The sequence below is a fragment of the Podarcis muralis genome, chromosome 7 (genome assembly GCF_964188315.1).
Source record: "Podarcis muralis chromosome 7, rPodMur119.hap1.1, whole genome shotgun sequence".
NCBI classification, from domain to species: domain Eukaryota; kingdom Metazoa; phylum Chordata; class Lepidosauria; order Squamata; family Lacertidae; genus Podarcis; species Podarcis muralis.
The window spans coordinates 14007476-14078412 of NC_135661.1; the positions used below are offsets into that span (position 1 = coordinate 14007476).

General features: G+C 44.9%; 1 protein-coding gene and 1 long non-coding RNA gene across 2 annotated transcripts; one reads left to right on the forward strand and one right to left on the reverse strand.

The window, feature by feature from the left end:
- Positions 1 to 3336: 3336 nt before the first annotated feature.
- Positions 3337 to 14344, reverse strand: LOC114602633 (uncharacterized). Its single transcript, XR_003707955.2, has 2 exons — positions 13893 to 14344; positions 3337 to 10015 (listed from the first exon to the last, which is right to left on the reverse strand). It is a non-coding gene; the product is annotated as an uncharacterized LOC114602633 (long non-coding RNA).
- A 13045-nt stretch (positions 14345 to 27389) lies between these two features.
- DUSP2 (dual specificity phosphatase 2) lies at positions 27390 to 34056 on the forward strand. Its single transcript, XM_028741082.2, has 4 exons — positions 27390 to 28402; positions 29717 to 29859; positions 30917 to 31136; positions 31847 to 34056. The coding sequence occupies exons 1-4, from the start codon at positions 28015 to 28017 to the stop codon at positions 32059 to 32061; spliced, it is 966 nt and encodes a 321-aa protein (XP_028596915.2). The 5' UTR covers positions 27390 to 28014; the 3' UTR covers positions 32062 to 34056.
- Positions 34057 to 70937: the final 36881 nt, after the last annotated feature.

The following is a 70937-nucleotide window of genomic DNA, read 5'->3' on the forward strand; positions in this document are numbered from 1 at the left end:
TCCCTTCTGCTTCCTCTCCTGCTCCCACTTTCCGCTCTGTCAGCTGAACTTGTCCTTGCACTACAGCCCTTCTGTCTCCTCCAGAAGATGGCCCCCTCCCCACTTACAAAAGGGCTCTGGTAACTACGGCAACCAAGGTAAAGGTAAAGGGACCCCTGACCGTCCAATTGTGGACGACTCTGGGGTTGCGGCACTCATCTCGCTTTACTGGCCGAGGGAGCTGGCGTTTGTCTGCAGACAGCTTCCAGGTCATGTGGCCAGCATGACTAAGCCGCTTCTGGTGAAACCAGAGCAGTGCACGGAAACACCATTTACCTTCCCGCCGGAGCGGTACCTATTGATCTACTTGCACATGACGTGCTTTTGAACTGCTAGGTTGGCAGGAGCTGGGACCGAGCAATGGGAGCTCACCCGTCGCGGGGATTCGAACCGCCGACCTTCCAATCGGCAAGTCCAAGGCTCAGTGGTTTAGGCCACAGCGCCACCCGCATCCCTTTACAGCAGCTAAAGGGATACACTACTGATGAAGGGGCATTAGGATGCTTCACTTTACCTCAGAGTTCTTGGTTTCTTAGGGCACCACCAGACCTGGCTGCAAATGGAGCAGAAGGCTTTATTTCTTGTTGTTGCAGGCCTTCCTTCTCAGAAGTATTGCAATTTGGAAGGGCCTGAGGAGATCCATAAGGAAATTGCCAATTAATACTGGGCACAATCCCCTGGGAAGTTTTCCTGCACGAGCTTTGTTGAAATGGAAGTAGCTTCCCTTCTGATTTCAGTGGGCTTTGCACAGGAGAACCTCCCAATGTAGATGTGGATAGTGTCACTAGGGCTGTGTATGCACTATATATTTAAAGCAAATGATTCCCCCCAAATCTGTCTGTCTGTCTGTCTATCTATCTATCTATCTATCTATCTATCTATCTATCATCTATCTATCATCTATCATCTATCATCTATCATCTATCATCTATCATCTATCTATATCTATCTATATCTATCTATCTATCTATCTATCTATCTATCATCTATCTATCATCTATCTATCATCTATCATCTATATCTATCAATCTATATCTATCTATCATCTATCTATCTATCTATCATCTATCTATCTATCTAATCTATCTATCTATCTATCTATCTATCTATCTATCTATCTATCATCTATCTATCTATCATCTATCATCTATCTATCTATCTATCATCTATCTATCTATCTATCTATCTATCATCTATCTATCATCTATCTATCTATCATCTATCTATCTATCTATCTATCTATCTATCTATCTATCTATCATCTATCTATCATCTATCTATCTATCTATCTATCTATCTATCTATCATCTATCATCTATCATCTATCATCTATCATCTATCATCTATCTATCTATCTATCTATCAATCATCTATCTATCTATCTATCTATCTATCTATCTATCTATCTATCTATCTATCTATCATCTATCTATCTATCTATCTATCTATCTATCATCTATCATCAATCTATATATCTCCTTGGAGCTGTAGTTTGTTAAGGGCACAAGCTCTTCCTTGTGCTTTAAATGTCTAGTGAATACGCAGCCCAGCTGGCCCTAGACGTAGATGTATCTGAATGGATTGGGGAGTTCCTCGAATCTGTTGTTATTGCAGGAGAGAGACAATAAAGCTGTTGTCTTGCTTCCTGTCTGGTATGTCATCTAAGCCAGGGATAAGAAACCTGTGGCCCTTCCGTCATGGGATGCCAACTCCCATCAGCACCTGCTACCAAGTCAAATGTTCAGGGATGATGGGAGTTGGAGTTTAAGAACATATATAGTAGGCCACAGGTCCCCCATCCCTGGGGTAACCTTTCATGACAGCACCAGTCAAATCTTTTCAATTTCTCACTCTGCAAACATTTGGCTGGCCATCTGAAGGGCTGGCCAATCTAAGTCCAGTCTAAAGAATCATAAGAAGGGAGAGCAGGGATCTTGAAATTGTCCATCAAAAGCACCTGGAAACCAGACAGCAGACAGGTCACACTTACCCACTATGGAAAATTATTTTTAAATAGCAGTAAATTTGAATCCATGCATGTAAATAATCATATGTGATTTTTATGCATATGTATCCCTTTTTGTCCTCTTTTTCATGTGACATGTAAGTAGGAATGGTGGAGGACGTCACAATAAACAAACTTGGTTCCAAGCTCTTCAAAGGTAGCTTCAGCAACCTGGTCAGTTTCCATATGAACCCTAGCAATCTTGTATGATACCGACACCCCTCCCCCCCCACTTTGACAACATTAACAACCGTGTTTTTTGAGCCCAGAAAATCCCTAACAATATTTCCTTATAATTCCTCTGTTTGTTGTCATTGCTTTGGATATACCATTAGATAAGATGTGCTGAAATATGTATTCCATTGACTTCTGTTTTACTGTGGTGATGATGGTAGCCATTGACATTCATTGTTATGTTTCTTCTCTTGTCTTTATACGATCTGAAGAGAAGCCAGGTTATTCTTCTCCTGTCTTGCTACCTATATGGCTCTCCATTAGATAATTGTGTGTTTGTGTGTAGGTTAAGGTAATAATGCTTAATGGCAGTAGCTTTTTAAATACATAAGCAAAAACAATTCTGAATGTCATAAAAGGTAAAGGTACCCCTGCCCGTACGGGCCAGTCTTGGCAGACTCTAGGGTTGTGCGCTCATCTCACTCTATAGGCCGGGAGCCAGCGCTGTCCGCAGACACTTCCGGGTCACGTGGCCAGCGTGACAAGCTGCATCTGACGAGCCAGCGCAGCACACGGAACGCCATTTACCTTCCCGCTGGTAAGCGGTCCCTATTTATCTACTTGCACTTTGATGTGCTTTCGAACTGCTAGGTTGGCAGGCGCTGGGACCGAACGACAGGAGCGCACCCCGCAGCGGGGATTCGAACCGCTGACCTTTCGATCGGCAAGTCCTAGGCGCTGAGGCTTTAACCCACAGCGCCACCCACGTCCCTCTGAATGTCATACATATGTGATATAAAATGCTTACTTTAAATAAATGATTATTGATTTCATTTTCCTTCTGTGGTATGTGCTTTCATAATCTTATGTTTTGGGTTCCTGCAGTAATGGCTAAAGTGAATTGTATTTTTTCCAAAGATAAGTAAATAAAGCAAGCTTTACAAACCATTTTAGCAATTATGTCTGCATATGTTGCGCCCTCCTTGGGTCTCTCTCCCATAATTCAAAATATTGGTCATTTTTAAAAATACTTCTGCTCTCTCTGAATTTTGCAACTTGCCAACTTGTCTTCTGCATGAGTCCATTCACAGCTTTTCAAGGCAAAAGGGAAGGAAGGATGAGGGAGAATATTGGATTTATTGTTGTGGTCTTTTCCCATTGGGGATATTTTGATCTGTGTCATTTACACAAAGACAATGAATTCTTTCCCACTCTAATCAGGTGGCAGACCTGTAGTAAGAGGCAACCATGCCATTCATGCCATCCATTAGGTAAGAGGTGATAGTGCCACAGTTAACAGAATTGGAAATAATTGTGTTGTTTTTGCAAAATGCCATAACAGGCTAAGATCATGCAAATTTAACAGAATGGAAACCACAACTGGACTGGGCTTGAGTATCGATAATGTGATGATAATGTGCTCAAAAGATTAACAGAGAACTTCATCCCAATGTCTAAGTGGCCATTAAATCCACAGTTAATTGTACTCTGTCATGCACAAACTCTGTTAAGGTAGGCACAAAAGTTGTCCTCAACACCAATGAAAATGGAGAGGGGGAGGGAGAATAGTTATCAAGTCTAATAATTCCAACACTCTTGAAATCTCTGTTACAGATTGGACAATGTGATTAACTGCTTTTGACTTTACTCATAGTACATTTCTTACTCAATGGACTGTAGAGAAATGATCCTGACTTTCCCCCCCATGCTAAGCTCCCTGAGTCAAATATTTGTCTGGTCAGTCATGCTCTGAAGCTATTCTGCTTTACACCAGCAAGGAATCTTGTGTTCCTGGCTTCTCCAAAGAAATACCAACACCAGTGTAAGATATTTCACCCAGGAGTTCCAGTCGACTACCTTGGTTTTACAGAAGCTTTGTACTAGAACAGTCTTCTAGTCGTGAGGAGTAATGGCCAATAGCTGCTACGATGGTGAGCAGGAGGGGAAGTGACTGGTGGCGAGTTACAGAGCTTTTTGAGGCAGGGTGGTCCAGTCCAAATGCACTATTTGTAGACACATTTATGATCACACTGCTTGCATTCCCTCAAACTGGGTTTGCACCACCTAAAGAAATGGTCTCTCTTCACTGCCCCTCCTTGCGCAGACATCTCTTAACATGTGCAGGAGCATAATCATGGTAACATTTGAAAAGGTCCAAATCTGATGACTTTTAGGAGGGTATTCTGTACTGAATGATCTGGTGATCTAAGGCCTATCCTGAGCTATATGTTATTCTTGCCATGTGGTGATGACAGGGCCATGAGGCAAGGTGAGGCAGTTGTCCCAGGGTGCCAGGCTCTGGATTTCTGAGAGAGGCAGAAATCTGCCTCTTGTGCTGGTTAGCTGCTGGTGCCACCTCCTCGTCTGCTGTGTGCCCGCTGCAAGCCAATGTGCCCACTGCCGGGTGGTGGTGGGCAGACAGGCATGCAGCAGAAGGGGGGCAGTATTCTCTGTTTTGCCTCTAGCGGTAAAACATCTGGAGCCATCCCTGGGTGGAGACCAGCTTGTTGTGGTCTTCATGTGAAGTACCTCTCCACTGTAGCTTTATTCTATACATTATTCTTCTGTTCTGACTAAAACACGGAGGTGCTCTATTCTAGAACAGGTCCACACACTCACAATCCTGTTGTCACTCCATCACCACCTCAATATATTTACACTGCAACTTGCAGGCCAGGCCTAAAAAGCAGCTGCTTAACATTTATTGGTTTTTAGTTATCATCTTATGGTGCTTTGGTTAATTTTATATCATTTTGTTGTATCTTTTTAAGTTTCCGTGTTGAATTTGTAGAGGAGGAGTTTTGTTTTTTCAAAGCATATACAGGAAAATGCAGAAAAGACAGATGAAGTCACCATGGCTTGTGTCAGTTTTGTCCAACTTGTAAAAACCTCCCAACAGTATCACATGCCACATGAGCCCTCACAGGATAAGGAAAATGTATGATTTTGAAAATCCAGATGTTTCATTTGTAGGTTTCTGATTGATTCACTTATGTAAACATTCTGCTAAATGTGAAAAACATTTCCGGAATGTGTAACACAAGTACAAATTCATTTTCGTCTGCTCAGTCTGCCAAGAAGTCCCCTTGTGCAAGTTTCTCTGCCTGAATAACCAAATTTTTGTTATACTGAACAAGCATATAAATGGAAAAGATGGCTCATCTGTTTCCTACACTTAACAGGGGAGGCCAGAGTACAACCATGCACATGGAGGGTTCTGGGGTGTTTCGTGGAGGGGTGTGTGTGTGTGTGCCGTGGGGCCATGCCAGAAAACAAGTGTGGGTCTGGCCCAATGGCAAAGCAGACATCTCAGAAACTGCGCTGACATGGGCAGCTACCTAATCTTCCAATATGATTGATCTGGCCTTGCTAGATTCTAGTAGGTTGACATATGACAGCTTGATGGTGTTTCTTCTTTAAAGGGCAAGGGCTTTGATGCTAAGGTGTGCCTGGGAAGACAAATGCTGAGGTGATGGAGGCAGTCACATGGTGACTGGTCAGCTTTATCCTGCCAGTTGTCTCGCTACTCGGTTTCGCACACACTGTTCACCTCCCCTTTCTTTCTTACAAAAGCTCATGCTAAACCCTGAAGCTTAGTTCCTGGAGCCCCTGGTTTGCTATTGTACGTTAATCCTTTTGGATTTATTTTTTTTTAATTCACTTTAGTGTTTCATTAGTTTTTATCCCCAATCCTCTGTGTATTATTTCCTTCCAGATTCAATTAAACTGGCAGGCTGTGCCCTGAGCCAGCAGGGCTAAAACGGGAGCGTGTATTAGTGCTGCTGGCAAAACAGGCGGCTTCTGGGCACGGAGGTCTCGTTGGGTTTCATCTAATGAGCCTTTAAGCTACAAGGCACATGGGTGGACCACGGGATTGGCCACCTGCAATTGTCCTGCCTGACCCTCAGAGCTCCGTTCAGTGACCCACTTGAGGGAGGAGTGGAGGGGAGGGGTTCTCTTTGAGCTTCAAATTGACATGATAGTAGTAATTGTAGGTCTGAATTCTAATGCTCTTCACAAGCGGTTTTGCCTAATATTCTCCCCTCCCCTCATATTCTTGTAGTTTTCAGCATAAGATTCTGTGTAAGAGGAACGTAGAATCACATTATTTCCAAGAGGCCACATTTGCACCATATATTTAAAGCATCACAATGCCACTTTAAACAGCCATGGTTTACCCCAAAGAATTCTGGGAGCTGTAGTTTGTTATGGGTGCTAAGAGTTGTTATGGGACCCCTACTCCCCTATTCCCAGAGTTCCATGGAAGGGGGCTTGATTGTTGCACAAATCTGAGAATTGTAGCTCTGGGAGGGGTTTCCAAAAATGATCAGCAGCCTTAACAAACTACAGCTCCCATAATTCTCTGGGAGAAGCCAGGTCAGTTTGAAGTGTTATGTGTGAATGTGAGGGACCTTCCCTGCTTCAGTGGACATTAGCAACATTAAGGGTTCTCTTGATTTTTTGAAAATCTTTTTTGTCTTTTGCCAGAGAACTCTATGATGAAAGACAGCTATAAATCTGTAACTAATATTCTGAGGGAGTTAAACCTTTATAGGGTTTTTCTTGTTCTGTCAATCTGGGCAGCAAAACAAGCTAATTCACTTTTCCCTCTCAGCACAAGGGTGGTGTAGAGAACAAGCAGCTTCTGTCTCTCCTCTTGGGCTGATGGACTAAGCAGAGAACTTCTCCTCTCCCATGTCTACTTGTGAGTCAGACACAGGTGAACTACTTAGGGAAAGGTTTGGCTTGTCACAACAGAGTCATGAGTAAGCATAGGTATGAATCTTCCTGGTGTCAGTTTAGAGCTTATGTAAGCCAAATAAAGGTCTAAACAACAGCAAAGCTGGACAAGTTGATCTATAAGGAAACACTCTAAATTCCACGACTGGGCCATACCTGTATCAAAAAGAAGTCACTCCAAATGTGGTGATGCATGGTGTACACCTCTCCTTGGTGCTGCCCTTGTAAAACTCTGCAAGGAGCAGGATGGGGACAAAACCAGAATTACGGTAGTTGGCTCCATCTGCCACTGACCCTTGTCTCCACCAGCCACTTGCTCTGGCAGCCCTTACTTTTCATTCCTCTAACTTCTGCCTAATCAGTCCCATGAGCACCAGCCTCTACCAAGACGAAGAATTTGACAGATGTGGTATTAAGCAGCTTCCTGTATTCCTCATATTGTAAACCTGAACAGTGGCTGGCACACCATAACCTAAAATGCTGCCTGCATGTTATTCTGAGCGGGGTTTAGAAATGTGGCAGGCTGACTTGGCAACCTCTACCTTGCTGAGGCTCTTGTTCCCATACGTTTATTCCTGATCTCCATTTATCTGTGGGAGAACTAGAGGCTTCAGATGATTTATCTGTACACTTGATGAGACATGGCATCCTTCACATACGCCCATTGGTGAGCAAAAGCTGAACAAAGCCATGCAACTGTCTTTAGGGAGTGTGTGAAGGGTAGGTCTGAAAACTGGCAGCAAAACACACAGAACAGGGCAAGCTCCATGCAGACAGTTGATCCAGGGAACGTAGTCATGCCTGGACATGAACAATCTGCAGTTTGAGGTTTGCCGCACCCTTTGAAGAAAAGATATTTCATATAGTCATCCATAGGCACCATATTGGTTTCTCCCACTCAGGGATAGCCAAGTTAGTGCTCTCTGGATGTTGCTGGACTACAACTCCCATAATCCCTGACCACTGGCCATGCTGGCTAGGGTTAATGGTATCTGGAGTCCAACACATCTGGAGGGTGCCATTTTGGCTTCCCCTGCTGTAATGACTCAACCAGATTACTTGCAAGTATTAGGGGTGCAGTTTCACTGCCAACTTGTGGTGAAGCATCAACTCACGTTACTCCCCGTAAATTTTCCACACAGCTAATAGAATCCAGCACTGGTGTCTGCAGCTTACATGGCTGATTTCCTGAGGTTACAGCATGTCTTTTTTTTGTAGATCCATCTTATTCTCTCAGCTAAACCAGAAATGCAAAAGGCTATCAGATGTATGAAACCCTCCAGAGAAATTACGCAATTTCAGTAAAATGTTTGGCTTTCCCATTCCTCGAGGAACCTCCAGAGTCACTCCAGGGTATTTCTTGAGATAAAAAATTCAGTGCCAATTGCAAGCAAGACAACATCCCTAGCTCTGTTTTCTATGTGAGTGAGGAAGTTGATGAACACATTTCTTAACCTCCACCCTCAACCCCTCAAGAGACTGAGGTGAGACATTCTTTCCAGTGCCCTCTGGCTGACTTTCTCCCTTTGGGTGACCATACACAATGTTCACATTGTGGTGTCGGGAAACGTGTTGTGCAGTGTACTTGTTTTGCTCCATATGTGTGGTTTCAGTTCAGACTGCTTCCCCAGTCCCCTCACATGAGGAACCCAGGCCCATGGACCAAGATTCTGCATGATGAGGAACATATGAAAGTAGCAGCGTCATATCCTGTTTGCGCCCAGCTTCATGTTCACTGTCATGGCAATGTCTTAGCAAAGCCACAAAAACCACAGAATAACCGTCAGAAGCTGGGCCTCAGTTCAGGTACGAGAAGGTCAGGAATCAAGTGGTTGTGATGACACAACCGTTGCCCTCTCAGTAACCTCAGGAAACATTTACGACACCAGTTCTCCTTTGATGAAACAAGGCAGGGGTTCTCCTCAGTGCAGGGCCTGAGGTGGAAGCATGGCCACCAGGTTAGCATGACTGCCTCTGCTTCCTTTACATTTCTGCTACATGATGACAACGGAGTCAGTGGAGAAGGATGGCTGTCGCTGACTGCAGCTGAACAATAGGAGCTGTGGTTTCACTCCTGTGGAAAGTGGCAATGATGTCACCACTTTCTGGTTTCTACATCAACATCTAGACTTACCTTATCAGAGTTCCTGGTCATGTGGCTGAACTGATTCTCAGCACATCCACACTGTGCTATGCTAGGTTTCTTTAAAAAAAGTTTTCCCTTTAGATGAATAAAGTGTGTGGAACCATTCCAAGGTTTAGGTTTATCATTGATAGGGAGGCCGTCTGAACCATCTTTATATTGATATAGGGATGCTTCCAGGACGCCAATCCTCATATATGTCTGCTGGCTGTGTGCATAGCTGTCTCCAACGTCTTACTTGTAAGCTTTCCAGGGTCATTGCTCTAGGAATGTGCAGGAACGGAGGTGGAACAAAGAGTCCCTATGTTCTTATTGCTGAGCCCAGGGCCAGCTCCAGGTTCAATGGGGCCCTGGACAATGTGTCCTTTTATGGCCTCTTTCCTCCATAGGTGGTCCTCCTCCTCCATTGCTGGGCCCTGTTGGGCTTTCTGGGTGGTGGTCAGTGATAAAGAGTGCTCTGAGGAGCTCCAGGTAGCAGCATTTAGATTTCCCACAATGCCCCAAACAACTCTATGCCTGGGGTATTGTGGGAAATTGAAATAGTGACTTGACCCATCTACCTGGTGTGGTTTAGAGGACGGGGATAATGCTTTAAAGGTGGACTGAGGGCAGGTGTCAGTGATGGCCCCAATAACTGTCCATAACCGTCCACTACTGGGTGCTGCCAGTGACTCCAGCTGAACCTGGCCCTCAGTTACAAGATGAGAGCAGCACTGGAAGCAAGGAGTTCTTACTTCTCACCATCCTTATGGAAAATGTCAAAAGGCTTAGAGAAATTACATGGCAGGCAGCCCTTTTATGTCATCCGGAACTCTGCAGCAGCTGAAATCCTATTGTTGGTAATGTTAGGCACCCACATATCCTATTTGACTTCAGGGAGCAACTTTCTGATATTGTATAATTCCAAACTGCAGCTGAAATGATATAATACATAAAACTGAATTTCACCAAATTTCAAAAAGTTTAAAGAAAAAGTAAGAAGTTGAAATGAGAGTTCCACTCCTAAAGCACACCCAGTACTTGCAGCATTTTTCAGATATATAGAGAAAATCCTGCTGTATTTTTGGGACAGTGGGGAAGTGGCAAGTACAGCTAGTTGCACAGGAAAGAGAAGTCTTTTCACCCTCTCTGGTGGGCACCATTGCGGGCGGGCATTCCCCCATGCGCCAGGATCCGATGTGGGAAGTCCCAGGTACTGTTTCCTAGGCAGCAAAGGAAGCCTCTGGGTCAAGCTTGCTGCCTGGGTAATTGGTCCTGCCCACTCACCTAATCAGCAAATTGTGAATGAGCATGGACCACCAGGGGCCGGCTCAACCCACCCCTCCAGAATATAACATAGGCAGCAGCCACGTTTCACTGGATCTCCCACCCTTTGTATATTGCTGTTGCATGTTGCTCTGCTTGACCCACTGTATTCGAGACCCTTTGGGTTTCACCTTCCTTATAGTAAGTGTCACAACTTTGATGGTTTAGGCAATGGATAGGCCTAGTCTTGGTCAGAGAGGAGGTTGTGGTCTCTGCCTGGTCCCTCTGAAATGGGGTGTCGTGTTAAAGGGGTACTGGGGAAATTATTTGGTCTAGATGCCCAGGTGGGAGTGAGGGGCTACAGCACCCCCCAGGTGCAATCCAGTGGGGCTGATACTCCTTGATGTAGGTCAGCAACTCCCTCATTTTTTGTTGATCCCGAAACACAAAGTCTTCCAACAGGTTGGCCGGAAGGGGTGGGGTCTACCCAATGCCTGTGCCAAACCTCTTACATATTCTGTCAATAAAGTTGGGGCCTGATTTCACCTAAATATTGGTTGTCATTTCTCTTATTCTTGGTATTGGGGAGGACCGAAGGGTAAGGAGGGATGCCTTGCTATGCAAAACCGGAATCCTTGAAAGCCTGCTTCTGTGCAATCATTAAAATAAAGGAGTCCTCCTTTGCATCTGAGCTCTCCAATAATTATTTTGTAGCTGGCTGTAAAAAAAAATGAGAGCTTTTTGGTGACAGGGCCCCTGCCAGCTGCTCAAGTTGCTCACAAGCTTGCATTAGTCCCATTTTAGAAACCAATTAATAACAATACAAACAACAACAACAACAAAGAAACTGCTTCCCCCAAAGTGTGCTGCATCTTGATTGGAAAGCACTTGTTTAGATGAAGTGAAAAGAGCAGCCCAGCTGAGCACCAGCCCTCAATTTCCTCTGTACACCTACCTGCCTCGTGACTCTCCAGTGCTTCCAATCACCAGGAATTTCAGGGACCTCAGCTGCTAGTATCAGGGAGGTGGAGGGGGAGGAGTGAGTCTGGTTTCATGAACAAGGGACGCTTTGTCCTGCAAGAGGCCCTTCCTGAGTCGTATGGCAGAACATGGTGCAGGATGCATTCCAAGAGGTTTTCACACAGACAGGTGTTTCAGGAAGATTCACAATGGCACACCCGTTGTCGAAAATTATTTAACTGCCATCCTAGGAGCCCCTTGAATCAGTCCAAATCTTATAGTGAGCTCTGATCTTCATTACACAGTATAAGTTGTGATAGGGGAGAAATCTGATTCAGCTTGCATTTAAAGGCAAATCTACACAATTCACACTTTCCAAAACAATATGGGAACAGAAAAACGGCCATTCTTCGAAATTTGAACTTTCCAAAGTTAGCAATGCAGTTCTCCAGCCAAAAAATGCATACACCAGTGTAAAGTGTCCCTAAAAATGTGTATTTTGAAAATAACACACAAAAATGCATTGTGATAGGGAAGATTGCCTTGCCAAAATGTGTGCACTGTGCAAAATTACATACAAAAATGTGTATATTAGGAGAAATTCAGACCAAATTTCTGATGAACTTTCATGAGGCCATTTAAATCATTTTTAAAAATCACAAACTGATGTGGAAATGTGGAGAACTCATCTTGACTGAGAAAAATGAGAAACTGAGAGAAACCAAAATGGACAGATTCACCCATGACCTGTACAAGTACACTGTATATTATGTTCCTACCGATCGCTACATTGCTTTCAGACAGTAAAGAGTTCCTGTTCCCACAGAAGTTATGTAGAAAGGAGAATTCCCAACAGCACACTTTGTCTCAGAGATGAGGTAAGCTGCCATAATCTCCCTTGCACAGAAATACTAAAGGCACTATTCCTAGTTAGCTTCCTGAAATCCACCCCCCTTAGCATCCCTGTCAAACTAGTGCTAACTAAACCAAGTCATGAACCCGGAACAGGTGACTCCAAAACAACAAGCCAGGTAAAGGATCCAGGGTGGGAATATTCATGGTGAAATCCTTGTGGGGACCGCCAGTCCCTTCTGCAAATGCAAAGTGGCATGATCTACAAGGGTAGCAGACCCCAACATAGATCCTTATTCTCTCCCCCTCCTCTTCTTCCTGATGTATCTCTTCACTCACCCCTTTTCCCTGGTGGTGAGGGGAGTGCTATTTTGTGGTTTGCCTCACATGCCAAAATGTCTTGGGCCAGCCCTGGGAACATGTAATCATGATGGAAATAGTGGAAGTGGATCACACAGCCCAGAAGACCTCAACTCATGACTAAAACAGAAGTGAAATGGACAAACATGACAAGGTGAGGGGGAAGGGCATTGGCAAAGGGTTGGTTCCACCTAAGCTATACTCAGAGTAGGCCCATAGAAAGCAATGATCCTATGTTAGTCATGTCCATTAATTTCAATGGGGCTAATGAAGAATTAAGTGTGGGTGTGGCTACTCAACGCAGTAGGTGCTCAACTCACACACATCCAGAGAAAAACATAAACGTGTACTCATATATATATGAAAATATCCAATATACAAACACCTATATATGCACAACACATGTGCAAAGCGTGCACCTATATTTAGCCCAAAGTGTGGTTCATCTTTGCACACATCTGTAGATATGCAAGCAATAATTTAAAAGGTTATAAAAGCACACGTAGATGCACACACACAAACCCAGGCATGCATACTAACATACAAAATAGGCATGTGTGCAATGCTCACAGAGATATCTTATGTGCACACACACGTATGGCCAAGTACAAAGGCAAACACACAAACATTTGTGGACGTGCAGACACAAACACATCACATGTATGTATTCAAACCTGTAAATACGTACATGGATTTGCAAAGCACAGATCTAGATTTCTACTGCAAATGCATGCTAAAAGTTTTGTACATACATGTGCAGAAGTGAACTAAACACACAAACACATGAATGTTAAAACCTTCCATGCACATATAAAGCACAGACATGCACAACACAAAAGAGAAAATAATAACTGCAAAGCCCATCTCTCTAAAGTCCTCTAAACTTTGGACATATGCAGGTATATATTGGACATAGCACACCAGAATATACTGGTATGTGTATGTACGAAACACATGCTAAAAGCATACATTCAGAAGGGCACACATGTGCAACACATACATGGATTCACAAAAGTGCACAAAAGTGTGATGCAAAAGTGCACCACAAAAGTAAGGTAAAAGCGTATATTTTGCATGCACAAAAGTGCACCCAAGTGCAAACACCTATGAAGATCCAAAAGCATGCAGAATCATACAGAATATATGTGTGCATACCATTTCATTCGTCTGCTCTGATAAATACATGCATGTGTGCAGAAGTAATCTTGAAAATCCTGCACTGATCTTAAGTCTGCTACAAATGGGAAGGTTTCTTTTTAACCTCCCACAGCTGACCCTTCTAATGCATGCATTTGGCAGCTCCAAAATGCCACTGTGTTGCAGATTCCATAGACTTTCATAATATAAATTAAACAAAATTGCAATTATCCTCACCATGGACAGCCGTGTCCATCTAGTACCTCTTCATTTGGGCACATCAGACAGACACACCTCGATGGCAGCATAAAAAGCTAGAGCTCGTGGATGCAGCAGGCATTGGTTTCCCCTTGCACTTGGAACCCAATTTTCCTGCAGCAAATTCACTTCTCCTTTTCCCTTGAATTCCCCGATCCTCCAGATGACGCACCTGCATTTACCGAAGTGTCTGTTGTTTGCTCTTCCACATTGTCCCACCTCCGATGGACCGACAGCATTCCACTTGTGATTACTGCAGGCTGGGCTCAGCACCGACAAGAACCTCTCTCATTAGCTCACACCAGTTTCTGCAATTACCTGCTGAATTGTTTGCGAACTCGAATGTGGAAAGCAATTATATAACGACAGCATTTTCACTGGCACTGTAATTATAATTTCCAAGCTGGTGTTGTGCAATGCAAACTACAGACCCATCCATGCATCTTGTGCAGTGCTGGGAGGTTTCATGTGACGTGCAGTAAGATCTGATAATAAACAGTATACCATTTCGCTTTGCATGGGGCAGCTTCTAAACACGTGAGTTCCTGATAAACTAAGCAGCCATTTCCAAACAGGTGCAGTGGTTGTTCCTACGCCAGCCTCTGTGCAGGATGGGTGAGTAAAGACCTTGGATGTTGTGAGGGGCAAATAAAGTTGCCAGCTTTTGATTTCAGGAGGACATCTAATCCAACCCACGATGGGGCAGCCAGCTGCTGCTTAAACGTTCCCAGCAAAGGAGAACCCGCCACCTCCCAAGGTGGCCTGCTACACTGTTAAAACAGTTCTTACCATTAGGAAGTTTCTCTTAATGTTTAGTTGAAACCCGCTCCTGTGCAATTTCCACTCATTGGTTCCCCCACCCTAGGGGACAAAAGGAAACCAGAGTTGCTCCATCTTCTATATGACCTCTTGTCATGTGAGGCCACCATCAAGTCTCTTCTCCAGGCAGAGTGTATCCATTTCTCATGTAGGGTTCCCATGTTTCAAAAAGTGAAAATCCAGACAGAAAAGCTACACTGCCATTATCGTTTGACGTACGTCTGGATTTGCCTGGACATTTCTGCTTTCGGATGCAGTAATCTGTGTAGGTCCAGTAACTTCCAGACGTTTGGCAACCCAGCCATAGAATGAACACCTCTCACAGGACTTGGCTTTGTCCTGGCCACTTTGTCCTGGTCACTCTTCTCTGCACAACTTCCCACTTGTCAATATGCCTGAACAGGAAATATTCACCTGTATAGGGAACATGGGGTCATCCCCAGGGTTCTTGTATAAACCTCTGTGCAACCAGCAACTCTGCTTTACCAGGGTTCCTGAGTGGGTGGCGGTTTCTGCTCTTGTGAATGTGGATAAAGAGCAGTCTTTAGGCTTCCCCCTTTTAACATGGGAAGGTTGGGAATGCGCAAGTGGGGTGGGGGTTGCACAAGCAGACCCATGCCTCCTACGCAGGCTGACATCACCTGTTCAGGTACAATGTCTAAGCAGGGCTCATTCCCACGATGTGGATTGCATTAGCCTTTTCAACAGCTGCATCACACTGCTGGCTCATGTTGAATTTGTGACCCACTACAATGCCTAGAACCTTTTCACATGTCCTGCTGCTACGCCAGGTCTCCCCCATTCTATACCTGGGCCTTGGGATTTTTTGTACTGAAATGCTGGATTTCATTCTGTTGGTTTCAGCTCAATGTTCCACCACACTGCAACTTCCTATACAGTGGGGAAGGAAGATGGCAATCCATATAGGAAGCTGCCTTATTCTGACTCAAGACAATCGGTCTAGATAGCTCAGTATTGTCTACACTGACTGGCAGCAGCTATCCAGGGTTTCAGATAGGGGACACTGCCCCAGCTGCAATCTTATGCATGCAAAGCGGATGCTCCACCATGGAGCTGTGGTCCTTCCACCCACCTGGAAGATGCAGTTGGAAATGGAGTCCCCAAATGTATACACTGAAACCCACATGGTTGCTTGTACCAGCAATATTTATACCATTGAGGCAAGAAGTGCATCCCAGGAGCTCTTGCAATCTTACAGAGAGATGAAGCACCAATAAAGGTTGTACCCCTAAGCACCAGTTGTGGTTAGGACCCCTTCAGACTGGTGTTTCTGCAACAAGATCTAGACACAATAATAGTGCATTAATGGATTTATTCTGCTTTATGGTTCCCCAATGCAACTGCATTATTGTTGTCTGGAGGGGCTGCAATGCAACAAAAGTGGGACAAAAATAAAGCAGTTTTATGTATGTATGTATGTATGTGATTAAAAAATATGTGAGATTTCAGCAAGAAGTTATAGGGTGGGCACTTACAGGAAATGAAGCAGTGTGACTACACCAAAACCTTTTCAGGCACCAACAGTAATGAGAGTGGGATTGTGTCTAATTGACCCGATAGCATCATGAGCACAAATAATCATTAATGTGCAATAAAAAGGAAAGGCCTTATTTTATCTGTCAATCAATTTATCTGTCCACGTGGGTTGCACGATTAAGGTGAGCAGGTTGCGTGATGTGCACGCATGGCCACTGTGGATTTTTTGGGGGGCCCCAGACAATTCTTGACAATTTTGGGGGGACAATCAGGCTAGATGGCGCCTATGGACCAAGGTTAGAGAGGCGGGGGTAGCGCAGACAGGGTGGGCCAGTCCTAGATAGATAGAGGGGATGCCCACCCTCTGTCTATTGTGTCTGCCTGCCTGCCTGCCTGCCTGTCTGTCTGTCTGTCTATCAGCAAACAGAGAATCTGTTTCATCCAAACCTCTGAATCAAACTACTCATCACACTGGGTGCAAGGGAATAGAATGTGTGGCTTTCTTTTAGAATTTAAATAGCAACTGCGGGAGAAGCAGTCAGATCAGGACCTCAGGACATGGGGCTTTTTAAACACTACCCCTGTCACAATTTCAAATACCCCTGAAGGAGCCCTGGGAAGGAAGTCTAACTGGGGAGAGAAATGGGCAGGGGAGGATTGGAGAAGGAGAAGGACACATACCAAAACCTAGACTGACTCCCCTATGGGATGCCATAACTTTACCCCATCCACAGGGCTGTCACGGGGAACTTCTCTCTCACTGGACTCCATGGAAAGGAGGAATATATTTGATTTTTTAAAAACCACAACAGGATATGGTGGAACTCTGCACACAGTCCCAGCACACCAGCATCCATATATAAAACCCATTCTAGGAGGCTAGAACTCAGGTGCCAGGGTGCCTGGAACAGAGCTGTATCTTCCTAACCTCAAGTCATGCACACTTATGCCCTAAACCATGCAATGGAGGTGTTTTTTTAAACTTTTATTTATTTATTGGATTTACCGTATATATCGTCCTATACCCGCAGGTCTCAGGGCGGTTCACAGAATAAAATCAAAATATAAAACCACAAAATACATAATCAAAATAAAAAGAAGAAGAATCCAGTAACACAACACCCCCCCCCCAACTTTGCACCAACAGGACACATTTAGGAATTTGGCTGAGCACATCACCACTAAGACGTCTCTTCTCAGATCCCCTTACTACTCCTGGCACAAACATCCAAGCTTCGCTTCACCCCCAGGACCAGGGATTCAAGGGGGGTGAAAGGAAAGGGGGCGAGATGCGGTTGCCCCCCATCTGCTCCCCCGTCATTTGACATATGTGGTTACAAATTATATTGCTCCAACAGTGGGGGAGCAGACATAAGGCTGCCACAGTCCATCTAGTTGAGCGATCTGTTTCCAACAGAGGACAGCCAGCCAGGAAACCCCAGAGCATAAGCACATCAGAAAAGCCTCTTGGATCAGGCCAATGGCCCATCAATTCCAGCATCATGTTCCTGCAGGGGCCAGCCAGATAGATGCTTGTGGGGAACCAGCAAACAGCGCAAGAGCCCTCTCTCCCACTTGCCATTTCCAGTAACTGTCATACCAGCCAGAACTACTCTTTCATGTATACATGGTTTTATATTATTTCATATGTGATTTTATATTATTTTACTTTGCCTTGAGCTTTTAAATTTTGTAATGGTTTTTTTGTTTTGATACTGGTTATTGACTGTAATAAAATGACTTGACAGCAACTGGTAGAAGCCCAGCATGAGCAAAATCGCCCTCTCCTGTTGTTTGCCCCTCCATCAGCCTTCCCCCACCAGGTGCCCTCCAGATGTTGTCTGACTGCAACACCCACCATCCCCAGCCATCATGGCCAATGGCCAGGGACAATAGGAGCTGTCCACCCCTCTGGTTTTCAGAAGTGCAATGCTTCTACATGCTTTAGCTCTCCTGGATAACCACCCCATGATCCGTGAACTTATCCAATCCTTAGACAATAATCTATACAGGTGTTTTCTCGATGCATGCTCAGGACATAAAAAGGCTCCCTGCGCATTCTTAACCCATTCAGTGCCCTGTGGCTACACATTCCCCCTTCCCTAGTCTTCCCTAGCCAGAGTGGCATGCAGTGATGTAAACACACCTCAAGCGAAGCCAGCGCCACCCAGGTCAGGGAGTTGCCCCCGACGTAATTGACTTGGAATGCTTTGCTTTTTGGCTAGGGAACAACACGGCAGCATCCTGGGAAGGCAGATGCAAAAGGGAAACAAAGCCGTCTGCCTGGCACCATTCTTGCCACAAGTGCCTATTAGTTTGTGGGCTTAAGCCAGCCTCCCTGGAGGAAAGCACCTCTCACGTGGAACTCAGCACGAGTCAGCTCTCCGAGTTGGCCCTTCCAGGCTAGTGAGAGGCCTATTAAAGCAACATTTGGCTCCTTTGCTCATCACAGGGTAGGCTGCCTTCTGTTTCTGGGGAAATGAGGCACAGTGGAGGAAAGAGACAACAACAACAACAAGATAAATAGAACATTGCCAGCACAATACAGGAAGCCACGGCAGGCCTCCCTCTGTGCAGATGAGGAGGGGCCCAGAGGAGGCAGGGAAAACAGAGGAACAAGATGGAAACCTGCGCAATGCAGAGTTCTCAGGATTTTACAGTGCAGTCGTCCAACCAAAACGTGTATATGAAGGGAAAATGTGCATAAAAATAACATACAAATCCGCATTATACTAGGGAGCATTGCTTGCAAACATATACATAAGGCAAGGGTGCATACCAAAGCATGTGTATTAGGAGCAGCGGCGTAGCGTGGGTTGTCAGCACCCGGGGCAAGGCAAGTAATTTGCACCCCCTAACCCCTAACCTGCCGCTGCTGCCAGCTTCTTCTTGCTGCTGCCTGGGCTGGGGTATTTATGGTAAGGTAGCCGCGGCGGCGGGTCCGTGTCAGGTGATCTGAGGCGAGTTGCCGCTGGCGCTGCCGCCCAAACGACGCCGCTTGCCCGGAGGAGGAGGGCAGAGAGGCGAGGAAAATGCAACATGGCCCAGCAGCTGCAGCAGCGGCGGCGGCGGCAGGGCTGTGAGGAGGGGCTGCCTGGCGCGCCCTCCGCGGCCCTGACGCGCGGGGACCGCGGCGAGTGCTGAGAGCCGCTGCCAGCTCGTCGGTTCTGCGATACATGGGGCTCTGCTACAGCCTGCGCCCGAGGCTCTTCGGCGACTCCGGAGGCGGCGAGCGCCCCCCCCAGATGTTGCGCCCGGTGCGGCCGGCCCCCCCTGCACCCCCCACGCTACACCACTGATTAGGAGGAGAAGCGTGCATTGAAATGTAGACAAATTTTAATGAGGAAAATTTGCAAATGGATGTGGAAACTTAAGGGTGGAAACATGAGAGCGAGGGAAGCTGAATTTGGCAGATTCACCCACCCTTAGCAGAGGCAGAACTAAAATGGCTGCTTATTTTCCAAACACGTCTCCTCCAACATGGTCCTCCCTCCAAAGATCAACTGAATGGAGCTGAGGACTCTTGGGGCTCATCCACACGTCTCTTTCTACCGTGATTTCTAGTCACAGAGGTTTTTCTTTGGTGTGCTGCCACTTTCCCCAGGAAAACTTGCAGTTTGCTGCCATATCAGAACAAAACGTCATTCGGATTTCTGCGGATTGATGTTTGTTCAAATTCCGCAGTGAACATTAGGTTTTCCTGGGGGAAGCGGCAGGACAGCAGAAAAACCTCTCAGATCCATGCCTAGAAATCACAGGACAAACTTAAGTGAGGATGAGCCCGTGGTCCTGGCTGATTAACCAAATTATTGAAAATGTTGGATGTTTTCGTCTCTACTCAGTGGCGTAACGTGGGTTGTCAGCACCCGGGGCAAGGCAGTGAGAGAGAGAGAGTGAGCCAGGTAGGGCCAGAGAGCTGCGAGTGCGAGCGCGCCCCCCAGATGTTGCGCCCAGTGCGGCCGGCCCCCCCTGCACCCCCCACGCTACGCCACTGTCTCTACTTGATGTCAGGGACTGTGCTGAGGAGGAAGGGTGGGAGCCTCCCCCTGCTCCAGATCCTGAATCTTCCCAGGAGCAGGAGGGCAGTATAGATTTGGAACAGTGGTTTGCAGAGGGACATAGTTCAGAAGGCAGTAGCTGGGAAATACTGGATGGGGAACAACTAGGAGAAGAGACACTGGAAGAGAGAGGGTTAACAGATTCATCGTCTCTGGATAGCATTCAGCCCCCTTCTCCAAAGAAAGGAGAGCTCAGAAAGTGTTAGAACAGAAAGTGCAGCAGGTAGAAGCTCAGATTACAAGACGTAGGAGTGATGTAGCTTCATAGGGACGGAAGGGGGTGTGGTCCTTAATTGGGAGCACCGCCATTCTAGGAGGTGTGTTCTTTGTTCTATCACTGTGATTATTAAAGTTTCTAACTGGTAAGAAGACTCCTTTTACTTTGTTCTACTTATCTACTGCCACCGGGGGGGGGGGGGGTAGGAAGCCAGTTTCCTGAAGCCTGACACTTGCTAAGCAACCATGTTCGATTTATGGTTTTTGGATTTGTTAAGCTATGCAGGAGGTTGTGGATTCTCATTCATTGGAGGTATTTAAGCAGAGGTTGAATGGCCATCTATCATGGATACTATAGAAGTTCTAGTTACAGATAGGTAGCCGTGTTGGTCTGCCGTAGTTGAAAAAAAATAAAAAAAAATCCTTCCAGTAGCACCTTAGAGACCAACTAAGTTTGCTATTGGTATGAGCTTTTGTGAAGAAGTGTGCTATAGAAGTTGATATTGCATTGCTGGGGGTTGGACTAGATGACCCTTCGGGTCCCTTCCAACTCCACAACTCTACGATTTTACACTCTCTTTCTCAGCATGAAGTGATCTAGCTTACATAAGACGATGGAACTTTCATAATGCACAATCAGGCTGACTGTGCTGGGCATGAGGAAATCCAAATTAATGACAAGGATCAATTATTCCAATTCAGCTCAGAGGTAGAGTGGAGCTTGGAATCCCACATTTTGGAAGCTTTTGCACTTTAAATGGCACTTTGCTTCCAGAAACAGTTGGTGAGCTTCTCTTGTAACGCGGGGACATACACTTTGTGCAAAAAAAAAGAAAAGAAAAGAAAAGAAAGGAAAAGAAAAAAGGCCACCAGGTTGGCAAAGGTTGACATGTAGTTAATGGAAACCAAGGGGGTGGGGAGAACTATAAATGGCAGAAGGAATTTATTTAAAATTGGCAGTGGAAGTGTTGCTAGCAGGAAGCAGGTGGGTAAGATTAATCTGAAAGCTGCAGAGGCTGGAACTGGGTGGAAGTGCAAGAGAGTCACTGCGGCTGTGAAAGAAGGAGGGGACAGGAAGGAAACCCACAAGCCCAGGTGGTACCAGAGATGTATTTTAACTTGGCGGTGGGGGCGATGAGACGTCATCACTGGAGTTTTGCATTTGAGCTGCTGCTCTCTGACCTTTATCTCCTTCTCTCTGCTTTTAGGGGCAATAGGATTGTTTTTCATGGCTGAAGTGTTATAAAAAGGTGGCGCACAAATGTTTTAAAGTAAGGTAAAGGTAAAGGGACCTCTGACCATTAGACCCAGTTGTGGCTGACTCTGGGGTTGCGGCGCTCATCTTGCTTTATTGGCTGAGGGAGCCGGCGTACAGCTTCCGGGTCATGTGGCCAGCATGACTACGCCCTTTCTGGCGAACCAGAGCAAAGCACGGAAACGCCGTTTACCTTCCCGCTGTAGCGGTACCTATTTATCTACTTGCACTTTGACGTGCTTTTGAACTGCTAGGTTGGCAGGAGCTGGGACCGAACAACAGGAGCTCACCCCGTCACGGGGACTCGAACCGCCGACCTTCTGATCAGCAAGTCCTAGGCTCTGTGGTTTAACCCAGAGCGCCACCCGCATCCCTCTAAACCATAAGTAAACAAGCAAGCAAATAGGAAGAAAGACAGCCCGTGATATTTTCCAACCCTATCCGATAACTCCACCCCTGCTGCAACCCCACTTCAGTCCTGCTCCTCTTACGAGTGTCATGGAGCAGGCTGTAGAGGGAACATAATTTTAAAAGACTATTGGACAAATTCATGGGAGAGGGCTATTGACAGCTACTAGCCAGGAAGGCTCTGCTCTGCCTCCACTGTCCAAAGCAGAAATGCTTCTGGGTGCCATTTGTCCAGAAAACACAGGAGGGCAGAGAGTTCTTATGCTCACGTTCTGCTTGCTGGTTTTCCACAGGCATCTGGATGGACACTGTGAAAACAGGGTGCTGGACTAGAGGAGCCACTAGCCTGATCCAGGAGGCTCTTCTTAGACTCTTAACATAACTAAGCAGGTCTGGGCCTGGGAGCCACATGTACACTTTCATGATGGAAGAAAGGCAGGATATAAATGTAAATGAATGATGAATAAATGAATCTAGTTGGCCATTGTGAAGAGAGTGGCGGCTGGACTGGATGGAATTTGCTTGGTCAGCTCCAGGGGGGGGGGGCATTATTAGTCCTTCCAAAGTTTCTGAGAGCATTGGCTTGTGCTATGTGGATCACATGCTTTTTCATTGGCACCCAGAAAAATATTGGTGCTCCAAGCAATGCCTTAGGTTGGCTTGTGCAACTGGAAAAGGCCCAGGTAGCTGGAATATATTGTTGTTGTTGTTGTTGTTGTTGTTATTATTATTATTATTATTATTATTATTATTATTATTATTACTAATACCCCACCCATCTGGCTGGGCTTCCCCAGCCACTCTGGGCAGCTTCCAACAAAATATTAAAATGCCGTAATGCATCAAACATTAAAAACTTCCCTAAACATGGCTGCCTTCAGATGTCTTCTAAAAGTCTGGCAGTTGCTGTTCTCTTTGACATCTGGTGGGAGGGTGTTCCACAGGGGGGGGGGGGCGCCACTACCGAGAAGGCCCTCTGTCTGGTTCCCTGTAACCTCACTTCTTGCAATGAGGGAACCACCAGAAGGCCCTCAGAACTGGACCTCAGTGTCCGGGCAGAACAATGGAGGTGGAGACGCTCCTTCAGGTATACTGGAACAACTGGAGAGGCCTGGTGCAGGGGGCGGGGAGAGAACGAAATTCCATTCATGTTTCATTTAAGCCAAATCAATCAAATGTGCAGTTTCTGAAACAATATGGGAACCAAAATACAGCTATTGCCCAAAATTTGCACTTACCTAAGTTTTGCAATGCAGTTTGCCAACCAAACAATGAGCTTGGCAACACTTCCACTTGTCCCATGCCTAGAAATCATAGAATTATCGAGTTGGAAGGGTCCCTGAGAATCATCTAGTCCAACCCCCTGCAATGCAGGAAGCACAGGTCTGAGCAATTTTTCACTTGTTCCATGCTTTCTAGGCATGGGTCTGAGCCGTTTTGTATTTGCCCTGCAGCTTTCCCCTAGAAAACACACTCTTTACAGCTGAATTGGAACAAACAGCAATCCTTGGAAAACCCAAATGACTTTTGCTCCAATTCAGTGTAAAGATTGGGAAAGTGCGCATAAAAATGAATGTATTGGTGAAAATAGCATACCAAAATGCATTAAGTTAGGGGATGTTGATTGCAAAAAATGTGTACATAAGTTAAAACTGTACATAAAACATGTTTATTAGAAGAATTTGGTATTAGAAGAATGCTCATGAGTTTTCATGATGATTTTTTTTTTTTAATTACAAAATGTGGAGAAATGAATTTAGGACTGGAGCAATTAAAAACTGAGAGGACCAAAATTGACAGATTCTTCCATCCCTTGCCTGGACTGAAATGACTCAGGTTCAGATTAAAAGTGGCATATTGACACACTATTTCCCCTTGTATGGTAGGTTTTGTTTTCTGTTTTTTAAGAAATAGGCACCAACAGGACCTTTTCTCCACCTAGTGAATAGCTGGTGCTGAGCAGAGGGACTGAGGTAGAGACAAAGGTTTAAGCTTGCCCTCCCCAGGCCATGGTCCTTATCCTGCTCGATTTCCTAACTCCACCATGTGACAGCTTTTGTTTTTTTCAAGGGCAAACTATGAGGCATTTCACCCCCTGAAGCAAAGGGCAAGATGACAACTTCCCAGGTACAAAAGTCAACTGAACTGGTAACTGCATCTTCCTTCCGTCTTTGATGGAATAGCACCTCCCACCCCACCTATAGCAGCCACAGATAGCTGGTTTGGGGTGGCCAGGACAGGGGGCAGCAGAGGGGGCCAACCAGGGAAGAAAAGCCATGGGGCTCTTGCCTTGGATAATGGTCGGGACAGTCCTAACTATACGGCAAATGTAACATATTGTTTGGTCTTCAGGGGCATTCAAAATGACTCTGAGTGGCCACTGGAAAACACAGATATGGCTTTATATTTGGCTCTAGGGTAGCCAGTTGTAAAGTGATTTGAATTTAGCCTCACAGGCTTGTTTTGAGTTGTGTGCATTTGCATAGCTGTCAACTTTTCCCTTTTCTTGTGAGGAATCCTATTCCAAATAAGGGAATTTCCCTTAAAAAAATTCCCTAGGCACCAGGCTCATGCTCTTCCTCAAAGGCCACTGTGTGTTCATTTAGTGTATCACCAGCTTCTCGTGGAAATCAGCTGAGCATACATTCACATGACCTTGTGTGATTCCTCGAAATGTATTTTATTGTCCTTGCTTAGTCCCTATTGCACAGACATTTAAGAAGCAATATAAAAAGCAGCATCAGCACCTGATCTAAAAACACGGATCTCAAAATATTCCAGTTCAGGATCCCATTTTGCTCTATATCCTAATTGATTAAGAAAAATGAACAAGGAGTCTCCATTCTGCAGTTTCATGTTGTGTTTCCAATATCCTAAATGCTACTGTGGAATTCCCTATAAAAGTCAGAGGCTGCTTATTAAATGGTACTCGATACATACGATATTTATAACCCTCATCAAAACCAATAAAGCATGTTGTTTATTGCCTTCAGTTTCCGGTATACAAGAGTTAAGAACTCCACACTGTAGCTACCAGTTTCACCTCCTTCTCTTCTCTGGGATGATGGAATTCACATTTGTTCATTAAGTCTTTAGCTTAAGCTTTTAGTTCTTATTCTCAGCTGAAACTCACCCTCAGGACCTGAATCTGCTCATATTCCTCCCCTCTAGTCTGTCCCTTGTTGACTGAGCCCCACCTCCCAGCAGATTCAGAATAGACTTCAATACAGCAATTTACAGTGGAATCTTGCACTTGTCTACTCAGAGCACCTGTGAGTTAACTGGGACTTACACCCAAGTTAATTGTGCAGTCCTAGGCTGTGTACACATTACTGTTTACTCTGGTTCCAGTGTGCTCCCCCACTGGTGTTTGAAGCAGAGTACACGTAACATTGGGGACGCGGGTGGCGCTGTGGGTAAAAGCCTCAGCGCCTAGGACTTGCCGATCGCATGGTTGGTGGTTCGAATCCCCGCGGCGGGGTGCGCTCCCGTTGCTCGGTCCCAGCGCCTGCCAACCTAGCAGTTCAAAAGCACCCTCGGGTGCAAGTAGATAAATAGGGACCGCTTACTAGCGGGAAGGTAAACGGCGTTTCCGTGTGCGGCTCTGGCTCGCCAGAGCAGCTTCGTCACGCTGGCCACGTGACCCAGAAGTGTCTCCGGACAGCGCTGGCTCCCGGCCTATAGAGTGAGATGAGCGCACAACCCCAGAGTCTGTCAAGACTGGCCTGTACGGGCAGGGGTACCTTTACCTTTACCTTTACACGTAACATTTGCCACAATCCGTGTCTGGCCTGTAGTTTCTTATGGAATACAGTCATACCTTGGGATAAATACGCTTCAGGTTGAGCGCTTTCGGGTTGCGCTCCGCAGCGACTCAGAAGTAACGGAGCGCGTTACTTCCGGGTTTCACTGCTTGCGCATGCGGTAAAAATGACATCATGCGCATGCGCGGAAGCGGCAAAACGCGACACGTGCAGACGTGCTGTCGTGTCTTATGTTCCATTCGGGATGCGAACGGGGCTCCGGAACGGATCCTGTTCGCATCCTGAGGCACCACTGTACTGCTGTTGGACGCATTTCACCTCAGACCAGCTTTTATCTGAAATAACAAAACATAAGAAGCCACATTCACTTTGCAGTTAAGCTGAGGTGTGTACATTTGGGACACAGCTGTTGTGTATCTTCAGGTGGCACAGCTTCATTGAACAGGAGTTCAGGAGGGCTGCAGGTTGGGGAACACAAATCAGGTAATGCATATCAGGAGAGACATCCTAGATTATTTTGCAACCCTGCTGTGTCTTAATCTCTTGAGAAGCCTATGCTTGGATGACTGAATCACTTAATGACTGCAGCACTACCTGCTGGCAGGAGGAGAGGACGGTCCTTTTGGCTGAATTCTTTCTTCCCAGGGAGCCTGTACAGTGGTACCTCGGGTTAAGAACTTAATTCGTTCTGGAGGTCCGTTCTTAACCTGAAACCGTTCTTAACCTGAGGTAACACTTTAGCTAATGGGGCCTCCTGCTGCCGTCATGCAATTTCTGTTCTCATCCTGAAGCAAAGTTCTTAACCCGAGGTACTATTTCTGGGTTAGCGGAGTCTGTAACCTGAAGTGTCTGTAACCTGAAGTACCATTGTATGTGCTAATTTGTTATGACAAAGCAGACAACTGGTGTAGGTGAGGAAGGGGAAATAATCCCCAAGTATAATTTTTAGATGATTGTGATATGGTGAGGGCACAGGATGGAAATACAATTGATGGACACATCTCTCTCTCTCTCTCACTCACACACACACACACACTCCTTTTGTGTGATCAACTAGGCCCAGCACACCAAAAGAAAAAAAGAGACAAGACTTTATCAGGTTTCTTGACAACAGCTGAGAATCAAGTAAATAAATAAAAACTAACTATCCAAATATCTGAAGGGTTGTCCCCTGGAAGACCGAGCAAATTTGCTTTCTGCTGCTCTGAAGGGCCAATTGATTCAAATTGCAAAAAAGGAAATTCCAACTAAATATGAAGAATGTTCTGATGGTAGGAGCTGTTTGACAGTGGAAGGAACTGCCTTGAGAGGCTGTGGACTGCCCTTCACTGGAGGTTTTTAAGCAGCGATGGGGGTGGTCATCTGTCAGGGGTTTCTAACTGTGATTCCTGCGTTGCAAGCGGTTGGAACAGAGGACGCTCGGGTCTCTTCCAAGTCCACAGACAGTTAATTGATTCCATGATTATTGGCTGCTAAATGCAGTTCACCGAAAAGAACCCTTTGAGCTGAAGGAAGGAAATATGCAAAATGTTTCTGTAGTGTATTATGCCTACAGTGGCCCATTCACACATACATGTAGTCCTTTAGTGTTTTAAGGGAAATACTAGGTGCAGATTCCCCGTTCTCAGGCTGATCCTCTTAGCAGGCGAGTCTCGAACTTCCATCTGCGGCTGCTTTGAGGTCTGGTGACGGAAGAGATTGGCACGAAAAGGAAACAGTTCCTCCCCAATATGGGCCAAGGCGGATAAGCTCATTCCGTCTGGCTGCCTCCGGATCCACCGCCGCGGCCCGAGCGCGGCTCCTCTCCCTCCACGTGAGGGGGAAGGGCCCGGCCTGGGAGTTCCTCGGTGACGCACACTTCCATATATGGCGGCCCGGGGAGGAGCGCCACCCGCGAGCGGCGCGGTACTTAAGCTCCCGCGCGGAACTGGGCTGCAGACTGGGACCAAAGTAGGATCCTCCGCGGGCTTGCGAGAGAAGCATCGCCGGGACTGTTGCGCAAAAGCTCACCGTCTTCCACCTTTCCTATTCTTGTTTGCCCTCTCTCTCTCTCGAGCTCTCGGGTTTCCTCGGCCGGCGCAAGGATGGTGATCGAGGAGGTGGTGCCCCTGGCGAGCTCCGGCCTGGCCGCGCTGCTGCGGGACCCCCGGGAGAGCGCGCGCACGCTGGCGCTGGACTGCCGGCCCTTCCTGGCCTTCTGCCAGGCGCACCTGCTGGACTCGCGGCCCGTGCACTGGAACGGGCTGCTGCGGCGCCGCTCCCGCGGCCGGAGCGCCGTCAGCCTGGACTGGCTGCTCCCCGACCGGGCGCTGCTGGCCCGGCTGCGCAAGGGCGAGCTCAGCCACCTGGTGGTGCTGGACGAGGCCAGCCGCTCGCCGGCCGCGCTGCGCCCCGACAGCCTGGCCCGCCTGCTGCTCAACGCGCTGCTGCGGGAGGAGCGAGCCGGCACCTCGCACATCTACCTGCTGCAAGGTGAGCAGCGCCGCCAGGTGGGCTTCCGGGGGGAGGGGGGCGAGATACGACCCTCTCCCAGGAGAGTCAGTCTTTGGGGTGGGGCTTGAAGGAAGGGAGGGGCCAGTAGATGGTGGCCCCCGGAAGGGTTCAGGTCCCCACCCAGGTGGTTCAGATCCCCACCCCACTAGGTGACGGTGGGCCAGTCACAGCATCTCTATTTGCCCACTCTACATGGACATACATGATAGGTTACATCAAATGCTAGGCCTACTCGGAGTAGACCCATTGGAAGTAATGGACATTACTATTTTAGACCCATTAATTCCAGTAGGCCTGCTCTAAGTAGCTCTTAGTCAAGAGGCAATCTATTTATATTTATTAAACTTTTATCCTGTGCTATTTTGGGATGGAGGGCAGGATAACATTAATAATTATAATTATTTTGGGGTGGAAAGGAGTTGCTTCAAGTTCAAACACCACGCTTTGACTTGATAGGAAAAAATAAAAAGCCTTGATGTATTACGGCAATCTTTCCAGAGGCTTTAATTTGGCAAGGCAAGGCGTTTACGCTTAGTTGAGTTCCTCACCTTTTCCCTTTGAGTCCGACTGCATCTTTAATTGGGAGAACTGAAGAAAATCCAGTTTTAGGGGGGATTTTATTTTTTTAGTTTAATTAGGAGGCATTAACATAAAGCCAGGATAGTCCTGGAATAAAATTGCTGTATCCCAAGCAGACTCATCCCAGCTGTTCCCAAGGTTACTTGCAGCTCAGTCTGACTGCTATAGTGGTAACTAAATTGGAATTAAAGCGGTGGATGTACAAATCCCTTCCGCAATGGCTGCCCTGGCGCTAAAGTGTACAGGTCATTCGCTAATCTGATTAGCACCTTCAGTATTGTAACCATGTCTGCTTTTGATATTGCATGCAGAGCCATATCACTCTTGCTCTGACACATAATGTAGCACCTTCATCAGGCTGCATGAACACCAAAAAACAACAACACCTGATACCAAATAAATACATTTGTTACTGACAGCATGGCCGCATTAAAATCTGGGCCCATCCATGCATAAAATAATCAATCATACAAGATATCACAAACGCAAGTTAAAGTTTGTGGCCACGATAGTGGTGTAACTGCAGGTACTTTTTAATGAAAGTGTACATTTTAAAGGCAAAGTAGATTAATCACTATTATGAATAGATCCGAATGAAATGTGTGGTTACTATAAACTATTTGAATCCGATATTGTCCTTAACGGTTGCATCTGTATAACATTCATCCTCAATTGAGATACACAATAAAAACTCTCCACTCTTCTGATGTTTAGGTGGCTTTGAGAATTTCCAAGCCAATTTTCCAGAACTGTGCTTGACATCGCCAACACCTGCCACATTGCCTCCATCTCCATCTCCTGCTCTCCAAAGCCCTGAAGACAACAGCACAGAAGCAATTACTCCCTTGTATGACCAGGTAAGTTCTTGTGAATCTGGAGACCAAAGCATCAAGAAGTCGAAATACCAATTCCCCCCCCCCCCCCACACACATATTACTCTAAGCAGATTTTTTTTTTAATTAATATTCTGGGCCATTTAATTGCACTGTCTAGACTTTGCTATGTGAGTAATCTTAGTAAAATTACTGCTCACATGACAAAATACAATTGAGACTGCATAAAGGTATATTTATTCAGGCGTTCTTGTCCACCCCCTCCCTGAGGCTTGGAGCTGGTAACCACCAAGGCTGTCACCTACTTTAAGGATTTCACCTGATGCACTGTCTGTCTCAAGCACACTGCCTTGCCCCCCCCCCCCAATTGAGGGGGCCGGTACCACGTGACGTCTGCAAAGTAACACCAGCATTCCGTGTCATGTGCTGATGTCAGTCGTGCGACATGTTAATGTGTTGTGCAGATGCTGCACAGACTCCATGATTAAGGCAAGCATATCGCACTCGAGCATTTTGGGGGACTCTCAGCCCCCGGCCCCCCCTAGTTGGTGCCTATGGTCTGTCTAGTAACAGATGAATTTAAAAAACTTAAATCAGTTATTCTCTTTTACAATTGCGTATTACCAAAGCCTCAATGTAGATGGTTGTGAAGATATCCAAGGAAGTCCAAGAGTTTATAGTTTAATCAGCAAAAAATTTTGTTAGAAGGGTTATCTGTAATGTTTTTTTCTTTCCTCCCCTTTGCAAGACTCAAATAACCTTTTTTTAAAAAAGCAAAAGTGTCTTCAGCTCAAAGCTCTTGCCCATTAACCAACTAAATGATTGAATCATAGAAATGTGGGGTTGGAAGGGACCCTGAGGGTCATCTATTCCAACCCACTGCAGTGCACAAATATGCAGCTGTGCCATACAGGGATTGAACCTGCAACCTTGGCATTATCAGCTTAGTTTATTAATCTACTAATAAACCTTGATAGCATAATAGTAGCACTACTTGGTTCATCCCGACAATATTCACCATCAATCCTATTTTGGCACAAAGGCTGATGGGTGCACTCTCCTTGTTCTTTCTCTTCTGCAGGGGGGGCCAGTGGAGATTCTGCCATTCCTCTACCTGGGCAGCTGCTACCACTCCTCCAACCGGGAGGTTCTGGAGTCCCTCGGAATCACTGCTGTGCTCAACGTCTCCTCCAGCTGCCCCAACTACTTCGAAGGCCAGTTCCTGTACAAGAGCATCCCAGTGGAAGACAACCACATGGCTGAGATCAGTGTGTGGTTCCAGGAAGCCATTGACTTCATTGGTAAGTGCAGGTGACCAGTCAGGCAAACCTTTTCTGCGCAAAGAACTCTCATTCCCTGATGGTGAGCTTGGTTGTCTGCATCATCTTGCCACTTTGTAGGGAAGATTTTGCCACAAACGGGGGCAGATGTGTGGTAGAGAAACTGTCATCCATACCTGCCTCATATTCCAGAGGATTAAGTTATCCCTGGTGATAGTGGAAGAGATTTTGAGAGATTTGCTATTCCCGTGGCACACTGATATGCTTTGAACCTCTATTTTGCTTAATGTTGTGAGTGACAAGACGGTTTTGTAGACAGTTGGGGGTTGACCTCCAAAGCTGTACCACACAGAATGCCAAGCAAACACACAGATGCACTCCCCCCACCCTTCTTTTGAGAAGTAACTTGGTAGAAGATTCCCCTTCTTATAGATTAGGAAAACAGCAAGCTGTCTAATATTGGCCCATCTAGATCTATGTTGTTTACACTGGCTGGCAGTGGCTGCAGCCCTACCTGGAGATGCCAGGGATTGAACATGGGACCTTCTGCATGCAGAGCAGATGCTCTACCACTAAGCTACATCCTGCCTCCTACCATGCAGGCAACAAAAATGGCCCCCTTGCCCCATAAATGCACCTTGCTCCTTGGATATGGCTGCTTCTGGCTCTAGGGCTGCGCTGCTCTTGTGGGCTGTCTCTTACGTGGCTCTTCTTGCTTGCTCCTCCTGCAGATTCGGTGAAGAACAGCAGTGGGCGCGTGCTGGTGCACTGCCAAGCTGGCATCTCCCGTTCGGCCACCATTTGCCTTGCCTACTTGATCCAGAGCCGCCGGGTGCGGCTGGAAGAGGCCTTCGACTTTGTCAAGCAGCGCCGTGGGGTGATCTCTCCCAACTTTGGCTTCATGGGGCAGCTCCTGCAGTTCGAGACAGAGGTGCTGTGTCATTAGCCTAGCCGCCCCACAGACCCAGCTGGGAGGGTGGGGCAACCTTCCTCTCTGCGGACAAAAAGACTGATAATGTGTGTTTCTGTTTACATCTCCAAGCGGGTGCTGCAGCAAAGGACAATGTTGTGGTTTTTGTTCATTTGTTTTCTATTGCACTAAATCCCTGACTTCAATCTCATGACTACAAAAGCAAAAAAAGAGTGTATCAGGAGTGAAGAAAAGAGGGTGGCTCCAACTGTGTGTTGGGAAGCTGTCCTGTCCCTTTGTTGGGGAAGAGCTTTAAGGCCAGATCTCTTCATCTGCTACAGTCCAAAGCCAGTGCTTATTGATCATTACTGTCCACACCCACCCCAGACACAAATAATTGCAGCTTAACGCTGTGGCATCATATCCTAGCAATAGTAATGCAGCTATGCTGCAAACTCCTGATAGGATTGTCAGAAGGTTTTCCTTTTTTGAGGATGAAGCTACTTGGGGAAGTGGGAACTGATTATCGTAATGCAATGATATTGTGCTAATCCAGCCTTCAGCAGTCTGGTGTTCTCCAGATGTTTCGGACACTGGGGGAGTTGTAGATCTGGAGGACACCAAGTTAGCAAAGGCTGGGATAAGCCATTGTACCCTATATGGTATGCTGATGTCAAAGTGAAGTATAAAATGTGAACAAGCCAGCAAGAGGCTTATAGTTGGATAGCCGTTGCCGGTGTGTATCTCACCCTTCCTTTGTGGAGCTTAAGGCGGCATGAACAAGGCTCTTCTCATTTGTCCCTCGCAACAGCTTTGAGAGAGAGGTTAACCAGAGAGGGTGACTGGCATCTAGACACCCTCTAAGTTCCATGGGCTGAGTTGGCCTTTGGGAACCTGAGTCTACCTTGCTTGTGTCCCAACTGTTCACCACTGTGCCACCCCTTCAGCTGGTGCACTGGGAATCACTGCTGGGTTGTGGCTTGGCCAAAAGGACAAAACAAGTATGTCCCTCAATGCTTGTTTGGACTTAAGGTGAGTCCCAGGTTTGAAAAAGCTGAAGAAGACTTAACTGCAACTGGCCTAATTCTCCCTTCAGCACGAATATTCAGGTTGAATGGAGGTGACTTTATAGTCCTATGGCTAAGGCACTCCAGTGTCCCTCCTTTTCTACATCTTGATCAGCTGGCCCTATGCAGGAATTGATAGCACACTTCCCCATTCAAAGGCTTCTCTCTGCCTTCTGTCAGAAAAACTGAAGCTGTTTCACTGAAGCTTTAAAGACTGAGTAATATGTAAGTGAGAGGTCCTTTTAAAAAGAAGCTTGGTTGGCTATCTTCACCCGACTATCCTCAAGTCAACTGTAGACCAGATTTTATTTTAAGCATAGGAAGTAAGATTATACACTTGAACTACTCTATCTCCATTGTCCAAGCGGTATGAGCTGCTTGCCTCTGGTCTCCAGCCTTATGCAGGTCAGCTATAGATCATCAAGCTCCATCCGTAACGGATTGCTCGTTATTCATATATGCTGTGAAACTGGGAGTCGATAAGCTTTATTAGGGTGAGAGTTGGGTTACGCATCCCCAGATCAAGAGGGGAGAATTCACTGCCAATTGTACAGCTGTCCCCCTCCCCCAGCCCTGGGGAAGAACAGGCAAGTATCCTGCCTTCTGGTATGGAGGCGGCGGGGGGTAGGGGGTAGGGGAAGGGGCTCTCTTCTTCTGAATGCACTGAGAATGGACAACACCCACTGCAGCCAAATAAACCCCTCCTTCCCTTCCCCAGGGTGTTGTCGTAAACTCACTGGGCTGTCCTGTGTACCTCCCACTCATTTCAATGAGGCTTGCGCAGGCAAACTTTCTGGGGGATTGTGCCCAGTGACATCCTTCTGCCCCCTCTCCCGCAATATACAGTTTGTACATTTGTGGAAGAAAGAGGAGCACCTCTTTCTTGACTGACATTGACTGTAAATGTCTTTTGCACTTTATATTTATTATTACCTGTTGCAATAAACAACCAGTTTTTATATTGCTTCTTGAGTCTCTTTGAGACTGGCTCAGTCTTTTCCTTATTTATCACGGTATTGGTTTAATAGCACCTTGCATCCCAAGGATTGTTGATACCTGAGTATGAAAAGGAACAGGAGTCCTGGGTATCAGGATATAATTTCAGCCCTCTGAGCCCCAGCCACGATGGAGAAGCTCATGCCTTTGGGACTTGGCTCGTTCCCAGCTTAGGTTCCTGGCTGCCTGCTGCTCCCCATCACCCTTCCCAGTCTGCTTCCAAGAATGCAGAGAGGTCACTCCCAGAGCAGACCAGCGCTTGCTCTGTCCCCTCTGTATGTTCCCTTGCTGCCAAGGATGACTGGCTTGAACAATTTCTATGTCTGCGCTGGAAAGTCAGCAAGCCATGGCCAAGACATCCTTATAGGTGTAGCCCACTTTTATCTTCTGGAACACAAGTAAAACCAACAGAGGAAGAAGGTAAAACCAATGCAACAAGTTTTTAGACAAGTTGAACAAATATATAGCTTGATGTTGTACACACACACACACACACACACACACACACACACATTTTGCCCAGCTGACACAACTTCTTGAACCCTGGAAGGCAAGGCAAACCCATTTAGCAAAGGCTAAAGTAGGATGCTCCTGCCAACCTAGCAGTTTGAAAGCACGTCAAAGTGCAAGTCGATAAATAGGTACCGCTCTGGTAGGAAGGTAAATGGCGTTTCCGTGCGCTGCTCTGGTTCGCCAGAAGCGGCTTAGTCATGCTGGCCACATGACCCGGAAGCTATCTGTGGACAAACGCCAGCTCCCTAGGCCTATAGAGCGAGATGAGCGCCGCAACCCCAGAGTCGGTCACGACTGGACCTAATGGTCAGGGCTCCCTTTACCTTTATCTTTAAAGTAGGATGCATCCACACTGCAAGTGGTCTCTTTTTTAAAAATAAAACCCTTCAATTTGTCAAAAGTTCTCATCGGTCATGTCACCAGTCCTGAAGAGTTTATGGCTGCAGTGATGTAAGCTTTGAACCCAGGAGTCTAGCTCAGATGCTTCATTGCTGTTCCGCGCTAGCTGCTTAAAATAATATTGGTGTTCCTTTGGTACAGAACTTTGATTTGATTACAGAATAAGCTCGTGGAAGCTTAGCTGGGGCCATGCGGCTTGACCTTACCTCTGATGTTTTTGTCAAGGCAGCTGGCAGAGAAAGATTGATGCCCCCTTCCTCGCAGAGGCCAAGAGCTTTAGTTGACCTCTGCTTGCCCTCAATCAGTCCATCTCTGGATCTTGGCAAGTTGCCCTGTCTAGACCAGAGCCATCCCTCGGGGGGGGGGGGAGAATCCAGGCTGTGTGTCAGCAGGAGGAATTAGCTGTGAGTGGCAGGTGGGATATTGAGATGGAGGGGAGGAGGGGGAAAGAGTACATTTTCTAATCCTTCCCTCTTCCAGGAAAAAAAAACCAACTGATACAGGACCGTGGGCATATCACAGACACCTGCCACTAGCTGATCAGCGGAGTCCAGCAGCTAAGGTCTGGTGCTTTGAAAACCCACTGACATCCTACCTTGCGTAGAGGCAAAGCTACACCTGCAACCTCCATTAGTCTCTCAGCCATGGTTTCAGATCTCCTACCCAAATCTGGGAAAGCACTAACTAGGCTTTGGGAAGGAGGCGGTGTTATAGAAAAAATAAGGGGATTGGCTTTTGCTGCCCAAGGTACTGAGTCCCCTAAGTCCATGATCAGTTAGAGATGAATGGATGGAGGCAAGATCCATAGAAAGCAAGGCAGAGCTTTATTTTTCTGTCACAACAGAGTTCCCTCCCCTCCTTACAAGGAGGTAGGAGAGACCCAGAACAATGGTGCACAAGCCCCTATAAAAACTTTTGAAATTGCCCACACTTCTAACCCAAGGCCACCCCCAAAAACATCATATATACATCACTGAAGGAGGCAGTCTCCAGCAGAAATTTGAGAGTATTGCTTCTCTCCTTTCTGCTAGGATACCTGATAATACCTTACTTGGTTGCATTTTCTGGGTAGCCTGGCCATTCCTTTGAGATGGTAAATACTTTAGTTCCTGAATCTCTTACCCATATTGATAGTTTTCTCATCTTAACAGATACTTGCCAGACGATGGCTTCAGGATTGCTCTCCTCTACTATTTCAGATATGTGATTTATATACCGTATTTTTTGCACCACAACACTCACTTTTTTCCTCCTAGAAAGTAAGGGGAAATGTCTGTGCGTGTTATGGAGGAAATGCCTACGGGTGGCATGCCTACGGATTTTCCTCCTCTAAAAACTACGTGCGTGTTATGGTCGGGTGCATGTTATAGAGCGAAAAATATGGTACTTACATGTCTGTTTGCTTTGTACATTTATGAACATTTACTCTATATTTGAGAACTTAGAATTCTTATATCAGCAGGATAACTCTAGGACCCGGTCAGTGCCTTGTGTCTCCTTCCCCAAGCTCAGTGCCTCACTGACTGAGCTTGGGGGGCATCAAATGTTACCAAAGGCCGTCGGAAAAGGCACCAAGGGCCATGCCTTTGTCTATCCTGGGTTAGAGTGTCAAACGATGCCTCAGAGACCAACAGGGGCAGCACGTCCCATTTCATCATCTAAGGTGAAATGGGAAGTGCCACATCTGCCACTGGTGGAAAAGCAGCACTAACATTGGCACCAATTTTGGGCAAGATTGTGCCAATTTGGGGTTTCCATTTCCTCCCCTGCTTTTTCTTTCCCTGTGCCTTTTTAACAGCAGCATAAGAGAGAGAGAGATTAAGATTAAGTACCTGTGTGTGGTCTTTCACATATCTTGCCAGGAAGCGATTCACCCATTTAAATTCTGTATGTCAGATTATAAAGGCACAGGGACAGGGGCAGTAAAAGAAAATAGTTAGCAACCCTTCTCAGATTTGGGAGATCAGAAGTTACAGTCAGGGTGAAGAAAAGGAAAGAACCTTCTCAAGAACTTTCATTTATTGCTATTTCACCTCTATCAGAAATACCAATGGACTCTGTCTCTATGTCATAGGAGCCAACTATAAAATATCTGAGGGGGCTGAGCCCCAACAAAGTTGATGGGCATTCCCATTCAAATGGTGTGTGTGCACCGTGTAATGTGATTGATTGTGCAGGCAGGGCTTACCTGGGCCCCCACAATATTTCATTCAAGTTGGCACCCCTGCTCTATGTGTCAGTTACCCCCCCCCCAGCCAGAAACATTCTGTTTGCTCTAAATTTACCCAGCAGCATTACTTCATCTCAGCCCACTCACCCAAATCAGCTAGAAAATCCCAGTCACAGATGTTCACTCACTTGTGGGCACCAACACAGGTCCTAAAGATAGTCATGGCACATTCAGATATTCTTTCATGCTGGCCTGCTTATGCATGAATGCGTACACACAGTCCACTGCCCTCATGTGTGCACCTGGCCCCTATTTCCTTTGAAGGCAGTAATATATAATATATAATAATAATAATAATAATAATAATAATAATAAAAAAAATTTTTTATTTATATCCCGCCCTCCCCAGCCGAAGCCGGGCTCAGGGCGGCTAACAACACTAAAAAAGTGCAACATTATAAAAACATTATAAAAATTAATTAAAATACAAATTGATGGCAACCATAAACTAAAGTTTTGTAAAGATTGCCAAAGGAGGGAGTCAGGCTGCGCCCTGACCAAAGGCCTGGTGGAACAGCTCTGTCTTACAGGCCCTGCGAAAAGATGTCAAGTCCTGCAGGGCCCTTGTCTCTTGCGACAGGGCGTTCCACCAGGTTGGAGCCGCAGCCGAAAAAGCTCTGGCTCTAGTTGAGGCCAGCCTAACCTCTCTGTGGCCTGGGACCTTCAAGATGTTTTTATTTGAAGACCGTAAGTTCCTCTGCGGGGCATACCAGGAGAGGCGGTCCCGTAGGTACGAGACTCCTAGGCCGTATAGGGCTTTGAAGGTTAAAACCAGCACCTTAAACCTGATCCTGTACTCCACCGGGAGCCAGTGCAGCTGGTATAGCACCGGATGAATGTGATCTCACAGCGAAGACCCCGTAAGGAGTCTCGCTGCGGCATTCTGCACCCGCTGGAGTTTCTGGGTCAGTCTCAAGGGCAGCCCCACGTAGAGCAAGTTAGAATAATCCAGTCTGGAGGCGACCGTCACGTGGATCACAGTGGCTAGGTCAGGGTGAGAGAGATAAGGGGCCAACTGCTTAGCTTGGCGGAGATGAAAAAATGCCGCCTTTGTTATACCTGCAATCTGCGCCTCCATAGAGAGGGAGGTATCGAAGATTACACCCAAACTCTTAACGGACGGTGCTGGCACTAATTGCACCCCCGCAAGAGAAGGGAGTTGCCCCCTCAATCTCCTATCGTCCTGTCCCAGCCAGAGGACCTCTGTCTTCGAAGGATTTAACTTCAACCGGCTCCCACGAAACCATCCAGCCACAGCTTCCAAGCATCTGATCAGTGTGTCTGGGGCCAAGTCAGGATGGCCATCCATCAACAGATAGAGTTGGGTGTCGTCAGCATATTGATGGCAGCCCAGCCCAAAACTCTGGACAAGCTGGGCAAGGGGGCGCATAAAGATGTTAAAAAGCATTGGGGAGAGTATCGCACCCTGGGGCACTCCACACACCAAGGAGTGGCGGGATGACAATTCCCCCCCAAGCGCCACCCTCTGTCCCCGACCAGAGAGAAACGAGCGCAGCCATTGAAGGACTGTGCCCTGGATCCCCACGTTGGCAAGGCGGTGGTCCAGGAGTTCGTGATCGACCATGTCGAAGGCTGCTGACAGGTCTAGAAGAATTAGCAGCCCCGACCCGCCTCGATCCAGCTGCCTATGGAGATCATCTGTTAAGGCGACCAGAGCCGTCTCGGTCCCATGACCAGCGCGGAAGCCGGACTGGAATGGATCCAGAGCCGATGTTTCATCCAGAAACCTACCAAACTGTTCCACAACCACTCTCTCAATCACCTTACCCAGGAATGGAAGATTTGAGACCGGGCGGTAATTGGATAGATCTAAGGGATCTAATGATGTTTTCTTTAAAAGCGGGCGCACCACTGCCTCCTTCAGTTCCCCTGGGAATGTCCCGGTGCCAAGGGAAAAATTGATGATATCCCCTGGGGGGCCCGCACCTCGTCTGGACACGCTCTAATCAGCCAGGACGGGCACGGGTCGAGAGGACAAGTGGTGGGCTTTCCAGCTCGGAGGAGTCTGTCCACATCGGCTGGGGATATCCGGTCAAAGTGGTCCAATACTGGACCCGAGGACAGTCGAGGGGCCTCCAGTTCCTTTATTGTATCCAAATTGGCAGGGAGGTGATGGCGGAGCAACAGGACCTTCTCCGCAAAAAAGCTCGCAAATGCCTCACAGCTGTATGTCAAATTGTTATTTAAATTTGGCTGTCCTTTGAGGGACGTTAAAGACCGAATTATACTAAATAATTGCACCGGGCGAGAGCTGGCGGATGCAATGGAGGCCGAGAAGTAGGACTTCTTAGCGGCCTTCACTGCCCTCTCGTAGGTTTTCATAAAAACCCTATAAGATGTTCTTGAAGCTCCGTCACGGGCACCCTGCCATACTCGCTCTAGCCGTCTGAGGTCCCGCTTCATTTTCCGGAGCTCCTCGGTAAACCAGGGAGCCCGGTTTCTGCGGGGTCGCAGAGGGCGCTTAGGTGCGATCTCATTGATGGCTGCCAGGAGCTGGGTATTCCAGCCCTCAACAAGCTCAGTCAATGAGTCGCCAGGGGGAGCAAGGTCCCGCAAGGCTTGGCGGAATCTCTCAGGGTCCATCAGCCTCTGCGGGCGAGCCCAAATCGGCTCGCCACCTAAGCAGGGTGAGGGTGGAACGTCAATCCTGGCTTTCAGAGCGTAGTGATCAGACCATGGCACCTTCATCGAAGGTAACATGATCACATCTATACCGACGCCAAAGATCAAATCCAGCGTGTGGTCTGCTTGATGTGTGGGGCCCGAAACAAACTGGGAGAGCCCTAGTGTCGCCATGGAAGACACCAGGTCCAGAGCCTGTGAGGAGGGAGTGGCATCAGCATGGATGTTGAAGTCCCCCAATACCAATAGGTTAGGGAACTCCAAGGCCCAGCCGGCCACCGCCTCCAGCAGGCCTGACAGGGTGGCTGCTGGTGCGCTAGGTGGCCGGTACACCAGCCAGACAGCCAAGCTCACCTCGGAGCCCCACACTAGGCCAACACATTCAATGCCGGGGATCGATGGCGATGGTAGAGCCCTGAAAGAACAATCTTCCCGGATTAATAATGCCACCCCTCCCCCCCGGCCCACAGTCCGCGACTGGTGGAGGACGGAGAAACCTGGGGGCGCCATCTCTCGTAAGGTAACAGTATCCCCTTCGTGCACCCAGGTCTCCGTCACACAAGCCAGGTCGACCCCCTGCGAGATGAAGAAATCTCGCAGGGTGGCGGTTTTGTTGCCTATAGACCTGGCATTGCACAACACCAGTGACGGAGGTGAGTAATCCTTGCTCACCCTACCCTCGTCTCTCGGGATGGGGCGCAGATTGGAAGGGGTACGAGCATATCCGTATCTCGATCCCCTTCGCCTATGACATCTGCCCCCACCGCCATACCTCCCTCGCCCCTCCACAGTAGGAATCCTAAGCCTCATACTCGCCTCCATTTACAAAAAAGCAAACAAACAAAAAACAATTACACCAAAACAAAACCAATCCCCACCCCACTCAACAACCATCCCAACCCAACCCAACCCAAAACAAAACAAAACAAAACAAAAATACATGGATAAAACCACCGTTTATGGTGGTACAAAAAATCTTTTTCTGCCGGTTCAGTTGTTGAGGGCTGATTTCTTTTCCTCTGATGAAAAGCCTTCCGTTTCGACCGCCAAACCTTTCAGGGGAGAATTTGCAAGCGTTTGGCACCATTTTTGAGTGATTTACCGAAAGTCAGATTTTTCCTGAAATTGTGACCCCGGGGCTTAGGATTTTTTCAAAAAAATCTTTTTCTGCCGGTTCAGTTGTCGAGGGCTGATTTCTTTTCCTCTGATGAAAAGCCTTCCGTTTCGACCGCCAAACCTTTCAGGGGAGAATTTGCAACCGTTTGGCACCATTTTTGAGTGATTTACCGAAAGTCAGATTTTTCCTGAAATTGTGACCCCGGGGCTTAGGATTTTTTCAAAAAAATCTTTTTCTGTCGGTTAAGTTGTCGAGGGCTGATTTCTTTTCCCGTGATAAAAAGCCTTCTGTTTCGACCGCCCAACCTTTCAGGGGAGCATTTGCAACCGTTTGGCACCATTTTTGAGTGATTTGCCGAAAGTCAGATTTTTTATGAAATTGTGACCCCGGGGCTTAGGGATTTTTTCAAAAAAATCATTTTCTGCCGGTTCAGTTGTCGAGGGCTGATTTCTTTTCCTGTGATAAAAAGCCTTCTGTTTCGACCGCCAAACCTTTCAGGGGAGCATTTGCAACCGTTTGGCACCATTTTTGAGTGATTTACCGAAAGTCAGATATTTCCTGAAATTGTGACCACGGGCCTTAGGAATTTTCCCAAAAAATCTTTTTCTGACAGTTCAGTTGTCGAGGGCTGATTTCTTTTCCTGTGATAAAAAGAGTTCTGTTTCGACCACCAAAGTTTTCAGAGGAGTATTTGCAACCGTTTGGCACCATTTTTGAGTGATTTGCCGAAAGTCTGATTTTTCATGAAATTGTGACCCCGGGGCTTAGGATTTTTTCAAAAAAATCTTTTTCTGCCGGTTCAGTTGTCGAGGGCTGATTCCTTTTCCTGTGATAAAAAGCCTTCTGTTTTGACCGCCAAACCTTTCAGGGGAGCATTTGCAACCGTTTGGCACACTTTTTGAGTGATTTGCCGAAAGTCAGATTTTTCCTGAAATTGTGACCCCTCATTTTCTGCTGGTTCAGTTGTCGAGGGCTGATTTCTTTTCCTGTGATAAAAAGCCTTCTGTTTCGACCGCCAATCCTTTCAGGGTAGCATTTGCACCCGTTTGGCACCATTTTTGAGTGATTTACCGAAAGTCAGAATTTTGAGGAAATTGTGACCCCGGGGCTTAGGATTTTTTCAAAAAAATCATTTTCTGCCGGTTCAGTTGTCGAGGGCTGATTTCTTTTCCTGTGATAAAAAGCTTTCTGTTTCGACGGCCAAACCTTTCAGGGCAGCATTTGCAACCGTTTGGCACACTTTTAGATTGATTTGCCGAAAGTCAGATTTTTTATGAAATTGTGACCCCGGGGCTTAGGATTTTTTTTCAAAAAAATCTTTTTCTGCCGGTTCAGTTGTTGAGGGCTGATTTCTTGTCCTCTGATGAAAAGCCTTCCGTTTCGACCGCCAAACCTTTCAGGGGAGAATTTGCAAGCGTTTGGCACCATTTTTGAGTGATTTACAGAAAGTCAGATTTTTCCTGAAATTGTGACCCCGGGGCTTAGGATTTTTTCAAAAAAATCTTTTTCTGCCGGTTCAGTTGTCGAGGGCTGATTCCTTTTCCTGTGATAAAAAGCCTTCTGTTTTGACCGCCAAACCTTTCAGGGGAGCATTTGCAACCGTTTGGCACACTTTTTGAGTGATTTGCCGAAAGTCAGATTTTTCCTGAAATTGTGACCCCTCATTTTCTGCTGGTTCAGTTGTCGAGGGCTGATTTCTTTTCCTGTGATAAAAAGCCTTCTGTTTCGACCGCCAATCCTTTCAGGGGAGCATTTGCAACCGTTTGGCACCATTTTTGAGTGATTTACCGAAAGTCAGAATTTTGAGGAAATTGTGACCCCGGGACTTAGGATTTTTTCAAAAAAATCATTTTCTGCCGGTTCAGTTGTCGAGGGCTGATTTCTTTTCCTGTGATAAAAAGCTTTCTGTTTCGACGGCCAAACCTTTCAGGGCAGCATTTGCAACCGTTTGGCACACTTTTAGATTGATTTGCCGAAAGTCAGATTTTTTATGAAATTGTGACCCCGGGGCTTAGGATTTTTTTTCAAAAAAATCTTTTTCTGCCGGTTCAGTTGTTGAGGGCTGATTTCTTGTCCTCTGATGAAAAGCCTTCCGTTTCGACCGCCAATCCTTTCAGGGGAGCATTTGCAACCGTTTGGCACCATTTTTGAGTGATTTACCGAAAGTCAGAATTTTGAGGAAATTGTGACCCCGGGACTTAGGATTTTTTCAAAAAAATCATTTTCTGCCGGTTCAGTTGTCGAGGGCTGATTTCTTTTCCTGTGATAAAAAGCTTTCTGTTTCGACGGCCAAACCTTTCAGGGCAGCATTTGCAACCGTTTGGCACACTTTTAGATTGATTTGCCGAAAGTCAGATTTTTTATGAAATTGTGACCCCGGGGCTTAGGATTTTTTTTCAAAAAAATCTTTTTCTGCCGGTTCAGTTGTTGAGGGCTGATTTCTTGTCCTCTGATGAAAAGCCTTCCGTTTCGACCGCCAAACCTTTCAGGGGAGAATTTGCAAGCGTTTGGCACCATTTTTGAGTGATTTACAGAAAGTCAGATTTTTCCTGAAATTGTGACCCCGGGGCTTAGGATTTTTTCAAAAAAATCTTTTTCTGCCGGTTCAGTTGTCGAGGGCTGATTCCTTTTCCTGTGATAAAAAGCCTTCTGTTTTGACCGCCAAACCTTTCAGGGGAGCATTTGCAACCGTTTGGCACACTTTTTGAGTGATTTGCCGAAAGTCAGATTTTTCCTGAAATTGTGACCCCTCATTTTCTGCTGGTTCAGTTGTCGAGGGCTGATTTCTTTTCCTGTGATAAAAAGCCTTCTGTTTCGACCGCCAATCCTTTCAGGGGAGCATTTGCAACCGTTTGGCACCATTTTTGAGTGATTTACCGAAAGTCAGAATTTTGAGGAAATTGTGACCCCGGGACTTAGGATTTTTTCAAAAAAATCATTTTCTGCCGGTTCAGTTGTCGAGGGCTGATTTCATTTCCTGTGATAAAAAGCTTTCTGTTTCGATGGCCAAACCTTTCAGGGCAGCATTTGCAACCGTTTGGCACACTTTTTGAGTGATTTGCCGAAAGTCAGATTTTTTATGAAATTCTGACCCCGGGCCTTAGGAATTTTTCAAAAAAATCTTTTTCTGCTGGTTCAGTTGTCGAGGGCTGATTTCTTTTCCTGTGTTAAAAAGCCTTCTGTTTCGACCACCAAACCTTTCAGGGGAGCATTTGCAACCGTTTGGCACCATTTTTGAGTGATTTGCCGAAAGTCAGATTTTTCCTGAAATTGTGACCCCGGGCCTTAGGAATTTTTCAAAAAAATCTTTTTCTGCCGGTTCAGTTGTTGAGGGCTGATTTCTTTTCCTCTGATGAAAAGCCTTCTGTTTCGACCGCCAAACCTTTCAGGGGAGCATTTGCAACCGTTTGGCACCATTTTTGAGTGATTTACCGAAAGTCAGATTTTTCCTGAAATTGTGACCCCGGGTCTTAGGATTTTTTCAAAAAAATCTTTTTCTGCCGGTTAAGTTGTCGAGGGCTGATTTCTTTTGCTGTGATAAAAAGAGTTCTGTTTCGACCGCCAAACCTTTCAGAGGACCATTTGCAACCGTTTGGCACCATTTTTGAGTGATTTGCCAAAAGTCAGATATTTCATGAAATTGTGACCCCGGGGCTTAGGATTTTTTCAAAAAAATCATTTTCTGCCGGTTCAGTTGTCGAGGGCCGATTTTTTTTCCTGTGATAAAAAGCCTTCTGTTTCGACGGCCAAACCTTTCAGGGGAGCATCTGCAACCGTCTGGCACACTTTTTGAGTGACTTGCCGAAAGTCAGATTTTTTATGAAATTGTGACCCCGGGCCTTAGGAATTTTTCAAAAAAATCTTTTTCTGCCGGTTCAGTTGTCGAGGGCTGATTTCTTTTCCTGTGATAAAAAGCCTTCTGTTTCGACCACCAAACCTTTCAGGGGAGCATTTGCAACCGTTTGGCCCCATTTTTGAGTGATTTGCCGAAAGTCAGATTTTTCCTGAAATTGTGACCCCGGGTCTTAGGAATTTTTCAAAAAAATCATTTTCTGCCGGTTCAGTTGTCGAGGGCTGATTTCTTTTCCTGTGATAAAAAGCCTTCTGTTTCGACCGCCAATCCTTTCAGGGGAGCATTTGCAAGCGTTTGGCACCATTTTTGAGGGATTTACCGAAAGTCAGAATTTTGAGGAAATTGTGACCCCGGGGCTTAGGATTTTTTCAAAAAAATCATTTTTCTGCCGCTTCAGTTGTCGAGGGCTGATTTCGTTTCCTGTGATAAAAAGCTTTCTGTTTCGACGGCCAAACCTTTCAGGGGAGCATTTGCAACCGTTTGGGACACTTTTTGATTGATTTGCCGAAAGTCAGATTTTTTATGAAATTGTGACCCCGGGGCTTAAGATTTTTTTTCAAAAAAATCATTTTCTGCCGGTTCAGTTGTCGAGGGCTGATTTCTTTTCCTTTGATAAAAAGCCTTCTGTTTCGACCGCACAACCTTTCAGGGGAGCATTTGCAACCGTTTGGCACCATTTTTGAGTGATTTCCTGAAAGTCAGATTTTTTATGAAATTGTGACCCCGGGGCTTAGGAATTTTTCAAAAAAATCTTTTTCTGCCAGTTCAGTTGTCGAGGGCTGATTTCTTTTCCTCTGATGAAAAGCCTTCCGTTTCGACCGCCAAACCTTTCAGGGGAGAATTTGCAACCGTTTGGCACCATTTTTGAGTGATTTACCGAAAGTCAGATTTTTCCTGAAATTGTGACCCCGGGGCTTAGGATTTTTTCAAAAAAATCTTTTTCTGTCGGTTAAGTTGTCGAGGGCTGATTTCTTTTCCCGTGATAAAAAGCCTTCTGTTTCGACCGCCCAACCTTTCAGGGGAGCATTTGCAACCGTTTGGCACCATTTTTGAGTGATTTGCCGAAAGTCAGATTTTTTATGAAATTGTGACCCCGGGGCTTAGGGATTTTTTCAAAAAAATCATTTTCTGCCGGTTCAGTTGTCGAGGGCTGATTTCTTTTCCTGTGATAAAAAGCCTTCTGTTTCGACCGCCAAACCTTTCAGGGGAGCATTTGCAACCGTTTGGCACCATTTTTGAGTGATTTACCGAAAGTCAGATTTTTCCTGAAATTGTGACCACGGGCCTTAGGAATTTTCCCAAAAAATCTTTTTCTGACAGTTCAGTTGTCGAGGGCTGATTTCTTTTCCTGTGATAAAAAGAGTTCTGTTTCGACCACCAAAGTTTTCAGAGGAGTATTTGCAACCGTTTGGCACCATTTTTGAGTGATTTGCCGAAAGTCTGATTTTTCATGAAATTGTGACCCTGGGGCTTAGGATTTTTTCAAAAAAATCTTTTTCTGCCGGTTCAGTTGTCGAGGGCTGATTCCTTTTCCTGTGATAAAAAGCCTTCTGTTTTGACCGCCAAACCTTTCAGGGGAGCATTTGCAACCGTTTGGCACACTTTTTGAGTGATTTGCCGAAAGTCAGATTTTTCCTGAAATTGTGACCCCTCATTTTCTGCTGGTTCAGTTGTCGAGGGCTGATTTCTTTTCCTGTGATAAAAAGCCTTCTGTTTCGACCGCCAATCCTTTCAGGGGAGCATTTGCACCCGTTTGGCACCATTTTTGAGTGATTTACCGAAAGTCAGAATTTTGAGGAAATTGTGACCCCGGGGCTTAGGATTTTTTCAAAAAAATCATTTTCTGCCGGTTCAGTTGTCGAGGGCTGATTTCTTTTCCTGTGATAAAAAGCTTTCTGTTTCGACGGCCAAACCTTTCAGGGCAGCATTTGCAACCGTTTGGCACACTTTTAGATTGATTTGCCGAAAGTCAGATTTTTTATGAAATTGTGACCCCGGGGCTTAGGATTTTTTTTCAAAAAAATCTTTTTCTGCCGGTTCAGTTGTTGAGGGCTGATTTCTTTTCCTCTGATGAAAAGCCTTCCGTTTCGACCGCCAAACCTTTCAGGGGAGAATTTGCAAGCGTTTGGCACCATTTTTGAGTGATTTACCGAAAGTCAGATTTTTCCTGAAATTGTGACCCCGGGGCTTAGGATTTTTTCAAAAAAATCTTTTTCTGCCGGTTAAGTTGTCAAGGGCTGATTTCTTTTCCCATGATAAAAAGCCTTCTGTTTCGATCGCCCAACCTTTCAGGGGAGCATTTGCAACCGTTTGGCACCATTTTTGAGTGATTTCCTGAAAGTCAGATTTTTTATGAAATTGTGACCCCGGGGCTTAGGAATTTTTCAAAAAAATCTTTTTCTGCCGGTTCAGTTGTCGAGGGCTGATTTCTTTTCCTCTGATGAAAAGCCTTCCGTTTCGACCGCCAAACCTTTCAGGGGAGAATTTGCAACCGTTTGGCACCATTTTTGAGTGATTTACCGAAAGTCAGATTTTTCCTGAAATTGTGACCACGGGCCTTAGGAATTTTCCCAAAAAATCTTTTTCTGACAGTTCAGTTGTCGAGGGCTGATTTCTTTTCCCGTGATAAAAAGCCTTCTGTTACGACCGCCCAACCTTTCAGGGGAGCATTTGCAACCGTTTGGCACCATTTTTGAGTGATTTACCGAAAGTCAGATTTTTCCTGAAATTGTGACCACGGGCCTTAGGAATTTTCCCAAAAAATCTTTTTCTGACAGTTCAGTTGTCGAGGGCTGATTTCTTTTCCTGTGATAAAAAGAGTTCTGTTTCGACCACCAAAGTTTTCAGAGGAGTATTTGCAACCGTTTGGCACCATTTTTGAGTGATTTGCCGAAAGTCTGATTTTTCATGAAATTGTGACCCCGGGGCTTAGGATTTTTTCAAAAAAATCTTTTTCTGCCGGTTCAGTTGTCGAGGGCTGATTCCTTTTCCTGTGATAAAAAGCCTTCTGTTTTGACCGCCAAACCTTTCAGGGGAGCATTTGCAACCGTTTGGCACACTTTTTGAGTGATTTGCCGAAAGTCAGATTTTTCCTGAAATTGTGACCCCTCATTTTCTGCTGGTTCAGTTGTCGAGGGCTGATTTCTTTTCCTGTGATAAAAAGCCTTCTGTTTCGACCGCCAATCCTTTCAGGGGAGCATTTGCACCCGTTTGGCACCATTTTTGAGTGATTTACCGAAAGTCAGAATTTTGAGGAAATTGTGACCCCGGGGCTTAGGATTTTTTCAAAAAAATCATTTTCTGCCGGTTCAGTTGTCGAGGGCTGATTTCTTTTCCTGTGATAAAAAGCCTTCTGTTTCGACGGCCAAACCTTTCAGGGCAGCATTTGCAACCGTTTGGCACACTTTTAGATTGATTTGCCGAAAGTCAGATTTTTTATGAAATTGTGACCCCGGGGCTTAGGATTTTTTTTCAAAAAAATCTTTTTCTGCCGGTTCAGTTGTCGAGGGCTGATTTCTTTTCCTCTGATGAAAAGCCTTCCGTTTCGACCGCCAAACCTTTCAGGGGAGAATTTGCAAGCGTTTGGCACCATTTTTGAGTGATTTACCGAAAGTCAGATTTTTCCTGAAATTGTGACCCCTCATTTTCTGCTGGTTCAGTTGTCGAGGGCTGATTTCTTTTCCTGTGATAAAAAGCCTTCTGTTTCGACCGCCAATCCTTTCAGGGGAGCATTTGCAACCGTTTGGCACCATTTTTGAGTGATTTACCGAAAGTCAGAATTTTGAGGAAATTGTGACCCCGGGACTTAGGATTTTTTCAAAAAAATCATTTTCTGCCGGTTCAGTTGTCGAGGGCTGATTTCATTTCCTGTGATAAAAAGCTTTCTGTTTCGATGGCCAAACCTTTCAGGGCAGCATTTGCAACCGTTTGGCACACTTTTTGAGTGATTTGCCGAAAGTCAGATTTTTTATGAAATTCTGACCCCGGGCCTTAGGAATTTTTCAAAAAAATCTTTTTCTGCTGGTTCAGTTGTCGAGGGCTGATTTCTTTTCCTGTGTTAAAAAGCCTTCTGTTTCGACCACCAAACCTTTCAGGGGAGCATTTGCAACCGTTTGGCACCATTTTTGAGTGATTTGCCGAAAGTCAGATTTTTCCTGAAATTGTGACCCCGGGCCTTAGGAATTTTTCAAAAAAATCTTTTTCTGCCGGTTCAGTTGTTGAGGGCTGATTTCTTTTCCTCTGATGAAAAGCCTTCTGTTTCGACCGCCAAACCTTTCAGCGGAGCATTTGCAACCGTTTGGCACCATTTTTGAGTGATTTACCGAAAGTCAGATTTTTCCTGAAATTGTGACCCCGGGTCTTAGGATTTTTTCAAAAAAATCTTTTTCTGCCGGTTAAGTTGTCGAGGGCTGATTTCTTTTGCTGTGATAAAAAGAGTTCTGTTTCGACCGCCAAACCTTTCAGAGGACCATTTGCAACCGTTTGGCACCATTTTTGAGTGATTTACCGAAAGTCAGATTTTTCCTGAAATTGTGACCACGGGCCTTAGGAATTTTCCCAAAAAATCTTTTTCTGCCGGTTCAGTTGTCGAGGGCTGATTTCTTTTCCTGTGATAAAAAGCTTTCTGTTTCGACCACCAAACCTTTCAGGGGAGCATTTGCAACCGTTTGGCCCCATTTTTGAGTGATTTGCCGAAAGTCAGATTTTTCCTGAAATTGTGACCCCGGGTCTTAGGAATTTTCCCAAAAAATCTTTTTCTGCCGGTTCAGTTGTCGAGGGCTGATTTCTTTTCCTGTGATAAAAAGCCTTCTGTTTCGACCGCCAATCCTTTCAGGGGAGCATTTGCAAGCGTTTGGCACCATTTTTGAGGGATTTACCGAAAGTCAGAATTTTGAGGGAATTGTGACCCCGGGGCTTAGGATTTTTTCAAAAAAATCATTTTTCTGCCGCTTCAGTTGTCGAGGGCTGATTTCGTTTCCTGTGATAAAAAGCTTTCTGTTTCGACGGCCAAACCTTTCAGGGGAGCATTTGCAACCGTTTGGGACACTTTTTGATTGATTTGCCGAAAGTCAGATTTTTTATGAAATTGTGACCCCGGGGCTTAAGATTTTTTTTCAAAAAAATCATTTTCTGCCGGTTCAGTTGTCGAGGGCTGATTTCTTTTCCTTTGATAAAAAGCCTTCTGTTTCGACCGCACAACCTTTCAGAGGAGCATTTGCAACCGTTTGGCACCATTTTTGAGTGATTTCCTGAAAGTCAGATTTTTTATGAAATTGTGACCCCGGGGCTTAGGAATTTTTCAAAAAAATCTTTTTCTGCCAGTTCAGTTGTCGAGGGCTGATTTCTTTTCCTGTGATAAAAAGCCTTCTGTTTCGACCGCCAAACCTTTCAGGGGAGAATTTGCAACCGTTTGGCACCATTTTTGAGTGATTTACCGAAAGTCAGATTTTTCCTGAAATTGTGACCCCGGGGCTTAGGATTTTTTCAAAAAAATCTTTTTCTGTCGGTTAAGTTGTCGAGGGCTGATTTCTTTTCCCGTGATAAAAAGCCTTCTGTTTCGACCGCCCAACCTTTCAGGGGAGCATTTGCAACCGTTTGGCACCATTTTTGAGTGATTTGCCGAAAGTCAGATTTTTTATGAAATTGTGACCCCGGGGCTTAGGGATTTTTTCAAAAAAATCATTTTCTGCCGGTTCAGTTGTCGAGGGCTGATTTCTTTTCCTGTGATAAAAAGCCTTCTGTTTCGACCGCCAAACCTTTCAGGGGAGCATTTGCAACCGTTTGGCACCATTTTTGAGTGATTTACCGAAAGTCAGATTTTTCCTGAAATTGTGACCACGGGCCTTAGGAATTTTCCCAAAAAATCTTTTTCTGACAGTTCAGTTGTCGAGGGCTGATTTCTTTTCCTGTGATAAAAAGAGTTCTGTTTCGACCACCAAAGTTTTCAGAGGAGTATTTGCAACCGTTTGGCACACTTTTTGAGTGATTTGCCGAAAGTCTGATTTTTCATGAAATTGTGACCCCGGGGCTTAGGATTTTTTCAAAAAAATCTTTTTCTGCCGGTTCAGTTGTCGAGGGCTGATTCCTTTTCCTGTGATAAAAAGCCTTCTGTTTTGACCGCCAAACCTTTCAGGGGAGCATTTGCAACCGTTTGGCACACTTTTTGAGTGATTTGCCGAAAGTCAGATTTTTCCTGAAATTGTGACCCCTCATTTTCTGCTGGTTCAGTTGTCGAGGGCTGATTTCTTTTCCTGTGATAAAAAGCCTTCTGTTTCGACCGCCAATCCTTTCAGGGTAGCATTTGCACCCGTTTGGCACCATTTTTGAGTGATTTACCGAAAGTCAGAATTTTGAGGAAATTGTGACCCCGGGGCTTAGGATTTTTTCAAAAAAATCATTTTCTGCCGGTTCAGTTGTCGAGGGCTGATTTCTTTTCCTGTGATAAAAAGCTTTCTGTTTCGACGGCCAAACCTTTCAGGGCAGCATTTGCAACCGTTTGGCACACTTTTAGATTGATTTGCCGAAAGTCAGATTTTTTATGAAATTGTGACCCCGGGGCTTAGGATTTTTTTTCAAAAAAATCTTTTTCTGCCGGTTCAGTTGTTGAGGGCTGATTTCTTTTCCTCTGATGAAAAGCCTTCCGTTTCGACCGCCAAACCTTTCAGGGGAGAATTTGCAAGCGTTTGGCACCATTTTTGAGTGATTTACCGAAAGTCAGATTTTTCCTGAAATTGTGACCCCGGGGCTTAGGATTTTTTCAAAAAAATCTTTTTCTGCCGGTTAAGTTGTCAAGGGCTGATTTCTTTTCCCATGATAAAAAGCCTTCTGTTTCGATCGCCCAACCTTTCAGGGGAGCATTTGCAACCGTTTGGCACCATTTTTGAGTGATTTCCTGAAAGTCAGATTTTTTATGAAATTGTGACCCCGGGGCTTAGGAATTTTTCAAAAAAATCTTTTTCTGCCGGTTCAGTTGTCGAGGGCTGATTTCTTTTCCTCTGATGAAAAGCCTTCCGTTTCGACCGCCAAACCTTTCAGGGGAGAATTTGCAACCGTTTGGCACCATTTTTGAGTGATTTACCGAAAGTCAGATTTTTCCTGAAATTGTGACCACGGGCCTTAGGAATTTTCCCAAAAAATCTTTTTCTGACAGTTCAGTTGTCGAGGGCTGATTTCTTTTCCCGTGATAAAAAGCCTTCTGTTACGACCGCCCAACCTTTCAGGGGAGCATTTGCAACCGTTTGGCACCATTTTTGAGTGATTTACCGAAAGTCAGATTTTTCCTGAAATTGTGACCACGGGCCTTAGGAATTTTCCCAAAAAATCTTTTTCTGACAGTTCAGTTGTCGAGGGCTGATTTCTTTTCCTGTGATAAAAAGAGTTCTGTTTCGACCACCAAAGTTTTCAGAGGAGTATTTGCAACCGTTTGGCACCATTTTTGAGTGATTTGCCGAAAGTCTGATTTTTCATGAAATTGTGACCCCGGGGCTTAGGATTTTTTCAAAAAAATCTTTTTCTGCCGGTTCAGTTGTCGAGGGCTGATTCCTTTTCCTGTGATAAAAAGCCTTCTGTTTTGACCGCCAAACCTTTCAGGGGAGCATTTGCAACCGTTTGGCACACTTTTTGAGTGATTTGCCGAAAGTCAGATTTTTCCTGAAATTGTGACCCCTCATTTTCTGCTGGTTCAGTTGTCGAGGGCTGATTTCTTTTCCTGTGATAAAAAGCCTTCTGTTTCGACCGCCAATCCTTTCAGGGGAGCATTTGCACCCGTTTGGCACCATTTTTGAGTGATTTACCGAAAGTCAGAATTTTGAGGAAATTGTGACCCCGGGGCTTAGGATTTTTTCAAAAAAATCATTTTCTGCCGGTTCAGTTGTCGAGGGCTGATTTCTTTTCCTGTGATAAAAAGCTTTCTGTTTCGACGGCCAAACCTTTCAGGGCAGCATTTGCAACCGTTTGGCACACTTTTAGATTGATTTGCCGAAAGTCAGATTTTTTATGAAATTGTGACCCCGGGGCTTAGGATTTTTTTTCAAAAAAATCTTTTTCTGCCGGTTCAGTTGTCGAGGGCTGATTTCTTTTCCTCTGATGAAAAGCCTTCCGTTTCGACCGCCAAACCTTTCAGGGGAGAATTTGCAAGCGTTTGGCACCATTTTTGAGTGATTTACCGAAAGTCAGATTTTTCCTGAAATTGTGACCCCTCATTTTCTGCTGGTTCAGTTGTCGAGGGCTGATTTCTTTTCCTGTGATAAAAAGCCTTCTGTTTCGACCGCCTATCCTTTCAGGGGAGCATTTGCAACCGTTTGGCACCATTTTTGAGTGATTTACCGAAAGTCAGAATTTTGAGGAAATTGTGACCCCGGGACTTAGGATTTTTTCAAAAAAATCATTTTCTGCCGGTTCAGTTGTCGAGGGCTGATTTCATTTCCTGTGATAAAAAGCTTTCTGTTTCGATGGCCAAACCTTTCAGGGCAGCATTTGCAACCGTTTGGCACACTTTTTGAGTGATTTGCCGAAAGTCAGATTTTTTATGAAATTCTGACCCCGGGCCTTAGGAATTTTTCAAAAAAATCTTTTTCTGCTGGTTCAGTTGTCGAGGGCTGATTTCTTTTCCTGTGTTAAAAAGCCTTCTGTTTCGACCACCAAACCTTTCAGGGGAGCATTTGCAACCGTTTGGCACCATTTTTGAGTGATTTGCCGAAAGTCAGATTTTTCCTGAAATTGTGACCCCGGGCCTTAGGAATTTTTCAAAAAAATCTTTTTCTGCCGGTTCAGTTGTTGAGGGCTGATTTCTTTTCCTCTGATGAAAAGCCTTCTGTTTCGACCGCCAAACCTTTCAGGGGAGCATTTGCAACCGTTTGGCACCATTTTTGAGTGATTTACCGAAAGTCAGATTTTTCCTGAAATTGTGACCCCTGGTCTTAGGATTTTTTCAAAAAAATCTTTTTCTGCCGGTTAAGTTGTCGAGGGCTGATTTCTTTTGCTGTGATAAAAAGAGTTCTGTTTCGACCGCCAAACCTTTCAGAGGACCATTTGCAACCGTTTGGCACCATTTTTGAGTGATTTACCGAAAGTCAGATTTTTCCTGAAATTGTGACCACGGGCCTTAGGAATTTTCCCAAAAAATCTTTTTCTGCCGGTTCAGTTGTCGAGGGCTGATTTCTTTTCCTGTGATAAAAAGCTTTCTGTTTCGACCACCAAACCTTTCAGGGGAGCATTTGCAACCGTTTGGCCCCATTTTTGAGTGATTTGCCGAAAGTCAGATTTTTCCTGAAATTGTGACCCCGGGTCTTAGGAATTTTCCCAAAAAATCTTTTTCTGCCGGTTCAGTTGTCGAGGGCTGATTTCTTTTCCTGTGATAAAAAGCCTTCTGTTTCGACCGCCAATCCTTTCAGGGGAGCATTTGCAAGCGTTTGGCACCATTTTTGAGGGATTTACCGAAAGTCAGAATTTTGAGGAAATTGTGACCCCGGGGCTTAGGATTTTTTCAAAAAAATCATTTTTCTGCCGCTTCAGTTGTCGAGGGCTGATTTCGTTTCCTGTGATAAAAAGCTTTCTGTTTCGACGGCCAAACCTTTCAGGGGAGCATTTGCAACCGTTTGGGACACTTTTTGATTGATTTGCCGAAAGTCAGATTTTTTATGAAATTGTGACCCCGGGGCTTAAGATTTTTTTTCAAAAAAATCATTTTCTGCCGGTTCAGTTGTCGAGGGCTGATTTCTTTTCCTTTGATAAAAAGCCTTCTGTTTCGACCGCACAACCTTTCAGGGGAGCATTTGCAACCGTTTGGCACCATTTTTGAGTGATTTCCTGAAAGTCAGATTTTTTATGAAATTGTGACCCCGGGGCTTAGGAATTTTTCAAAAAAATCTTTTTCTGCCAGTTCAGTTGTCGAGGGCTGATTTCTTTTCCTCTGATGAAAAGCCTTCCGTTTCGACCGCCAAACCTTTCAGGGGAGAATTTGCAACCGTTTGGCACCATTTTTGAGTGATTTACCGAAAGTCAGATTTTTCTTGAAATTGTGACCCCGGGGCTTAGGATTTTTTCAAAAAAATCTTTTTCTGTCGGTTATGTTGTCGAGGGCTGATTTCTTTTCCCGTGATAAAAAGCCTTCTATTTCGACCGCCCAACCTTTCAGGGGAGCATTTGCAACCGTTTGGCACCATTTTTGAGTGATTTGCCGAAAGTCAGATTTTTTATGAAATTGTGACCCCGGGGCTTAGGGATTTTTTCAAAAAAATCATTTTCTGCCGGTTCAGTTGTCGAGGGCTGATTTCTTTTCCTGTGATAAAAAGCCTTCTGTTTCGACCGCCAAACCTTTCAGGGGAGCATTTGCAACCGTTTGGCACCATTTTTGAGTGATTTACCGAAAGTCAGATTTTTCCTGAAATTGTGACCACGGGCCTTAGGAATTTTCCCAAAAAATCTTTTTCTGACAGTTCAGTTGTCGAGGGCTGATTTCTTTTCCTGTGATAAAAAGAGTTCTGTTTCGACCACCAAAGTTTTCAGAGGAGTATTTGCAACCGTTTGGCACCATTTTTGAGTGATTTGCCGAAAGTCTGATTTTTCATGAAATTGTGACCCTGGGGCTTAGGATTTTTTCAAAAAAATCTTTTTCTGCCGGTTCAGTTGTCGAGGGCTGATTCCTTTTCCTGTGATAAAAAGCCTTCTGTTTTGACCGCCAAACCTTTCAGGGGAGCATTTGCAACCGTTTGGCACACTTTTTGAGTGATTTGCCGAAAGTCAGATTTTTCCTGAAATTGTGACCCCTCATTTTCTGCTGGTTCAGTTGTCGAGGGCTGATTTCTTTTCCTGTGATAAAAAGCCTTCTGTTTCGACCGCCAATCCTTTCAGGGGAGCATTTGCACCCGTTTGGCACCATTTTTGAGTGATTTACCGAAAGTCAGAATTTTGAGGAAATTGTGACCCCGGGGCTTAGGATTTTTTCAAAAAAATCATTTTCTGCCGGTTCAGTTGTCGAGGGCTGATTTCTTTTCCTGTGATAAAAAGCTTTCTGTTTCGACGGCCAAACCTTTCAGGGCAGCATTTGCAACCGTTTGGCACACTTTTAGATTGATTTGCTGAAAGTCAGATTTTTTATGAAATTGTGACCCCGGGGCTTAGGATTTTTTTTCAAAAAAATCTTTTTCTGCCGGTTCAGTTGTTGAGGGCTGATTTCTTTTCCTCTCATGAAAAGCCTTCCGTTTCGACCGCCAAACCTTTCAGGGGAGAATTTGCAAGCGTTTGGCACCATTTTTGAGTGATTTACCGAAAGTCAGATTTTTCCTGAAATTGTGACCCCGGGGCTTAGGATTTTTTCAAAAAAATCTTTTTCTGCCGGTTAAGTTGTCAAGGGCTGATTTCTTTTCCCATGATAAAAAGCCTTCTGTTTCGATCGCCCAACCTTTCAGGGGAGCATTTGCAACCGTTTGGCACCATTTTTGAGTGATTTCCTGAAAGTCTGATTTTTCATGAAATTGTGACCCTGGGGCTTAGGATTTTTTCAAAAAAATCTTTTTCTGCCGGTTCAGTTGTCGAGGGCTGATTCCTTTTCCTGTGATAAAAAGCCTTCTGTTTTGACCGCCAAACCTTTCAGGGGAGCATTTGCAACCGTTTGGCACGCTTTTTGAGTGATTTGCCGAAAGTCAGATTTTTCCTGAAATTGTGACCCCTCATTTTCTGCTGGTTCAGTTGTCGAGGGCTGATTTCTTTTCCTGTGATAAAAAGCCTTCTGTTTCGACCGCCAATCCTTTCAGGGGAGCATTTGCACCCGTTTGGCACCATTTTTGAGTGATTTACCGAAAGTCAGAATTTTGAGGAAATTGTGACCCCGGGGCTTAGGATTTTTTCAAAAAAATCATTTTCTGCCGGTTCAGTTGTCGAGGGCTGATTTCTTTTCCTGTGATAAAAAGCTTTCTGTTTCGACGGCCAAACCTTTCAGGGCAGCATTTGCAACCGTTTGGCACACTTTTAGATTGATTTGCTGAAAGTCAGATTTTTTATGAAATTGTGACCCCGGGGCTTAGGATTTTTTTTCAAAAAAATCTTTTTCTGCCGGTTCAGTTGTTGAGGGCTGATTTCTTTTCCTCTGATGAAAAGCCTTCCGTTTCGACCGCCAAACCTTTCAGGGGAGAATTTGCAAGCGTTTGGCACCATTTTTGAGTGATTTACCGAAAGTCAGATTTTTCCTGAAATTGTGACCCCGGGGCTTAGGATTTTTTCAAAAAAATCTTTTTCTGCCGGTTAAGTTGTCAAGGGCTGATTTCTTTTCCCATGATAAAAAGCCTTCTGTTTCGATCGCCCAACCTTTCAGGGGAGCATTTGCAACCGTTTGGCACCATTTTTGAGTGATTTCCTGAAAGTCAGATTTTTTATGAAATTGTGACCCCGGGGCTTAGGAATTTTTCAAAAAAATCTTTTTCTGCCGGTTCAGTTGTCGAGGGCTGATTTCTTTTCCTCTGATGAAAAGCCTTCCGTTTCGACCGCCAAACCTTTCAGGGGAGAATTTGCAACCGTTTGGCACCATTTTTGAGTGATTTACCGAAAGTCAGATTTTTCCTGAAATTGTGACCCCGGGGCTTAGGATTTTTTCAAAAAAATCTTTTTCTGTCGGTTAAGTTGTCGAGGGCTGATTTCTTTTCCCGTGATAAAAAGCCTTCTGTTTCGACCGCCCAACCTTTCAGGGGAGCATTTGCAACCGTTTGGCACCATTTTTGAGTGATTTGCCGAAAGTCAGATTTTTTATGAAATTGTGACCCCGGGGCTTAGGGATTTTTTCAAAAAAATCATTTTCTGCCGGTTCAGTTGTCGAGGGCTGATTTCTTTTCCTGTGATAAAAAGCCTTCTGTTTCGACCGCCAAACCTTTCAGGGGAGCATTTGCAACCGTTTGGCACCATTTTTGAGTGATTTACCGAAAGTCAGATTTTTCCTGAAATTGTGACCACGGGCCTTAGGAATTTTCCCAAAAAATCTTTTTCTGACAGTTCAGTTGTCGAGGGCTGATTTCTTTTCCTGTGATAAAAAGAGTTCTGTTTCGACCACCAAAGTTTTCAGAGGAGTATTTGCAACCGTTTGGCACCATTTTTGAGTGATTTGCCGAAAGTCTGATTTTTCATGAAATTGTGACCCCGGGGCTTAGGATTTTTTCAAAAAAATCTTTTTCTGCCGGTTCAGTTGTCGAGGGCTGATTCCTTTTCCTGTGATAAAAAGGCTTCTGTTTTGACCGCCAAACCTTTCAGGGGAGCATTTGCAACCGTTTGGCACACTTTTTGAGTGATTTGCCGAAAGTCAGATTTTTCCTGAAATTGTGACCCCTCATTTTCTGCTGGTTCAGTTGTCGAGGGCTGATTTCTTTTCCTGTGATAAAAAGCCTTCTGTTTCGACCGCCAATCCTTTCAGGGGAGCATTTGCACCCGTTTGGCACCATTTTTGAGTGATTTACCGAAAGTCAGAATTTTGAGGAAATTGTGACCCCGGGGCTTAGGATTTTTTCAAAAAAATCATTTTCTGCCGGTTCAGTTGTCGAGGGCTGATTTCTTTTCCTGTGATAAAAAGCTTTCTGTTTCGACGGCCAAACCTTTCAGGGCAGCATTTGCAACCGTTTGGCACACTTTTAGATTGATTTGCCGAAAGTCAGATTTTTTATGAAATTGTGACCCCGGGGCTTAGGATTTTTTTTCAAAAAAATCTTTTTCTGCCGGTTCAGTTGTTGAGGGCTGATTTCTTTTCCTCTGATGAAAAGCCTTCCGTTTCGACCGCCAAACCTTTCAGGGGAGAATTTGCAAGCGTTTGGCACCATTTTTGAGTGATTTACCGAAAGTCAGATTTTTCCTGAAATTGTGACCCCGGGGCTTAGGATTTTTTCAAAAAAATCTTTTTCTGCCGGTTAAGTTGTCAAGGGCTGATTTCTTTTCCCATGATAAAAAGCCTTCTGTTTCGATCGCCCAACCTTTCAGGGGAGCATTTGCAACCGTTTGGCACCATTTTTGAGTGATTTGCTGAAAGTCAGATTTTTTATGAAATTGTGACCCCGGGGCTTAGGAATTTTTCAAAAAAATCTTTTTCTGCCGGTTCAGTTGTCGAGGGCTGATTTCTTTTCCTCTGATGAAAAGCCTTCCGTTTCGACCGCCAAACCTTTCAGGGGAGAATTTGCAACCGTTTGGCACCATTTTTGAGTGATTTACCGAAAGTCAGACTTTTCCTGAAATTGTGACCCCGGGGCTTAGGATTTTTTCAAAAAAATCTTTTTCTGTCGGTTAAGTTGTCGAGGGCTGATTTCTTTTCCCGTGATAAAAAGCCTTCTGTTTCGACCGCCCAACCTTTCAGGGGAGCATTTGCAACCGTTTGGCACCATTTTTGAGTGATTTGCCGAAAGTCAGATTTTTTATGAAATTGTGACCCCGGGGCTTAGGGATTTTTTCAAAAAAATCATTTTCTGCCGGTTCAGTTGTCGAGGGCTGATTTCTTTTCCTGTGATAAAAAGCCTTCTGTTTCGACCGCCAAACCTTTCAGGGGAGCATTTGCAACCGTTTGGCACCATTTTTGAGTGATTTACCGAAAGTCAGATTTTTCCTGAAATTGTGACCACGGGCCTTAGGAATTTTCCCAAAAAATCTTTTTCTGACAGTTCAGTTGTCGAGGGCTGATTTCTTTTCCTGTGATAAAAAGAGTTCTGTTTCGACCACCAAAGTTTTCAGAGGAGTATTTGCAACCGTTTGGCACCATTTTTGAGTGATTTGCCGAAAGTCTGATTTTTCATGAAATTGTGACCCCGGGGCTTAGGATTTTTTCAAAAAAATCTTTTTCTGCCGGTTCAGTTGTCGAGGGCTGATTCCTTTTCCTGTGATAAAAAGGCTTCTGTTTTGACCGCCAAACCTTTCAGGGGAGCATTTGCAACCGTTTGGCACACTTTTTGAGTGATTTGCCGAAAGTCAGATTTTTCCTGAAATTGTGACCCCTCATTTTCTGCTGGTTCAGTTGTCGAGGGCTGATTTCTTTTCCTGTGATAAAAAGCCTTCTGTTTCGACCGCCAATCCTTTCAGGGGAGCATTTGCACCCGTTTGGCACCATTTTTGAGTGATTTGCCGAAAGTCAGATTTTTCCTGAAATTGTGACCCCGGGCCTTAGGAATTTTTCAAAAAAATCTTTTTCTGCCGGTTCAGTTGTCGAGTGCTGATTTCTTTTCCTCTGATGAAAAGCCTTCCGTTTCGACCGCCAAACCTTTCAGGGGAGAATTTGCAACCGTTTGGCACCATTTTTGAGTGATTTGCAGAAAGTCAGATTTTTCATGAAATTGTGACCCCGGGGCTTAGCATTTTTTCAAAAAAATCTTTTTCTGTCGGTTAAGTTGTCGAGGGCTGATTTCTTTTCCCGTGATAAAAAGCCTTCTGTTTCGACCGCCCAACCTTTCAGGGGAGCATTTGCAACCGTTTGGCACCATTTTTGAGTGGTTTGCCGAAAGTCAGATTTTTTATGAAATTGTGACCCCGGGGCTTAGGGATTTTTTCAAAAAAATCATTTTCTGCCGGTTCAGTTGTTGAGGGCTGATTTCTTTTCCTGTGATAAAAAGCCTTCTGTTTCGACCGCCAAACCTTTCAGGGGAGCATTTGCAACCGTTTGGCACCATTTTTGAGTGATTTACCGAAAGTCAGATTTTTCCTTAAATTGTGACCCCGGGGCTTAGGATTTTTTCAAAAAAATCTTTTTCTGCCGGTTCAGTTGTCGAGGGCTGATTCCTTTTCCTGTGATAAAAAGCCTTTTGTTTCGACCGCCAAACCTTTCAGGGGAGCATTTGCAACCGTTTGGCACCATTTTTGAGTGATTTACCGAAAGTCAGAATTTTGAGGAAATTGTGACCCCGGGGCTTAGGATTTTTTCAAAACAATCATTTTCTGCCGGTTCAGTTGTCGAGGGCTGATTACTTTTCCTGTGATAAAAAGCTTTCTGTTTCGACGGCCAAACCTTTCAGGGGAGCATTTGCAACCGTTTGGCAGCATTTTTGAGTGATTTGCTGAAAGTCAGATTTTTTATGAAATTGTGACCCCGGGGCTGAGGATTTTTTTTCAAAAAAATCATTTTTCTGCCGGTTCAGTTGTCAAGGGCTGATTTCTTTTCCTGTGATAAAAAGAGTTCTGTTTCGACCACCAAACTTTTCAGAGGAGTATTTGCAACCGTTTGGCACCATTTTTGAGTGATTTGCCGAAAGTCAGATTTTTCCTGAAATTGTGACCCCGGGGCTTAGGATTTTTTCAAAAAAATCTTTTTCTGCCGGTTCAGTTGTCGAGGGCTGATTCCTTTTCCTGTGATAAAAAGCCTTCTGTTTCGACCGCCAAACCTTTCAGGGGAGCATTTGCAACCGTTTGGCACCATTTTTGAGTGATTTACCGAAAGTCAGATATTTCCTGAAATTGTGACCACGGGCCTTAGGAATTTTCCCAAAAAATCATTTTCTGCCGGTTCAGTTGTCGAGGGCTGATTTCTTTTCCTGTGATAAAAAGCTTTCTGTTTCGACGGCCAAACCTTTCAGGGGAGCATTTGCAACCGTTTGGCAGCATTTTTGAGTGATTTGCTGAAAGTCAGATTTTTTATGAAAAATGATTTTTTTTCAAAAAAATCATTTTTCTGCCGGTTCAGTTGTCAAGGGCTGATTTCTTTTCCCGTGATAAAAAGCCTTCTGTTTCGACCGCCCAACCTTTCAGGGGAGCATTTGCAACCGTTTAGCACCATTTTTGAGTGATTTGCCGAAAGTCAGAATTTTTCATGAAATTGTGACCCCGGGGCTTAGGATTTTTTCAAAAAAATCATTTTCTGCCGGTTCAGTTGTCGAGGGCTGATTTCTTTTCCCATGATAAAAAGCCTTCTGTTTCGACGGCCAAACCTTTCAGGGGCGAATTAGCAACCGTTTGGCACCATTTTTGAGTGATTTGCCGAAAGTCAGATTTTTCCTGAAATTGTGACCCCGGGCCTTAGGAATTTTTCAAAAAAATCTTTTTCTGCTGGTTTAGTTGTCGAGGGCTGATTTCTTTTCCTGTGTTAAAAAGCCTTCTGTTTCGACCACCAAACCTTTCAGGGGAGCATTTGCAACCGTTTGGCACCATTTTTGAGTGATTTGCCGAAAGTCAGATTTTTTATGAAATTCTGACCCCGGGGCTTGGGATTTTTTTCATAAAAATCTTTTTCTGCCGGTTCAGTTGTGGAGGGCTGATTTCTTTTCCTCTGATGAAAAGCATTCTGTTTCGACCGCCAAACCTTTCAGGGGAGCATTTGCAACCGTTTGGCACCATTTTTGAGTGATTTACCGAAAGTCAGATTTTTCCTGAAATTGTGACCCCGGGCCTTAGGATTTTTTCAAAAAAATCTTTTTCTGCCGGTTAAGTTGTCGAGGGCTGATTTCTTTTGTTGTGATAAAAAGAGTTCTGTTTCGACCGCCAAACCTTTCAGAGGACCATTTGCAACCGTTTGGCACCATTTTTGAGTGATTTGCCAAAAGTCAGATATGACATGAAATTGTGACCCCGGGGCTTAGGGTTTTTTAAAAAAAATCATTTTCTGCCGGTTCAGTTGTCGAGGGCTGATTTTTTTCCCTGTGATAAAAAGCCTTCTGTTTCGACGGCCAAACCTTTCAGGGGAGCATTTGCAACCGTCTGGCACCCTTTTTGAGTGACTTGCCGAAAGTCAGATTTTTTATGAAATTGTGACCCCGGGCCTTAGGAATTTTTCAAAAAAATCTTTTTCTGCCGGTTCAGTTGTCGAGGGCTGATTTCTTTTCCTGTGATAAAAAGCCTTCTGTTTCGACCACCAAACCTTTCAGGGGAGCATTTGCAACCGTTTGGCCCCATTTTTGAGTCATTTGCCGAAAGTCAGATTTTTCCTGAAATTGTGACCCCGGGCCTTAGGAATTTTTCAAAAAAATCTTTTTCTGCCGGTTAAGTTGTCGAGGTCTGATTTATTTTCCTGTGATAAAAAGAGTTCTGTTTCGACCACCAAACCTTTCAGGGGAGCATTTGCAAGCGTTTGGCACCATTTTTGAGTGATTTACCGAAAGTCAGAATTTTGAGGAAATTGTGACCCCGGGGCTTAGGATTGTTTCAAAAAAATCATTTTTCTGCCGGTTCAGTTGTCGAGGGCTGATTTCGTTTCCTGTGATAAAAAGCTTTCTGTTTCGACGGCCAAACCTTTCAGGGGAGCATTTGCAACCGTTTGGGACACTTTTTGATTGATTTGCCGAAAGTCAGATTTTTTATGAAATTGTGACCCCGGAAATTGTGGCCTTAGGAATTTTCCCAAAAAATCTTTTTCTGCCAGTTCAGTTGTCGAGGGCTGATTTCTTTTCCTGTGATAAAAAGAGTTCTGTTTCGACCACCAAACTTTTCAGAGGAGTATTTGCAACCGTTTGGCACCATTTTTGAGTGATTTGCCGAAAGTCAGATTTTTCATGAAATTGTGACCCCGGGGCTTAGGATTTTTTCAAAAAAATCTTTTTCTGCCGGTTCAGTTGTCGAGGGCTGATTCCTTTTCCTGTGATAAAAAGCCTTCTGTTTTGACCGCCAAACCTTTCAGGGGAGCATTTGCAACCGTTTGGCACACTTTTTGAGTGATTTGCCGAAAGTCAGATTTTTCCTGAAATTGTGACCCCTCATTTTCTGCTGGTTCAGTTGTCGAGGGCTGATTTCTTTTACTGTGATAAAAAGCCTTGTGTTTCGACCGCCAATCCTTTCAGGGGAGCATTTGCAACCGTTTGGCACCATTTTTGAGTGATTTACCGAAAGTCAGAATTTTGAGGAAATTGTGACCCCGGGGCTTAGGATTTTTTCAAAAAAATCATTTTCTGCCGGTTCAGTTGTCGAGGGCTGATTTCTTTTCCTGTGATAAAAAGCTTTCTGTTTCGACGGCCAAACCTTTCAGGGCAGCATTTGCAACCGTTTGGCACACTTTTTGATTGATTTGCCAAAAGTCAGATTTTTTATGAAATTCTGACCCCGGGGCTTGGGATTTTTTTCATAAAAATATTTTTCTGCCGGTTCAGTTGTTGAGGGCTGATTTCTTTTCCTCTGATGAAAAGCCTTCCGTTTCGACCGCCAAACGTTTCAGCGGAGAATTTGCAAGCGTTTGGCACCATTTTTGAGTGATTTACCGAAAGTCAGATTTTTCCTGAAATTCTGACCCCGGGGCTTAGGATTTTTTCAAAAAAATCATTTTCTGCCGGTTCAGTTGTCGAGGGCTGATTTTTTTTCCTGTGATAAAAAGCCTTCTGTTTCGACGGCCAAACCTTTCAGGGGAGCATTTGCAACCGTCTGGCACACTTTTTGAGTGACTTGCCGAAAGTCAGATTTTTTATGAAATTGTGACCCCGGGCCTTAGGAATTTTTCAAAAAAATCTTTTTCTGCCGGTTCAGTTGTCGAGGGCTGATTTCTTTTCCTGTGATAAAAAGCCTTCTGTTTCGACCACCAAACCTTTCAGGGGAGCATTTGCAACCGTTTGGCCCCATTTTTGAGTGATTTGCCGAAAGTCAGATTTTTCCTGAAATTGTGACCCCGGGCCTTAGGAATTTTTCAAAAAAATCTTTTTCTGCCGGTTAAGTTGTCGAGGTCTGATTTCTTTTCCTGTGATAAAAAGAGTTCTGTTTCGACCACCAAACCTTTCAGGGGAGCATTTGCAAGCGTTTGGCACCATTTTTGAGTGATTTACCGAAAGTCAGAATTTTGAGGAAATTGTGACCCCGGGGCTTAGGATTGTTTCAAAAAAATCATTTTTCTGCCGGTTCAGTTGTCGAGGGCTGATTTCGTTTCCTGTGATAAAAAGCTTTCTGTTTCGACGGCCAAACCTTTCAGGGGAGCATTTGCAACCGTTTGGGACACTTTTTGATTGATTTGCCGAAAGTCAGATTTTTTATGAAATTGTGACCCCGGGGCTTAAGATTTTTTTTCAAAAAAATCATTTTCTGCCGGTTCAGTTGTCGAGGGCTGATTTCTTTTCCTCTGATGAAAAGCCTTCCGTTTCGACCGCCAAACCTTTCAGGGGAGCATTTGCAACCGTTTGGCACCATTTTTGAGTGATTTGCCGAAAGTCAGATTTTTCCTGAAATTGTGACCCCGGGCCTTAGGAATTTTCCCAAAAAATCTTTTTCTGCCAGTTCAGTTGTCGAGGGCTGATTTCTTTTCCTGTGATAAAAAGAGTTCTGTTTCGACCACCAAACTTTTCAGAGGAGTATTTGCAACCGTTTGGCACCATTTTTGAGTGATTTGCCGAAAGTCAGATTTTTCATGAAATTGTGACCCCGGGGCTTAGGATTTTTTCAAAAAAATCTTTTTCTGCCGGTTCAGTTGTCGAGGGCTGATTCCTTTTCCTGTGATAAAAAGCCTTCTGTTTTGACCGCCAAACCTTTCAGGGGAGCATTTGCAACCGTTTGGCACACTTTTTGAGTGATTTGCCGAAAGTCAGATTTTTCCTGAAATTGTGACCCCTCATTTTCTGCTGGTTCAGTTGTCGAGGGCTGATTTCTTTTCCTGTGATAAAAAGCCTTCTGTTTCGACCGCCAATCCTTTCAGGGGAGCATTTGCAACCGTTTGGCACCATTTTTGAGTGATTTACCGAAAGTCAGAATTTTGAGGAAATTGTGACCCCGGGGCTTAGGATTTTTTCAAAAAAATCATTTTCTGCCGGTTCAGTTGTCGAGGGCTGATTTCTTTTCCTGTGATAAAAAGCTTTCTGTTTCGACGGCCAAACCTTTCAGGGCAGCATTTGCAACCGTTTGGCACACTTTTTGATTGATTTGCCAAAAGTCAGATTTTTTATGAAATTCTGACCCCGGGGCTTGGGATTTTTTTCATAAAAATATTTTTCTGCCGGTTCAGTTGTTGAGGGCTGATTTCTTTTCCTCTGATGAAAAGCCTTCCGTTTCGACCGCCAAACGTTTCAGCGGAGAATTTGCAAGCGTTTGGCACCATTTTTGAGTGATTTACCGAAAGTCAGATTTTTCCTGAAATTGTGACCCCGGGCCTTAGGATTTTTTCAAAAAAATCATTTTCTGCCGGTTCAGTTGTCGAGGGCTGATTTCTTTTCCTGTGATAAAAAGCCTTCTGTTTCGACCGCCAAACCTTTCAGAGGAGCATTTGCAACCGTTTGGCACCATTTTTGAGTGATTTACCGAAACTCAGATTTTTCCTGAAATTGTGACCCCGGGGCTTAGGATTTTTTCAAAAAAATCTTTTTCTGCCGGTTAAGTTGTCGAGGGCTGATTTCTTTTGCTGTGATAAAAAGAGTTCTGTTTCGACCGCCAAACCTTGCAGAGGAGCATTTGCAACCGTTTGGCACCATTTTTGAGTGATTTGCTGAAACTCAGATTTTTTTTGAAATTGTGACCCCGGGGCTTAGGATTTTTTCAAAAAAATCATTTTCTGCCGGTTCAGTTGTCGAGGGCCGATTTTTTTCCCTGTGATAAAAAGCCTTCTGTTTCGACGGCCAAACCTTTCAGGGGAGCATCTGCAACCGTCTGGCACACTTTTTGAGTGACTTGCCGAAAGTCAGATTTTTTATGAAATTGTGACCCCGGGCCTTAGGAATTTTTCAAAAAAATCTTTTTCTGCCGGTTCAGTTGTCGAGGGCTGATTTCTTTTCCTGTGATAAAAAGCCTTCTGTTTCGACCACCAAACCTTTCAGGGGAGCATTTGAAACCGTTTGGCCCCATTTTTGAGTGATTTGCCGAAAGTCAGATTTTTCCTGAAATTGTGACCCCGGGCCTTAGGAATTTTTCAAAAAAATCATTTTCTGCCGGTTCAGTTGTCGAGGGCTGATTTCTTTTCCCATGATAAAAAGCCTTCTGTTTTGACGGCCAAACCTTTCAGGGGAGAATTAGCAACCGTTTGGCACCATTTTTGAGTGATTTGCCGAAAGTCAGATTTTTCCTGAAATTGTGACCCCGGGCCTTAGGAATTTTTCAAAAAAATCTTTTTCTGCCGGTTCAGTTGTCGAGGGCTGATTTCTTTTCCTCTGATGAAAAGCCTTCCGTTTCGACGGCCAAACCTTTCAGGGGAGAATTTGCAACCGTTTGGCACCATTTTTGAGTGATTTGCAGAAAGTCAGATTTTTCATGAAATTGTGACCCCGGGCCTTAGGAATTTTTCAAAAAAATCTTTTTCTGTCGGTTAAGTTGTCGAGGGCTGATTTCTTTTCCCGTGATAAAAAGCCTTCTGTTTCGACCGCCCAACCTTTCAGGGGAGCATTTGCAACCGTTTGGCACCATTTTTGAGTGATTTGCCGAAAGTCAGATTTTTTATGAAATTGTGACCCCGGGGCTTAGGGATTTTTTCAAAAAAATCATTTTCTGCCGGTTCACTTGTCGAGGGCTGATTTCTTTTCCTGTGATAAAAAGCCTTCTGTTTCGACCGCCAAACCTTTCAGGGGAGCATTTGCAACCGTTTGGCACCATTTTTGATTGATTTACCGAAAGTCAGATTTTTCCTGAAATTGTGACCCCGGGGCTTACGAATTTTCCCAAAAAATCTTTTTCTGCCAGTTCAGTTGTCGAAGGCTGATTTCTTTTCCTGTGATAAAAAGAGTTCTGTTTCGACCACCAAACTTTTCAAAGGAGTATTTGCAGCCGTTTGGCACCATTTTTGAGTGATTTGCCGAAAGTCAGATTTTTCATGAAATTGTGACCCCGGGGCTTAGGATTTTTTCAAAAAAATCTTTTTCTGCCGGTTCAGTTGTCGAGGGCTGATTCCTTTTCCTGTGATAAAAAGCCTTCTGTTTCGACCGCCAAACCTTTCAGGGGAGCATTTGCAACCGTTTGGCACCATTTTTGAGTGATTTGCCGAACGTCAGATTTTTCCTGAAATTGTGACCCCTCATTTTCTGCTGGTTCAGTTGTCGAGGGCTGATTTCTTTTCCTGTGATAAAAAGCCTTCTGTTTCGACCGCCAATCCTTTCAGGGGAGCATTTGCAACCGTTTGGCACACTTTTTGATTGATTTGCCGAAAGTCAGATTTTTTATGAAATTGTGACCCCGGGGCTTAGGATTTTTTTTCAAAAAAATCATTTCCTGCCGGTTCAGTTGTCGAGGGCTGATTTCTTTTCCTGTGATAAAAAGCTTTCTGTTTCGACGGCCAAACCTTTCAGGGGAGCATTTGCAACCGTTTGGCAGCATTTTTGAGTGATTTGCTGAAAGTCAGATTTTTTATGAAATTGTGACCCCGGGGCTTAGGATTTTTTTTCAAAAAAATCATTTTTCTGCCGGTTCAGTTGTCAAGGGCTGATTTCTTTTCCCGTGATAAAAAGCCTTCTGTTTCGACTGCCAAACCTTTCAGGGGAGCATTTGCAACCGTTTGGCACCATTTTTGAGTGATTTGCCGAAAGTCAGATTTTTTATGAAATTCTGACCCCGGGCCTTAGGATTTTTTTCAAAAAAATCATTTTCTGCCGGTTAAGTTGTCGAGGGCTGATTTCTTTTCCTGTGATAAAAAGCTTTCTGTTTCGACGGCCAAACCTTTCAGGGCAGCATTTGCAACCGTTTGGCACACTTTTAGATTGATTTGCCGAAAGTCAGATTTTTTATGAAATTGTGACCCCGGGGCTTAGGATTTTTTTTCAAAAAAATCTTTTTCTGCCGGTTCAGTTGTTGAGGGCTGATTTCTTTTCCTCTGATGAAAAGCCTTCCGTTTCGACCGCCAAACCTTTCAGGGGAGAATTTGCAAGCGTTTGGCACCATTTTTGAGTGATTTACCGAAAGTCAGATTTTTCCTGAAATTGTGACCCCGGGGCTTAGGAATTTTTCAAAAAAATCTTTTTCTGCTGGTTCAGTTGTCGAGGGCTGATTTCTTTTCCTGTGTTAAAAAGCCTTCTGTTTCGACCACCAAACCTTTCAGGGGAGCATTTGCAACCGTTTGGCACCATTTTTGAGTGATTTGCCGAAAGTCAGATTTTTTATGAAATTCTGACCCCGGGGCTTGGGATTTTTTTCATAAATTTTTTTTTCTGCCGGTTCAGTTGTCGAGGGCTGATTTCTTTTCCTGTGATAAAAAGCCTTCTGTTTCGACTGCCAAACCTTTCAGGGGAGCATTTGCAACCGTTTGGCACACTTTTTGAGTGACTTGCCGAAAGTCAGAATTTTTCATGAAATTGTGACCCCGGGGCTTAGGATTTTTTCAAAAAAATCATTTTCTGCCGGTTCAGTTGTCGAGGGCTGATTTCTTTTCCCATGATAAAAAGCCTTCTGTTTCGAGGGCCAAACCTTTCAGGGGAGAATTAGCAACCGTATGGCACCATTTTTGAGTGATTTGCCGAAAGTCAGATTTTTCCTGAAATTGTGACCCCGGGCCTTAGGAATTTTTCAAAAAAATCTTTTTCTGCCGGTTCAGTTGTCGAGTGCTGATTTCTTTTCCTCTGATGAAAAGCCTTCCGTTTCGACCGCCAAACCTTTCAGGGGAGAATTTGCAACCGTTTGGCACCATTTTTGAGTGATTTGCAGAAAGTCAGATTTTTCATGAAATTGTGACCCCGGGGCTTAGCATTTTTTCAAAAAAATCTTTTTCTGTCGGTTAAGTTGTCGAGGGCTGATTTCTTTTCCCGTGATAAAAAGCCTTCTGTTTCGACCGCCCAACCTTTCAGGGGAGCATTTGCAACCGTTTGGCACCATTTTTGAGTGGTTTGCCGAAAGTCAGATTTTTTATGAAATTGTGACCCCGGGGCTTAGCGATTTTTTCAAAAAAATCATTTTCTGCCGGTTCAGTTGTTGAGGGCTGATTTCTTTTCCTGTGATAAAAAGCCTTCTGTTTCGACCGCCAAACCTTTCAGGGGAGCATTTGCAACTGTTTGGCACCATTTTTGAGTGATTTACTGAAAGTCAGATTTTTCCTTAAATTGTGACCCCGGGGCTTAGGATTTTTTCAAAAAAATCTTTTTCTGCTGGTTCAGTTGTCGAGGGCTGATTCCTTTTCCTGTGATAAAAAGCCTTTTGTTTCGACCGCCAAACCTTTCAGGGGAGCATTTGCAACCGTTTGGCACCATTTTTGAGTGATTTACCGAAAGTCAGAATTTTGAGGAAATTGTGACCCCGGGGCTTAGGATTTTTTCAAAACAATCATTTTCTGCCGGTTCAGTTGTCGAGGGCTGATTTCTTTTCCTGTGATAAAAAGCTTTCTGTTTCGACGGCCAAACCTTTCAGGGGAGCATTTGCAACCGTTTGGCACCATTTTTGAGTGATTTGCCGAAAGTCAGATTTTTCCTGAAATTGTGACCCCGGGGCTTAGGATTTTTTCAAAAAAATCTTTTTCTGCCGGTTCAGTTGTCGAGGGCTGATTCCTTTTCCTGTGATAAAAAGCCTTCTGTTTCGACCGCCAAACCTTTCAGGGGAGCATTTGCAACCGTTTGGCACCATTTTTGAGTGATTTACTGAAAGTCAGAATTTTGAGGAAATTGTGACCCCGGGGCTTAGGATTTTTTCAAAAAAATCATTTTCTGCCGGTTCAGTTGTCAAGGGCTGATTTCTTTTCCCGTGATAAAAAGCCTTCTGTTTCGACCGCCCAACCTTTCAGGGGAGCATTTGCAACCGTTTAGCACCATTTTTGAGTGATTTGCCGAAAGTCAGAATTTTTCATGAAATTGTGACCCCGGGGCTTAGGATTTTTTCAAAAAAATCATTTTCTGCCGGTTCAGTTGTCGAGGGCTGATTTCTTTTCCCATGATAAAAAGCCTTCTGTTTCGACGGCCAAACCTTTCAGGGGCGAATTAGCAACCGTTTGGCACCATTTTTGAGTGATTTGCCGAAAGTCAGATTTTTCCTGAAATTGTGACCCCGGGCCTTAGGAATTTTTCAAAAAAATCTTTTTCTGCTGGTTTAGTTGTCGAGGGCTGATTTCTTTTCCTGTGTTAAAAAGCCTTCTGTTTCGACCACCAAACCTTTCAGGGGAGCATTTGCAACCGTTTGGCACCATTTTTGAGTGATTTGCCGAAAGTCAGATTTTTTATGAAATTCTGACCCCGGGGCTTGGGATTTTTTTCATAAAAATCTTTTTCTGCCGGTTCAGTTGTGGAGGGCTGATTTCTTTTCCTCTGATGAAAAGCATTCTGTTTCGACCGCCAAACCTTTCAGGGGAGCATT

What these genes read in the sequence shown, in the direction of transcription:
- DUSP2 (XM_028741082.2), top strand. Translation starts at nt 28,015, where the DNA reads ATGGTGATCGAGGAGGTGGTGCCCCTGGCGAGCTCCGGCCTGGCCGCG. An exon ending in GCACATCTACCTGCTGCAAG is followed by an intron (nt 28,403 to 29,716) that starts GTGAGCAGCGCC and finishes TCTGATGTTTAG; the next exon opens with GTGGCTTTGAGAATTTCCAA. An exon ending in TTACTCCCTTGTATGACCAG is followed by an intron (nt 29,860 to 30,916) that starts GTAAGTTCTTGT and finishes TCTCTTCTGCAG; the next exon opens with GGGGGGCCAGTGGAGATTCT.